The sequence below is a fragment of the Chrysoperla carnea genome, chromosome 1 (assembly GCF_905475395.1).
Source record: "Chrysoperla carnea chromosome 1, inChrCarn1.1, whole genome shotgun sequence".
Lineage (NCBI taxonomy): Eukaryota > Metazoa > Arthropoda > Insecta > Neuroptera > Chrysopidae > Chrysoperla > Chrysoperla carnea.
Window position 1 is genome coordinate 13,276,259 of NC_058337.1, and position 72,089 is coordinate 13,348,347.

At 28.9% G+C, this 72,089-nt stretch overlaps 1 protein-coding gene across 1 annotated transcript; it reads right to left on the reverse strand.

The window, feature by feature from the left end:
• Positions 1-13,240: 13,240 nt before the first annotated feature.
• On the reverse strand, positions 13,241-49,897 carry LOC123290798 (5-hydroxytryptamine receptor 1-like). The gene is made up of 2 exons (XM_044871129.1): positions 48,941-49,897; positions 13,241-14,074 (listed from the first exon to the last, which is right to left on the reverse strand). Exons 1-2 carry the CDS (start codon positions 49,895-49,897, stop codon positions 13,241-13,243), a joined length of 1,791 nt encoding a protein of 596 aa, XP_044727064.1.
• Between the last annotated feature and the right edge of the window lie 22,192 nt (positions 49,898-72,089).

Genomic DNA, 72,089 nt, shown 5'->3' on the forward strand with positions numbered 1-72,089 from the left:
AACGAAACAAAAAAAAATCGGTTTATCTGTTTAGGCGCCACGATGCCACAGACAGGTAGACACACACACATAACGGTCAAACTTATAACACTCCTTTTTTTAGTTCGAGGGTTAAAAAACAATGCTTCATATTGCTTCCAATTAAAACTTTCTAAAATGTTTGTGTGGAATTTCCCAACATTTTGCGTTCAGAAAGGTATAAAAATACGAGCAGAATATATTAAGGATTGAATTTTTTTAAATAAAATTTTGATCATAAATTTCTTTTTAAATAAATCAGAGCTTTTCGTCCAATTAAGGTTTGTACTACCTTTATTGGACCAAAAGTTCAGATTTATTTACGAAGAATAGAAAAAAAGAATTCATCATCAAAATTGTATAAAAAAAATTCAATCCTTAATCTATTCTGCTCGTATTTTTTTGCACCAAGATAATTTCAGATTTAGGGTTAAAATTATTTGTATCTTATCAACTTTGATGATGAATTTTATGAAAGTAGGCAAAAAGTAAGAATACAATTTTTCGATATCCGTCTTGGTTTTCGAAACATAGAAAGGTTAATACTTATGCAAAATTTTCAATTTTCGATATTTTTAAAATTACTCCAGATATCGAAAAATTTTATTCTTACTTTTCGTCTTAAATTGTCAAGTTTCAATTGTCATAATATAATTTACCATCAAAATTGATAATATATATTTTTTTTAAATTTTGGTCTCCACTACTGTTATCCTAAATTTGTCGGACACAACGTGTTTTTTGTTTTCAATAATTTTCCAGGTTTTAGCTTTAATTTAAATATTTTTTTGTAAATTTCCGACGGCTAAGTTTGGCGAAATTTATGAAAACATCTCATCCATCTACCGTTTAACGCTATTTTGTTATGTTATGTTGTTAAATATGCCTACTTTTAAAGTCATTTATTCATTTAAATTATCAGACAACACCCCTAAACTTTTCAGAATTGAGTAAGACTTAGTCCAACTTCATATAAAAAAAACCAAGCTCTGAAATTACTTTAGCACTGATCGTAGATCCTTAATAACCAGTCGGTCGATACGGTTTTTAATTTTTACCGAGCTTCGGTTGAAAACAAAGCTTGGCTTAAAACATAATACTGAATAAATACTCGTAAATCGAAATTGTGTCTAAAAATTGACGTAAATGAAATAAACTACTATTTTCAATGAATTATTATTAACTAGCATTAATTTTGGTTGACTTCAAGTTGAGACATAGTTATTGAAATAAATACCACGATACTTGAAATAAAATATTCCTATTATATTTTTCCTTTAATGTTATTGTGTGTAAATGACTCATGAATAAATTAGCCGGGAAAGGTAATGAATTACCCATAGAGTCTATTTGGATAGGCCCGTTTGAAAACAAAAAAATTTCTCATACTTCTCTCATGCAAAGAATTTTATCTCGAGTGTCGTGTTATTTATTTCAATAACTATATATTATTAACTCATGTTTTTTCAATGAAATGATAAAAATAACATTTGTGTTTTTCGTTCTTATTACACAAAAACTACCGGCCAGATCCGTTTTAACAAAATAAGAAAATGTAAATGTTCGTCTTCAAATGTTCTTCAAAGTCAGTCGTGTACGTGCAACCTTAAATTCGACAAAAAGGTAATAAATAAAATCTCTATTGTATGCACATCGACTCCGTTAGTATTAATTTAAATTGCGATAAGTTTCTGAAGTAATATATTTTCTATGAAATTAACATTTATAAGCCATCAATTTCCTATGTTAGTATTCTAACATTTATAACATGATTTTGAATTATATTGAGCGATGTAGTGATGATATTTAGTGCAAACAATTTTATGTATGTTATGATATTTATACGATCTTCAAACATACAATGTTATGTTAAACTTTACAAACTATAAAAATAATATATTTTGTTGAAATTCAAGAATGGCTCATAAAATATTGTGAAGAATAATATAATCATAAAAAATATGGTAAGAACGTCACACAGCCTATTTACATGTATACGTTTTCATTTACCGATAGTAGAAACCAAAATTGTTTCGCCACACTCGGAATTCCTAAATCCACTTACAGAAACAACACCGGGGTCATATATTTCAAAATTTAAATCTTAAAAGAAATATATATTCCAAATTAGATTTGAATTGATTCTGAGCGCCGTTTTCGTAAAAAAACTTGAAAAATACAGTTTAACCTAACGCTGCTATACGAATTTTTTCAAATAGTTTCTTTGAAATCAGGGGACCTTAAAACATGCAAGATGCAGTTCATCATTGAATCTTCGAGTAGAAAATTTTACTTACTTCTATTAGGAAAATCATTTTGCCATGTGACAACCTTCCATAAACTTGCGATAATAGAATTAAACTTGGTTTCAACAGGCAGCTCGAGAGCAGCTGATTTCGCTAATTCTTTTTTTATAATATTCCTTGAAGTACGAGAATGGTACAGAAGATTCGTAATAATATCTAAAAGTCAATTTGAACTTTAATTTACCATACCATGAAGTTTAAGTGTTAGTAGAGGGATTCCGACAAAAGAAAATAATACAACGACTGCTTTCAAATGACTTTATTTGGGAGCAATAAAAGTAGTTCGGGGAAATTTCATACCAACTTTTAAGGTTTGTAATAGTATTTGCAGTTGTGTATTTATTAATCATAACTTTTATAGCCCATTTCCTTTTTCCTTTACAGATAAGAAATCTAAAAAATATTTTTTTAAAAATGATAAAGAATCGACTGTTAGGCAGCACGAAGTTCGCCGGGTTAGCTAGTAAATGAATAAGTAAAGGATAATGAGGACACCATCACAATTTACAACAATAGTGTTCAAATCTACGAAGAGTTATTATAAAAATGTCTTACCTCCGACAGACGACTGGAGTTTTGTATAGTGTGCTGTGCCCGTCAGATTATTATCAATGTCAAAAAATAGATGCTTTGTCGACAGCACACAAGTATACAAGTTATACACACGTGCTACTAAAAAGTAAAAGGTGCGCAAAAACGTAACGAGGTCATTCGAATAACTTGATTTTACTCTTCTTATTTTTTGCATACCGAACGCCATATTTGAATACCAATTCTTAAAGAGCAAATTTAGAAAAATGAGCAATCTTTTAAGGGTCTAGTAATTTCATAGACCAGTTTTTTTTTATTAAGATTTAACCTGCTTGTGACTGCCATATTTTTTGCTTGATCTATTAGTAATTTTCCCAGTACCTACTACTACCGTAAGGTTTGTAGATGTTGTTGAACAGAGAAAGTAAGGTTATACCAATTTATTTTTCTTTTAAATTTCATAATTATTTCTCTATTCAATAAATCTATTGGTCGGATTATTACGTGTGTAGAATGAAATGATATTAAAAGCTGTTTATTAGTGTTATTATTGTTAGATTTCATCATTTTTATAACAAAAATAATATTATAAAAAACTAAAAAACACGCTTTTGAACTAACAGATAGAAAATAATTTCTTTAAATTGAGAAAAATAATTTTATCGTAAAAGAGCGTGGGGTGCTAAATTTGAGTTATTGTAAATATATTTTATAGACAGATATTGGTAAAAGTAAAGTCTTAATAAAATATGTTAAGCACCCGACGCTTTTTTATGATAAAATGATTTTTTTGAATTTGAATAAATTATTTTCTACTTTTTAGTTCAGCTTGTTACAAAAGTGTGTTTTTTAAAACTATTATTTATTTCGTGTATTTTAGGTTTATAGAACAATTAAATAAACTTATTTAATTATCGTACTGTCATCGGTCCTTGATAATTATGCCAAATTTTGAGTTAATCCGACGTTTTGAAGGGGTTAAAGTTTCTGAAGAAAATCAAGTTTAAAGTTTCTGTTACATACTAACATATTAACATACGTATGAACTAATAAAAGCGTGTAAAAAATAAAATAAAACAAAAATAAAAAAATAAGCATTTTTTTTTAAATGAAAACAAATTTAGAGACACGTTTCGATTTCTACTCTGTATATAAATATGCGTTTACAACGTTAAAATAAAAGCTTTTCAGTTATAATGAAAATTTTAATTGAATTGTGTTTTATGTATATTTATATTAGTAAAAATTGTATATTTTTAGGTAAATCGACCGACAATTCATGTTTATTTTAATGAGACGGAAGATGATTTGTTGTTTTACACTGACATGTGAAAGTGAAATGTAAACTTTTAAATATACATTTCAAAATTATTATGTAAAATAAATATTTCTTATGTATACATTGTATGTGCTTTGTTTCTTTTTTATAGAAGGAAATTAATAGTGGTGATATTATTCATACAATTTGATACACCAGGAAGCAATGTTTGAATGTGAGAAAAGTTTCTCTCTTTTCTCATCGATGTGAACGTAATACATTTCAAGGGCTGTAGTTCATTGGCTCGAGTCTTTGAACTTTTCATCATTGTTACTAAAGTTAAAATTAAAAAAATCAACTGAGAAACTGGTTTTAAATACTGTATCACGTGACAAAAAATCTTCTTAATTCTAAGTTGTACATATTTTCGAATTAGATGATGTTTTATGCTGTAATTTATCGTCTATTTCTTTATTTGTAAATATATCATCATATATTGTTATGTGATGTAATAAAATATCCATTTATGTTTGAGTATTTTTGGGATGTTTCCGGAAATTCGCAGAAGAGTCTCGGTTTTCAACAGAGGCTTAGCGAGGGGTCGGCAAGGGAGTGAATGGTCCGGCGGGCGCTACTCACAAAGGGCGCCCAAATGGTCCGCAAAACAAAAAACTGTTGGATAATTTTTATTTTTATTATAATTTCTGGAAATTATGTTTTAAATTTAATGCCTGTGTAATATAATAGATGTTAATCTATATATATAAAAAGAGAGTGTTTGTTTGTATGTCCCCGATTTTCCCTAAAATTAACCATTGACCTTCGGTAGGGGATTATGTCATTGGGTAGCCCTTAGGCTCCCATTGTGAATAAGGGAGTTTGGTGGGGGTGGAATTAAAAATGATCTAGAAATTCATAGAAAATAGATTAAAAAAATAGTTCTAATAGTACAATAGGAAATTCTGGAATGTTCCATGGATTTCTATCGAATTTTCTAGAATTTTCTCGAACATTCTGGAATGTTCTATGGATTTCTATCGAATTTTCTAGAACTTTCTCGAATATTCTCGAATGTTGTATGGATTTTTATTGAATTTTATCAAACTTTCTCGAACAATCTGGAATGTTCCATGGGTTTCTGTCGAATTTTCTAGAATTTTCTCGAACATTCTGGAATGTTCTATGGATTTCTATCGAATTTTCTAGAATTTTCTCGAACATTCTGGAATGTTCTATGGATTTCTATCGAATTTTCTAGAACTTTCTCGAATATTCTGGAATGTTCCATGGGTTTCTATCGATCTTTCCCTTACTTTTCCGTACACACAGAGAGTGTAGGTAGACATAATATTGGGATCGGCCCAGCGAAGCGGGTTTAACAGCTAGTTCATAAATAAAAAGGAAAAAAAGACACACTAATAGCGTCAATCCAACTAATAATATATTGATAATAGAAATGGTGGCACGGTTTTTCTACTGGCAGGACTGACTCGACCTGTGTCGTTCAGCACTTAGTTATGGCATCTACGCTGTGTGGTTACATAAATGAACTTCTCTCTGCCGAAATTCGAGCTTTGTGAAGAGGCAATAGAAAAAGCAAAGTTTCTTTGTGAAAAATGGGATATTGATACAACAATACGTATAAGAAGACGCCCCTAATTGCTTGGAGAATTGGCTAGAGATAAACAATGGGTATTTTTAGAACTAATTCTAGATGATCATTATATTTCAAAATTTAGTCTTCTTTTCTCAACTAGATTTTTTTCTCAAAGTTAAAGACTAGCTTGAGCCTATGCCTTTATTTATTTATTAATATGCGCGAGTTAAGCTCGCTACGCCACTGGTTTCCGAAAATTTGCGGCAATTACATAGTTAAATTTTTTTATATTGCCATGCAACCTGTTAACTTTATATAAGTTAAAAGACATGAAATTCTATAATAGCCATTTAGTATAAATAGCGCGGCTGTTGATGTATGGGGTATGTATATGATTTTTTTGCATGGAGAAGATGAAGAAAAGGCTTTGCATGATCTTATTTAGTTTAAAATTCATACTTGATGCAAACGATAGAAGCCAGAGTTCGATGCTTTACTTTTTGTTTCTTTTTTGTGTTACCTTTTTTTGTGTAATTATGTTGTAAACATTAAAGTGTCAAAGTGTAATATGTCGAAAATTTTTCGAAAATCTCTCTAGAAATTTTCAGTATTTGTTACATGTGTAATAAAACTTTTGTTAATTAGACGACGCAAAAACAAACCTCTTCAAAAGTTTTGATTTTTAAATACCAAACACCAGCCACTGCAGAGCCTGGTCTATAATTGAATTACAGTATAATAACACACAGTAAAGTTTATCTTTTAGATGATATCTAATATTCATAGAAATTTAACATTTTTTTTCGTGAGTATATATTCTTGTTATTTGTGTAAAAATTTGTTATGATTGAAATCTTTTCGTTATTAGTATAATTTTTATTGCTTGCATGATATTTTATTTTTTAAACTTTTCCTTTTTTTTTTCATGAAATGATAATTTATCATATATGACTTAGTGAGTTACAACTTTCAGTTAATCATGATAAATTTAGCCTTCTTCCTTATACTCTTTAAAATCAAATGACTATATGCGTTTCGAAGTTTAGTTTTAATAGCTAATTACATGTTTGCAAATGATACGGTTTATAACGAATGATGGAAATAAAAAAAACTATTTTTTTTAAATTCTAATTAGTGAGACTCCGTCTATAGATTTAGAACAAAACAAGTGAAAACAAACAATTGACTGAGTAAATTGTTGAAATATGTATAGACAGTGTTGATTACTCTGTCATATTATACATACATACATGTCACACATGTATAACTGATATTCCTATATATTACATACTATGAAATTTGCGCATAATTTGCGCTCTCGCGGGCAAAGCAGTGGTGTTTACGAAAAAATGTTTCAAATACGAGTCGTTAATTTTTTTACATGTTAATTTTTTTTCTTCCTCTAACGGTTTACAAGATGGGTCCTACGAACCCAAGACCCAATTAACCTATGTTGCTCATTTACGAACTCGACCTCACTTTTTACGTTCTAAGCATGCTATAAAAATTTCAGCTTGATATCTCTTTTCATGTTTGAGTTATCGTGATGACAGATGGACAGACGACAGACAGACAGACAACCATAAATGAACTAGTTAGGTAATTTTATGAATACCTATACCAAAATTTTGTTCATAGTATCAATATTTTTAAGCGTAACAAACTTGGGACTAACCTTAGTATACCTTGATATATTTCTTATACATAGTATAATGAAGCTTAGTAAATAATTTGTATTAATTAAATGGAGTTTTTAATAAGTTCTGTAAGAGAAATAGTTATCATACTTAAGAAGGGGGCGAATAAAAATGAAATTTGACTATGTAATTTTATCAGTTACTATATAATTTTTACATAGATACTATCGATTTTAATATCTTAGTAAAAACAGTAATATTATATAACTATTTTGGACTTTTTTTAACTAACCTCACTGTTTTCAAGATATAAGCATTTGAAAAAAAAATGCAGAAATTTCTATTATATTTCGGACAACTATATTTGATACTCTTTACTCTGGACAATTTTCTCCTCGCCGTTTTTGATATACATACAAGCGTTTAAAAAAAAGTACAGGTTTATGCCAAAAATTCGTTATTGACAAAAACAAAGATTATTTTGTAGTTCTGGTCAGAAATTTAACAATAAACCATCCGATTTTATATTTTGGACTATTCTAAACACTTTTTGACTTTAGATATTTTGTTCTTAACCTCACTGTTTCCAAGATAAAGATTAAAGAAAATAAAGATTATGTTTTTGCTCTGGTCAAAAAATTGATTTTAAAACCAAATGATATTACATTTTAGAGCATTTAAACAAATTTTGATTCTTGACATTTTTTACCTGACCTCATGGTTTTCGACAATAAGCTTCCAAAATATAAAATACAATTTTCGTTTTACATGTTAGATAAAGAGTGGTGTCTTTAGAAAGGAGAAAACTTCGACCCTACCGTATGAGTGTAGGTAAATCGAAAATGCGCAAATTCCTATGAATATGACTTTGTTGAGAAAAACCCACTTGCGTGGAATTTTTTCCTAGGTTAAATGCTTCGTTTTCTACAATAAAAATGAGCAAAATTAATCGTAAATAATATTTTAATCTTTTGATTTTGTTAAAAGTTTCATACAAATGATATGAAATCTGATGTTTGAAATTTACTGGAAAAACTTTTTTAAATATTTCTTATATAATAAAGAGGAGGATTATTTTTAATAATGTTTCATATTAATGTTTATTGGCTGACTGTTTACACAAAACTGTCTGCACACGATATGTCGATCGAATGAATATAAAAGAATTTTTTTTCGTTTTTATATAATCTTCGTCTTTTATTGTATTAGCTATTATAATATGCGATCTTTATAAATAACTTTTTTTAAGTACAAGTTTTTTTTATATTAACAAACTTTTCCATCATAATTTCTATATATTTAGTATATTGGATTTCGACTGTTAAAATGTATTTCATGTTTAAGAAAATTTGAAATATGTGTTAATTTTATATCAAATTTAATATTTCGGTGTTATTTTGACAACCATTTTTATTGAATTATTAATTTATTATTTAGAAAGAAATATTATATTTTTATTTTTTCATAATTTTTATAAAATCAAATATAATATCAAATTTTTTACAGTTTTTAATATTTACAAATATATTTATATAAAGCATCTTAATTTACGAAGTAGATTTAAAATTTGACTAACCATTTTTTTTTTTTTAATTTTATTATATTATACAAAACTATTTTCATAGAAAGAGATTTTTAGACCGATATTTTATTAGTTTACTAAAATTTTGCTTACCTGTGTTTGCAGGTCACATGAAGAATGGAATAAATTTTGTTTTCGTAAATCCTCTTCTTGATAAAACTCTACTATTCGTTTTTTCGAACGGTTTTATACAGGTACAATAAATTCCAATTGGTCTTTAAAAATTTACACTAGAGAAAAAAAGATTTGTAGTTCTACAGCTTTTATTACTGTTGAATAACATACGTTAAAATATTGTGGAAATTATTTTCGGATCGATTTTTTTTCTATGATTAATTCCATGTACAGAATTGGTTAAATAAAATTAGGAAGATGTGCTTAAAAAAAATAAGTAATACAAATTTTTAGGAATCGGAAAAACTTGGGTAAATTGCAAAACTGGCAGTAACATAATTTAACAATCGTAATCATAAATTTAAACTAACTTGACATAATTAAGCTAATCCATTTTTTCCGTCCCTAAATGACATTAATATTTAGAAAACATTTTATTTAAAAAATCTTACACCCCATATCATTTTAAATGAAAAGAGAAGGGGTAAAATTTCTTAACCCTATTAAAAGGACCTATAGAGTTAAAAATTATTCAATTCGAAATAATGCTAAATTTTTATTTATTTAAACAAGTTTTTTTTTTATGGATAATGATTAATAACCAATTAATCTTGGTGTATAAAATCAATCCAGCTTTGATATTGACTTTTTATATCTGTTTAGTTAGATTTGTTTACAATAGTCTTTCTAAGAAGTTAAAAAATATACCGACTAGGAAGTCAAGTTACACATCACAAAACACAGTCTTCAAGTTACCACATCACTTGCCACCAATTCGTATGCTGACTGGGTATATGCTAATTCTTTACTGTCTCTCGACTAGATGTTCAAAAGGGTAAGCCTCGTGTAGCATTTAGCGATACTGAAAAAATGCCGTATTAGGCTTCTGATGAGTATTATCAGTTTTATAACTCAACGTTAATTTAAAATAAAAAGTCCGTTCTGCCACATTAGACTAACCCGACCAAATTATTTAAATGATTTTTTTTCCTATAGTAGTCATTAATAATTACATATAAAGAAACATAAAAATAAACACAACATCAAATTTAGTTAGATGAGTCAAGGACGACCCCAATTCGGTTTCTGTACTATAGGTAAGTACAAACATTAAATTAGAGAGCACGTCAATAAGGTAGGAGAACCACTATAAAATTGTGGTTCGCTCTAGTTGGATGCCGATGGAGATTACCCGATCGGGAACCTATCATGCTTGTCCAATCGTTTCAAATTTTCAAAAAGGATCACCGTTTATTTGCCTCATGAAGGCTATGTGCGGCAATCTTAATGATACACAAATCAGGCATTGCGTTATATTAATAAGGCAGTGTGACTAGCCTCATAAGAATTTAGCACAAACCATCTCAAAATTCTAGTCATGCTTAATTTCATTTTGTTTTTTTATTATTTTTTGTATTATAATTGTTTTGAAAACTCCAATTCTAACTATTTATTGTTACCAATAAAATATGGAAGCTATTGCGCATCGTCCAGTCCTCGTCAAATCCCATTTCTGTTTAGAATTTATATTTCTTTATACCCGTCAATTATGGCAACAGGCCTTCTGAATGAGTGTTTTAATGTTTAAAGGAATGTTTTAACGTAAATAAACGATAGTTGGTCCCATAAGTACTACATACCTTTACAATTTATAGATACCTTTAAACTAATTCTTCAACTAAAATTGATAACGACCTTCGAACGTATGTACAGCCTGTACAACCAACATCACTTGCGATAATAATTGTGAAATGGCCTTTGTAACTTTGTCATCCGAAAACGCGACACACGAATTAAATTGTAGAAAATAGACGAACAAATTTCAATATAAGGACAGTCTGTGACTTTGAAGTAAAAAAACGATTAAACGATTTTAAAAGGTAGCATGAAGTAGACTTTTGTTAATGACATTCCTCTTACTTGTATCGAAAAAATTTTATAAACCACAAGCCTTGGAACTTTCAAATTTACAACATTGATTTTTGATATTCTTAGAAAATTCATTGACTAAACAAACATATTAAATTCGAAAATTTTGAACATTTTTCGAGACTTTTTGATTGATCTTGAACGGCGTTGTTTATCAATATATTATTAAAAGCTAATACATGTAAAACATATGAAAATTACCAAATGACAATCAGATAAATACGAAAAGAAAGGAGAAATTTCCAAGCATTTTGAGTTTTTTTAATCTATATCTATTTTGCTTAAAAGTTAGATTCCATAAAAATATTTTGGTGGTTCAAGGTATATAATTCTTCGATCTTTTTCGTGGTTTGAATCTTGAAATTTAGATTGAAAATATAAAAATATAGAAAACGGCAATAAAATATAGGTAGAGCAGTGGATATCAATTATACCCACGGAAATCATTAAGTCACATAATTCTAATAAAAATATCAATTAAATAAAATGTATATGACATTATTTATCTGTATTTTTTTTTTATTAAAATTCAAACCTAGCTTTCAAATGCTGGCTGGCATTCTACAACTCCATTACTGCCTTTGCAAAATTCCACATTCATAATTTCGCTTTTTCAATATTAATAAAAAAGCGGGATCCAAGCCATAATTTTGCCTTAGTATTCATGAAATTTATTTTTCGAATTTGTGTGTGTCAACGATAAAAAACAAAATTGTCTTTAAAGTTCCATATTTTTTAACTTCCATGGTATACAAAAATTCGATTTTAAGTGATTTTTAAAACCATTTAAAACATACGAACGTGATTTCAATATACCCTAATATAGGTGGCTTTTTTTCATAAGTGTTTTTATTTACAATTTAGTGCCCTTCACTTTCACACCCAAGCTGATTTTTGACACAGAGGTCTCAGAAGCGTTTAAAGTTTAATCTTACTACAGCGTGCTATGGCAGGTTGAGACTACCGAGAATGCAAAATTTTCCATTTTATTTAAAAAAAATTTCTATTTCTATTTTGCGAGTGAAATATGCTACTTGTTGTTGCGATGATCGATACTTCCATTATAGAACTTTTACTGCTCTTAAGAAATTAGTAATTTTTTTCAATTTGATAAAAATTTTGTTTGATAGTAAAACTGCAAGGTAGTATTAAGGGACCAAGGCAATTTTTTTTGATTTAGGGTTGAAATTATTTGGAAACTTTGATTCTTAATTTTTTTATAACTGCATCAATGTAGACGAACAAATTTTTTCGAAATATCTAAATCTAGCTAAATAATTAAACAAAATTTTCAATTTTAGATATTTTGAAAATTACTCCAGATATCGAAAACTTTTCGGCTCACATTGTCAAGTTATAACATAATTCACCATCAAAATTGGATTTTTTTAAAATTTGTATCCCCACTACCATGTTTATAAATCCTTAATTATTCGGGCACAACGGTTTTTTTTTTTTTGTGTTTCTAATAATTTATTCAAGGTTTTACTTTAATTCAAATGGTTTTCGTTTTTTTCCACCGCGATTAAATTGTTAATGTACCTACTTTCGTTAAATTTACCTACTGTTGAAGTCATTTATTGATTTAAATAATTGGGCTATCTCCCCTAGAATTTTCAGAATTGATTTAGATATAGTCCAAGTACATATAAAAAAAATCAAACTTTTTATTTAAAATTGCCCTGGCGCTCGTATATCCTTAAGAGAACAAAATAATGATGCATCGCAGGGGGCTATGTACGCCGGTAACTGAGTATTTGGTTATTAGCATAGTAGACGAGTTTTGGTTCAGTTCGCGCACGTATCCAGTCAACGCTATCTTAGCTTGTTCCCGCTTCCTGATTCAAATGTTGTAAAAATCGTGAATAGTTTTTTCAATTTTTTATGAGACAACTCGACATTGCAAATATATAAATAAAACAATTACCGACTTGACAGCTCGAACGTGACTGGTAACGTGCGAGAGAGATTACCGGGAGTGAGATAACTACTCTTACCTACGAAGAGTATACTTTGTCTAATTCTACTATGGTAATTAGGTTCGATCATACTGTTATTGTTAGACTGTTTTTACTATCTAAAAATTTCCTTATTTCAATCAGGATTTCTCGCTAGTCTGAATCCACCATTACACAAAAAATAGCTTTGGACGCAAAAGGACACGAATTTTTTTCATTTTTTTTTCTTTGAAATTTTAGATTTTAAAACATTAATTAATTGACAATATAAAATCAAATAAAAATGATGTTAATTAAGCTTATAATAAGATCATAGAAATGATTCACGTGCAGCAGATTGTTCATTAGCAATTTCATCTAATGTTTTAATATGACTTTCAGCATCCGCTTCAATATATTCAACACCTTCATCATAATCACCGCTATGATGATGATTATTATCATTATTAACACCACCTCCCACCCCATACCGATGTGTTGACATCTGTGTAACATTACCACAATATGTTTGTTGTTCAGGATCACCATACTGTGAATGATAGAATTCTTCACGCATCATATGATTCAAAGAACCACAACGGAAATATAATATCTCTTGAAATGGTTTACGAAAATCACGATTTAACGTTGCGTATATAATTGGATTTAATAAACTATTTGCATAACCTAACCATAAAAATAGACTACTTAACGTATGTGGTATTGCATTTTCATTACTTAAAAATGGTCGTACTAGTGCTAACACAAAGAATGGCAACCAACAGAATGTGAATGCTGACATTATAATACCAAGTGTTGTACTTGCCTTCCGTTCTTTAGCTAATTGAAAACGTAATTTTTTTTGTGTTGTATTTACTTGACTAGGATTAGTGCTAGATGTAACATTTATTGTTTGTTGTGGACTATTATTATGACTGGATGATGATGTATGTTTAAATGATGCTAATAAATTAGCTGCCGTTGATGTTGCAGACTTGTTATGTGTTTGTTTATTACTTCGTTGTTGATCTGGATGTAATAGTTGATGTGGTGATCCACCAGCTGACGATGTAGTGGAAATTTTTGACAACATTGGACATTGTGATTCATTACTACGACGCGATGTAAAACAACGGCCAATTGTTGTTGATTTATCCATACTACACTGAAACAATAGAAACATAACTATTAATGACCTTTTTTCAATATTTCTTTTGATGATGGATATGCGTATTGTATTTTTATAACTATAAAACCGCATTAATTAATAAAGAAGCACTAGCGGTGTATTTTTAATAATATTATTTTTTATCCCAACATTATTGTTGTTTAAAAACTTCAATATTATAAAAATGTATTCAATTTTTTATTAACATCATTGAAAATGTACCATGTGGAAACTCTACGGCTGACCACGCACTAGAATGCTTTCTGTTAGGCAATAATCAAATTAATCTGCGAAACGGGTGACTTACTGAGAGCACTACAAAATCGGTATATAACAGCCAAATTCAGTCCGTAATTAAATACGGTATAATATTCTGGAGAAACAGTAGATATGTGCAAAAAATCTTTAAAGCACAACAAAGATGTTTACGCACAATTTTTGAGGAAAACTTGTAAACCCTTATTCATCAAAAATAAAATTATAATGGTATATGGCATTAACGCCCTTGAAAGTGCGGTTTTCGTAAAAAATAATCTAAATCTATTTATTTTAAACGAATTTTATCACAAATATAATACGAGGTCTAACACAGATTATAAAATTGATTTAAAAAAAAAAGTAACATTAGTTATGGAGAGTCCTTGTCGCCCTAACCTATGGAGGGTTCTTATAACAACCTTATTCGGATCTACAACAAAGAACTAGTTGATCTACCTAAGATGACGAACGCATGGGTCGATTTCGATGATTCTTACGCCAATCGATTCATTTTAACCTTGCGAGTGCTAATGAAGCTATGGCAATAATTCAATAATTCGAAAATTCAATTTGGCGACCACCAGATGCCATATTGAATTATGTCAAATGGGGTATCAATGAATAGCTATTAAATAGACAAATCGATTGACGTAATTCATAAATGGTTCTATCGTTTGGTCTCAAAGGACCAAACATACATACATACATAAGCTGAAAATAAAAGTTGACAAACTATGGTAACTGGGATATCGTTGAATAGGTACTTCAAAAACCTAACTAAAAGAGTAAAATAAAAAATGAAACAACGTTTGTTGCGGACCCATTAAAACCAACACCGGCCAAAATATTTCGAATAACAGGTCTCGATTGTTAAAGTTGCTATGTAAACTGCTGGACTTGTTTTTTTTTCAGTTTAAATAATTTTTTTTATTTACAAATAACTAAACAAACAACAATTACCTATTTGAACTACCTATGGAAAAGGATACGCTTTTCAAACAAAGTATGCAAATTAAAATTGATATTTGATTATACCTAAATAATAATGTATTTGATTTACTATGTAGATATAGCTGGAAAATAGAATTTAACTATTATATTTTATTAGGCGATTGACCTATACAGGTAATCAATAAAATGTGTCCTCATAACCTTTCTCATAATAAATGATTGGTCATTTATTTAAATTATTAACCGTATAACTGAAATGATTTGTATACCAAATGAAATTTGTTTGAAAATGAATGTTTAACTTACGTGTCGTATGTTTAACACAAAAAATTCCGATAGCTCCGGTTTATGGTAATGCGTCAACTAAGCAAATTTGCTTTTCAGAAAAATTAGCTAACCAAACAAGTTTTGTATTACACAGATATATTTTCAATCTTGTCTGAATTGAAAGGTAAATGAATTACATTATAATGGCATTAAAAAATGTTTAAAAACGAGAGAAAACAAACAATTAACTAAGTTAATAGTTGAAATATCCTGTATAGAAAGTATTCAATGTTAGTTTTTGCATTATTTTTTTATATCTTACAAGGTTTTAAAAAATCAATACAATTACGACAGCCTTTTGGCCACCATTTATTTGGTCTTAAAAATTAGAAGTATTTCTAGAATTTTTGCATAGTTTTAGAGAAAATGGACCCCAAATTTTTATCTTAATTAGCACCCTCGCAACTATCCACTATCCACAACTATTATAATTTATCTAAATCCAAACGTGAGACAAAATAATTACAAAAGTGCTCCATTGTTTGAAATTTGTCATGAAATACTCTTACGTAAGTAAATGTTCTTCGCACGTATGTACGTACCTCGGACGTGCCTATTTACGTACTTGTATGTATTTACTCCGTGTGTATGGAGGTACCTCTGCGTCACAAAATCTGCACAGAGCACGAGTTTATCGATAATCTAGGTCAAAGTCATGGACATAGAGAAATGTCCTCTATTGCCTTGACAACTTTTGGCTAAAGCATTTTTCCGTAGTTAGCATTTTTTCTTTCGACTAAATGTAAAAATGACATATTTTTAAGTCGTATTTCCTCGAAATTTGATGATTTTCGAAAAAATGGCTTGACTGAAAAATGCTAGTTTTTTTATAAGGATCAACTTTCTAATTTAAAGTATTATTCTATCTCTTACCGTTTAGGATCTAAATTGGCTATTAAAGAAATCTGAAGAACTAGGAATCTGATGTTAGAAAATCATGTCCCCCATCAAACTCTACAATTTTTGTTTAAGTCATTTTTTGATTGGCTAACTACAAAACGAGCTAATAGCCATTATAGATTAAAATGATCCACCATGTATGGGTATAAAGCAATATTCTAAGCAACTTTTTCTAAAATCTTGAACCATTTCTGCTAGACAAAATTTTAAGAATCGACCCTAATTATCCATTTGTAGTAGGCTGAGGTAATGTACTAATTACCTGGTATGACTGTGGCAAATTTCAAAACGATATTCCTATAACTGTATTCCTACAAATTTCAAAACCATATCCGATAATATGAGTGTATTCATCTTAAATGCGGCGACACGCTGTATACACTTATATTTCCATTTAAAATCCATCTGTCTTGAAACTTCTGTAATACTCATGGGAAGTTATTTTCATATTTCTTAGTTGTTCTTAAACTGTAATATTTCATGTTCAGATGTTTTTAAAAAATCCTTAAAAATTATTATGTTTTATTTCTCGGCAATTATATAATAATTTACATTTAATGTTAACACAATTAAATTTATATAATACTTCTTTATAAGTATAAGATGGATTTATCATTACAAACTCATTAATTTTTATTATTTTCATGCTTTTAATGTCTACAAGTCATGCGCGTATTTTGAATGGATAACTCAATGGTCATTTTTCTATTGTATTTTTTATTTTTGTTACATGATTATTTTTAACATAATATAGACCAAGAAAAGTAGAGCTTTTTATTGTGATTATTCTAAAATTATAATCAAACTGAAACAAACAATATTTATATATTAGATATATACAATATTTATATTAGATTTAGATTTTTTATTCGATTTTTTCACTCCTTTCTATTAAAAATAAAAATAAGCTTTACCTAAAAATTTGTGCAATTGAGCAATTTAGTATAATTTATGTAATTTCTCTTTGAGGAAGATACCAATAGTTTTCAGAAACTGAAGTTGTGTTATGGTTGATATTTTGGGAAATAGTGGCAAAAAAAAAACAAAATTTTGCCATAGCTTCTCAAATATTGGAGATACAGAAATAAAGGGCAAATAAAATAAATTCGATCTCAAAGTAGTAAAATACTACTTTTTGCTAAGCATAACGGTTTTTGATAGGATTACTATTTGATTTGATTTAAATATGAATAGAAAATTTGTTTACTATTAAATTAAATTTTGTAATCAATTATATAGAGGACATAAGAAAAGAACGACTTAAGCTAGTTTATTTCTTTCAAACTTAAAATTCTTCTTTAAAATTGTATATTTTATAGTTTATTTCAGAAGTAGGTACTTTTTTTTTAGTATGACTTGTTAGCATTAATACTTTTATGTTGTTTTTTCTTATGTTGTAGTTATTTGATAAGTAAAAATTCTGCAAATCAATTATGAAATAAATAAATAAATATTCTTAAACACAGTATTCTTTAGGGACGCTTTTTTTGAAATAACACATTAATAAATAAGAACTGATTGATTCAATATTTACTACTGCCTGTTTATTCCTTTATTTTTCAATTTAAAAAATGTTTTTTTTTTTTTTTGAAATAATTTTGTAGCCTTTTCCTATACATTCCGGGAAAAAACTGGTAAAGTTTATACATTTTTGGAGACCATATGAGCGAAGGAAACATTCGCTCTAATAGGCACGCCAAGCACAAACACAATTCAAAAATTGTTCTTACTCTTATGGCTTGCTACCATATTTATTTTACCGTATGATTACTTGAATCGTTTATTATGTTTTATAAGCAGTTACTTTCAGTAACTATTACAGCAAAGCAGCAAATTCAGCTCAATGCCTAAAGTTTAATGTTTTTGTTAAATGTGAAATAAATGAAAACTACAAAATTTATTTTCCTGTGTAACTGTTATTCTTAAAAACGCGAGGATAACATACACATATTGATCGTCCAGTTCACCTTCAAAGTTTGCTTATTCCAGAATTAAAAAATTCAAATCCCTATTTCTCTTGGACTAATATACATGAGTACCAACTTTATGAGGTTAAAGTTTGTAGTAAAAATAAAACCATTAATTAAACGGTCATGCAATATATGTTTTGTAGCAAGAAGTAAGGTTACCTTCACATGGTATTATTTCGCTATAAAATATGTCTTCAACTCAACATTAATTTTATCTAATTTATCAAATAGTTTAAATATCTATCTTTATAAACATATTAATTAAAAGTAAAGTTAATTAAAATTGAATCAGAAAACATACGAAGGCATTTTTAATGAAAATTTCGTAGAAAAATTAACAATAATACTAATAGCCTTGTAATTGGCTTCATTGCAGAAACCATTGAAATACCATGTGCAGAAACCTTTCGACTGTCATTTGTTTTGCTTTTCTAACACTTTTCGAAAAGTATTTTTTTAAATTTTTTTAGAAGCTGCCAACATGTTTTCAACTTCATAGTTTTGGACAAAATAGACACCAAAGATTAATATTTCAAACAAGAGTTTAATTTTTTACAAGAAATTTTTTATAGCTAATTGTATGAAGGATAAGATGAAAAGCTTACATTTCGCACTTACATAAAAAAAAATAATATACAATTCAAATTTAAAAAAATGGCTCCATTTCCGTCATTTTGAAACCAACAGTAGACTTGTGATATACTACTGTTCATTAAATTTTGAGATCAATCTAACGCTTTAATAAAATTTATGCTTTAATTTAAAATAAGAGACTCATGCCGTGAAAACCATAATCGATATTAACTTGTTTTTTAGTGTGGTGTTTTTATTACCATATTATTAACTTTAGTTCCAACAAAATAAATGTTTTTTGCTCTTATTAAATATAAAGCTGTAATAAACCGAATTATTTCCGAATTATTTACAAAACGTAAAAGAGAAAACAATAATCATAGTCAAAGGAGGTGACGGATTGATTGGTTTATGAAAAAGACACTAGAAAACACATTTGTCTTTAATTATTTGTTAATTTCCCTAGATAATTTTATTTATGTACAAAGGATTCTTTGAATAAAATTTACCTTTAAATATTATCTCATTTATCATTTGAAATCATACATTTTTGTTTAAGCATATAATTATTTTGAAATAAATAAGATAAATTTGATGAAGATCCGACTCTAAATATGTTTAATAAAACACTCGTACTAAACATCAATACATAGTATAAAACAAAGTCGCTTTCTCTGTCCCTATGTCCCTATGTCCCTTTGTATGCTTAAATCTTTGAAACCACGCAACGGATTTTGATGCGGTTTTTTAATAGATAGAGTGATTCAAGAGGAAGGTTTTTATGTATAATACATCCATATTATAGTAGAGTAAGGGGTTGAAATAGGGGTTGAAAGGGATATGCTTCAAAAACTAAAAAAGTTGTGCATCGATTAAGCTCAAATATTGACACGATATACAACCAGCTTCAAAGATCTATTGTTTTTATCTACTTTTAACCTTCGGAGGGTAGAAAGGTGTAGCGAGAAAGTGGGAAGGAATTATCGAATATTTACAAATATACCTGGGGTATAAGTGGGGTATCAAACAAAAGAGCATGACGTGTACATTACAAAACTGTTATCCCACGCAAGGAAATGTGGAGGGAGAGGTGCAAGTGGGGATGTTTCCCAGCAAAGCGGGTAGTTCACAGCTAGTAATAAATAACGTCGAAAATTTTATGCGAACTTGGATTTTATGTTGTTAGTTGTATCTGCTATGCACACCTAATAAAATAATTAGTTTCATTATTTTGTTCAGAATACTTGGTTTAAATTAAAGCCTTTCAAGTCGGATTATATTTACAAACAGGAAGATAGTGCATATTTCATTTGATAAGTTTAGATAATTCTGAGAATACTGAAAGATATTAAAAACCAATATAATTTTATGGTAATTTTACGTAGCCACTGCTCAATGGTCATCTAGAAAATAGTATTGACTATCGTTTTATGAAAACAGGTTAAAAGTAGTCATGAATTAAAAAGTTAGAAAAACTGTTTTTCTTTTTTATTTGGAAATTAAATTAGGTGTATTATACAAATACAGATCAGAAACACAGAGGAGGGTTGGATGTAGATTTTCAAATTTAAAGAAAAAATCACCTCCGAGATAGGTTAGGTATAATTTAACTTTCAAAAAAAAAGTACGCCATTTTGCCTGTTTTAATCCTGGTATGATCAAACGAAATAAATTAATATTGGTATTCCTAGACTTTGTATTAACTTAATCATATATAGTAAAATGCGATGGCATCGGAGTACATTTTTTTATCACTACAGATAAAGAATTCTCACTGGACGTGAAGAAAAGTGAAGTTGGTTTTTAAAAATCTTTACTAGTATGCAAGATATGACATCATACGTGGGTATCGCCATAGAGATCCGGCTAAACCAGATATGATCCTCCTAACCATATCCTACTATGTTACATACTCCTGGCCTATCTGCTGTGGGATAAGTTGGTAAGTAAAGCTACGAGTCCAAGAAAACCAGCTTTTCATTAAATATCGTATTCGGTATTAAATCAAACGTTTTGAAGAATGCATTAGTAGATAAGCTATGCGGATTTCTTGAAAAATCCTTTAGTTAATTCCTGCAAAGAAAAATTAACTACAATTTACCAAAGTAGATTTTATATCTAACAAGGAAAAATAAACTGCTGGAGATATAATAAGAGATATAATAATTAAAATAAGAGGTGACGGTGGAAAAGTCACTGTACCGCACCGCCCGCAGTTGTGTGCACCAAATGCTTTAATATACTTTGCAACAAAAAAATGGAAATAGTGCCCTTGGTACTTACGCCGCCCGTAAAAACAAATATACAGGGTATTTCCGCATATATGGTACATTAAGTATTTTAAGGCGGTCAATTTAATTTAATTTAGTATTTTCATTGGATATATTCGGGATCACCTAATCTTTGAGACTGCATGTATGCTCTTTATGTCTAGTTGACTAATTCTGATATGAGAAAATTTTTGGTTCTTGCCTGGAAAAGTTATTACGTTTGAAAGTTTACCTAGTCACAATAGATTTTTGCAAAAATATTAAAATAATAATACTTGTTTCAAAAGTTTTTGAATCAAAACATTAAAAGTGGAAGAAAAAAACTAGACTCGTACTTTTTTGTAAATAAAGGTTTTTCATCTTGTACAGTTTTTATTTTAAGTATAATTTTACGAGTAACAAAAATAATAATACTTTCAAATCTATTGATTTCATGGAACATTGCAATAATGTATGCGTTTTAAAAAAGCTCACTACTTTTATTCAAACAGGCAATCAGGCATATTACACGCTTGCATTTATATCGGAAATGATTAAGAAAATATAGGGATATACAAGCTCTTAGATATCCGACGTCTAACAGTCACAACAATTTTTTTCAACTTACTATTTTAATTTATATATGTTTATTAAACGATACAAAAAAATTCAACCGTGAAGGACTAAATTGTCTGTAATAATAACTTTTTTGTATTTGAAGAATCCCAACAAGTAAAATATTTTTCCCGGAAAAGTGTTCTTTTTCCTCAAAAATTAATATTTAATGAAAAGCGATTAAAAGAAAATAACATTTTCTTATGCCCAACAAAAAAACACATTTACAACACTACCTGTTTGATGTAATTTCATTTATCATATGCCTGGCCCCGGGAACATAAAACTATATTTTTCAAATATATTATTTGTCTTATTGTAAAGCAATAAAGCAATAAATATTTCATGTTAAAACGAATCAATAAAGGTTAAAATTTATCTAAATGGTCAATTACAATTTTGAATGATTCAAAAATCTCCTACTATTTAAAAAATATTTGTATAAGGGTAAGCCCTTATGTATGTAAACTCCGCCTCCTTAAAACACGTGATGTACCAGTTTTACAGATTAACCCTGTATATTAGTATTGAAATATACTCATGTAGACAGACGTTTAATACCAAACACGATATACATGTATATCATATAACTTTTAAAACTGTTTTTTGTCGTTTGTGTCTTACAACGTAACACACAGACGGTGTTATATGAGCGCTATTTTGTATTTTTATACATAATATATGTATTATTCGAATGCGCTCTTCAAAACCTTTGAATTAATAATAACCCATAGGATATATTCAAAAAATATAGTTTGTTTTTAAATTTATAGCTTGGGGGGCTTACCTGTCACAGAAGTTTTAAAATTGATAAGTTGGCAAAATTTTACAAGGAATGGAAAATTTACTATCCATCAGTTTACAACAAAAATGATCTCCCGAATGTTTTTCTTATCTATCAGAGTTTTCGAGAAAAACCTGATTAAAAGTATTAAATTTTTGGTGTTGGTAATACTGAAAAATATAAAAACAGTAAAAATAATAATAATCGTCGCTCAAAAATATAAAAATTGAAAGTATACTGTGTCCCCTTCAAACCCTTTGTGCGAAAATACAAAATTTTAAACAATGCTATATTCGCGTGATACAAAATTATATTTTTAATATTTCTTAATTACGATTTTCGCGAAAACGTCTACAGATACGAAAAAAAATATATAACAGATCTTTTTTTCAGTAATTTAATTTAAATTTTTTTGACTCCTCTTGTAAAATTTTGATATACTATTTAGAAATGACGTCAACAAAATTGTAGAGTTTGATGGGGGACATCGTGTTCTGACATCAGATTAGACCTAATTTTCTTCAAGTTGCTTTAATAGCCAATTTAGATTTTTAGATTTCGGATGAAATGCGACTTAAAAATGTGTCATTATTGCATTTCATTAAAAAAAGATACGCTTAAAGCTTTTCGATAATTTTAGGTCAAAGTCATGGACACAGGTGAATGTCCTCTATTGCGCTTGACAAATTTTGGCTATAACATTTTTCCGTAGTTAGCGTGTTTTCTTTCGATTAAATACAATAATGACATATTTTTAAGTCGCATTTTCTCCAAAAACTGACGATTTTCGAAAAAAGATTTAGTTGAAAAATGTTAAGGTTTGTTGAGCATCAACTTTCTAATTTAAAGTGTTATTCTATCTCTAACCGTTCTAGGATCTAAATTGTCTATTAAAAAAACCCGATAAACCAGAACAAATCTGATGTCAGAACATGATGTCCCCGATCAAACTCTACAAATTTTGTTGAAGCTACCCCCCGCCCCAAATTAACAGGTTTTTATGTTTTCTGTTCTTTTGTTTTAAGCATTTTGGACCTTTTTTCTTTTGTTCTTTTTGTAAATGGCTAGTCTTTTTTTAGATTTTAATAAAAAAGGATTAATTTTCACAAACTTCAACACCTTGTATCGCGAAACAAAAGCATTTTCGTACGTACATTTTTGGACTTAAAACATTTGTTTTGATGTTCCCTACCAATTGTAGCAGTTTGTTGATATGTACAGCGGGTCGCATTTAAGATGATTACACCCGCATATTTTCACTATTTATAAGAATATCGATTTGAAATTTTGGACAGTTATACTGAGTGCTAGGTAACATTTTTTAATGAACTCATCCTACTACCAATTTACAAATAAGCTCGATTCTTAATATTTTGTGTAGCGTCAGAGATGGTTAGGGCTATCGAAAAAAATTGTTAGAAAAAGTTGCTTAGAATACTTTTTTATACTCAACCACTGATTTTCGCCCATTTTTAATTTTTTCACTATTTTGGTCCAACTCAAAGTTAATCTTTTAATTTTGTAACTAAGATGCCAGTCAACCCTAGTAGCTCAGTTGGTTAAGGCGTAACGCATTCCGTCCGCGGTACGCCTAGGGTAGCGGGTTCGATTTCTGCCGTCACAACCAAAATTAATGTAATTAATAGTTGTGATGGTCTCGTGCAGTGCTCGTATATGCATGAAGGAGGTGCATTCAGCCTCTGAAAATAATTGAATAGCTGATAAATGAAATTATCAGAGGAAGAGGTGGTAAAACACGTATGGTATCGCAAGGGTCTCAATAGCCTAAATGTGCCCTTCGTTGACAGCCAATATAACCTAACCTAACTAGCGTGCTATGGAATGTATCAACTGGAGAAATTGATAATTTAATAGTTGTATGTATTCAAGTATTTCAATAATCCTGTAATAAATTTTAGTGTAGACCAAAATCACGAAAAAATTAAAAATGCGAATAATGTATTGAAAATCGGTTTATGGGTATAAAAAAATATTCTAGGCAACTTTTTTCAATAATTTTTTTTCGATATTTCTAACTATCTCTGACGCTAGACAAAATATTAAGAATCTGCTTTGTTTATCAATTAGTAGTAAGCTGAATTTAAATTTCCGATTTCGGATCTTAACCAATGTGACCCATCATCTATTTCGACTTTGCAAAATTTTAAATCTATATTCCTATAAATAATGAAAACATGACGGTGTGGTCATCTTAAATGCGACACACTGAACGTGATACATTGTGTATGAACAAAATTACTCTTCTCAATAAATAGTGTTTCTAATGTTTCTTATTTTGTATGTGCAACTTTATAAAACTATTTTCTAAACTGCTATGCATTTCCCAGTTCAACTAGGTTCTGAGCTATACGTCTATAAACTTCAAATTGATTGTTATATTAATTTTAAATCTATTGTGAAAAGTATTATCCATTATTCACCATTTATATTTTCAACTACTAAAAATCACTCAATCTTACATAATCTTAATATGAATAAGGATGAGGGTATACAAAAAGCAATGTCTACTGAGTTTATGTTTATCATGTTGAATAATCCTCTATTTTTATCACAAATATTTCTGTGTATACTATTATTATTATAAATATAGGATTAACAGTTGAATGTTATCATAAGATTCTAATCTTGGTTTAGGAATCTGTATTATCTTTCTATGCAAGTGGGAATTATCAATGATATCATCTTAAGGTATTACCTCAGACTACAGAGAATTTATTTCTACATTAAATTACAGGAGTTGTTTTTTTTTTATTTAAATAGGTTCTGTAAACGCGCAAAATCTTTACAAAAATAGGCGGGGGATCTGCCTCCATTTTAAAGAAAACCGTTTTAGGCAAAATCTCCATAACCGTGCACTTTAGAAAAATGGTAATAACCTTAATTGTAGATAATTAAATTACCTACCTTTTTTGTAAAATAATTTTTTTTTGTATCACTAACCGTTTATGACTTATACGACTATGACGATTTACTTTTTGATATTTGACCGATATTTCTTCTAATATTTGTTTAAACAAGAAAATGCTAACAACTTAACTTTTAAATCTATAAATTTCCTAAAACTTTTTCGCTAAACTTTTTTTTCTAAGATATGTAACTGTGCATAATAATATTAGCTCCTGCGTCGAATCAATAACGCAAGTTCTTAAGTACTTATGTTCTTATATCAATTATAGTAGCAAGCGTTCCAGCTTTCTTTTCTCATATCTTATTTTTATGCAGGGGAGCACTCTACACTTGAGGTTCGCCCCGAATAATAAGACATTGTTGTATACTGTCGTTTTATTTTAAGATCAATGGTAAACTGACTTATTCATAATGTCGTTGTATTCCATTAACGGAAGATCCAGCGGTTAGCGAATCATCGGTTGTTAAATTGGAAGGTTTATCTTTTTAACAAGACGGGTGATAATTCTTTAACTAGACTATGATTTAATAAAATTTAAAAAAACAATGAATCGCTTCAAATGCTAGAGCTTAATGTTCCTAATTTCATACTAAACCCCCATCTGATAATTTTTGGGGTAACATTTTTTTGTTTAAAAATTCCTTTTAAAGTACAAAGATTCTAAAAATCGAAAAAAATCATAGCTAAATAGGTAGAAGAGTGCTTTTGGAAATTAATTTACTTACCCCCATTAGATTATCAATAATTTGGGGCAAAGATTGTCTCCGGTGAACCAAATGTTGGTGTCAAGGACTTGAATACTTGAATATCGATATCCAGGCAGTGGAAAAAGTAGTTTAAATTAACAGGCGATTCATTAGATAGTGAATCAACTGTTATAAATGAAAACTGACTCTGGAGGGTTCAAATGGAAAGCAGAATGTGAAAATAATTCCGCTAGAATAAATAATACCAGAGTCCGTAGCTCATCTCCTTGAAGCATGCGACGAAGATTTGAACCCTGTTCTTACAAATCACTGACAGCTCTTCCGACGAGCGTAGCTACTGTAGGCAGATATTTTTCTATACTTCGCGAAGTAAAATCTTAGTTGCGTGCCTCAATAGTACAGGAAATATTATTCGGGCTAGCTCTCCTAAACATCTGGATATCGATGAAATTATCAACGCTTTTGCGAAAAAACGAAAACTTATTCTCGCGTTTAATTTAATTTGAAGTTGTACAAATTTCAACAAAATTTTTTCAGTAGATTAGAGTCTAAATGTGACACTGTGATGTGCAAACAAAGACAAATTTACTATCATAATTTTATCTTACAGGTTTATTAATATACTAGTGGTCGCCTTAGGGCTTTGTCCATGTGGACAAATACTCTGTACAAATTCTTAGTCAGGACGTCACATATTTTGTAAACATCTCCTTTGTGGGAAGGCACTATATCGATCATGAGCGAGTTCATACTCTGATTCGCATTTGGCCGATTTTCGGGTAGTTGTACCGTATCCTTAACCTTTTTTGAGGCCTGCATCCACGCCTGACTTACATTGGATAAAAAAAACCTTCGATTTTTTAATTTGCAATATTTCATTCATTTTGTATATTAAATATATACACACACATATAATATACAGCCTGTGTTTGAAGCATCTAGGGATATAAATATGTCTGTAGTATGACTGAATACATAATACATCCGTTTAGTAATGCATCTAAAAGAGAGGTATTATTCATGTATTGTAAGACTACAGATACGATAAACAGATACGATACGACAAGCTGTTGTATGCCTGCAGAGAGTGGGAGATTTGTTGCATACAAATATTAACTATGTAACTAAAAAACTCCCACCTCCAAGTGTCTTCCAAGTAATTCAATGCATGTATATAATACCTCTCTTTTAGATGCATTACTAAACGTATGTATTCTGTATTCAGTCATACTACAGACATATTTATATCCCAAGATGGTAGATACACACACGGTATATTCAACTTGTTATATCGTCTTACGTTGACAAACAATAACGATTACAATCTTCAGTATTAAACCACGCAGCAACTATCTACGGCTTGTATAAGAATGAAACAGGTAAACATTAAAAATCAATAATTTTAATATACAAAGATTATAGAATATAAGAAGTAGTTCAGTAAAATGGATGCAGGTAGTAAAGTGAATACTACATTGAAATAAAAATACAGAAACCAACAAAAACATCTTAACTGAAAAATAAAACTTGAGCATAGATAAACAGAGTATATAGAGAATTATTGAAGTTTTCTAATAAAGATGAAATATATTAATTAAATTTTTTCAATAGTGGATTAAAGATCCCTACGTGTATGAATATAAACTTCTACACAACAATTTTTTATAAGCTTTTATTTATTAACAAATAAATAAATATATTCATATGAACAGAAAAAGAGTGTCTATTATATACTCAAGAATGGGCGTATATCTTCTTTTTTTTACTGTAGTGTTGGGCTTTGGTTGGAGACAATTTGGGCAGTGTTTCTTTTAGTTACCTGTTTTCATTTGTGTTGTCTCGAGATACTATATTCTATCTTATTGCAACTTAATTTTTATATAATTCTCTTTTCTATTTTTTTATTTTTGTTTTTTATTTTTACTTGATTTGATTTTTGTTTGTTTCAGATATTCATTTGGTTAACCTTATTTTAATATGTTATATTTTCCGGTTTTTTTTTTTTTTTTGCTTAATGCTTTTGCTTACTTGAATTTAATTTCATTTGTTTGTCTGTTACAAGATCTTAAAAAATTTTTTCTTCTGTTTTAGGTACACTAATTACAAATTTATTCTGTTTCAGATCATTTCGTAATACTTATTCTATTTCTTTAATTAATTCTTTTTTCTATTTATTATTTATTTCTGGATTTGGCTTATTTTCATTTAATTTGATTTGATTTTTTCTGTTACAGTACTTTTTAATTCTAATTATTTATACTGTTTTAGGCACTGAGGATAAATTTTTTAAGTTTTTGGTAATTTAATTTTCTCTCTAATTTTTTGATTTCTGGTTTTTACTTTAATTTTGCTTATTATTTTAAATTAATCTTTTAATTCAGGCTGAATCCTTTATTTTGTTTTTTATATTTTTATTCACAACGATAATCCTACCTTAGGATTTAAAACTATATATATTTTATTGTGTGTCAGGTTAGCTAATTAATAATAATCTAGCTAAACATTTTTATTGTGGGTCCTGAAGGGGATATATTTTAACAAAATGTATTAACAAATAAATAAATATTCATATGAACAGAAAAAGAGTGTCAATAATATACTTGAGAATGGATATATCTTCTTTTTTTTACTTTAGTGTTGGGCTCTGGTTGGGCTTTGCACGGTAAATTTTAGCACCACCAAGTGTAGGTTAGTTTAGGTTAAAGTGACTGTCCTGGGGAGGGACACACTTAAACCATGAGGTCCGTTGTGATACCGAAAAGGGGTTGGCCCATCTCCGGCGAATGAGTAGTGGCCATGAACCACTTTGAGCTGTTTAAAACAGCAGGAGTGATTTGATATCAATGGACTTTAGCACAGAGAGGTCGTCAAAGAGAGGGTGACTCAAATAAGTCCATCTCCTAACTCACCACCAAGTAGGCACCCAGTACATCCTCAATCGAGCAAAATTCCTTCGCGAAGCGAAGTTCTAAACATATGCAGTTCTAAAAATTTGCAGATAGCTTCAACTGGTGGTCTTGTAAAGCATTATCGAAAAAGGAAAAATATTCAAAAAAAATTTCGAAAACCAAATAAAAAATTGTGTTGGTTTTTTAAACTCTTCTAATTAATAAAAAAAAAATGCAAGCACTGACATTCAATACTTTCGATACAGGGTATTTCCACAATTAACTCAGTAAATTGTCTGTTTTCACTTGTTTTTTGAAGTTATATCAATAAATAAATTTCTTATTACTCCAACCGTAAATAAAAAAGCATAATAATATATGCTTTTATAATTGAATGATTTAATTGAGTTTGTATGAGCAATATACAAATAACCATTGCATCTATTTTTTAATTAGCTGCAGAAACCATTCATTTCACATGATTTTCAAATTAATTTTATATAGCTAGAATGCGTTTATTGGATAATGTTTTAGAAATTAAATGTTCAGATATTTACGTTTTATACATTTAATTAATTTAAATGCAATTATGCATTTATTTCAAGTAGGATATGTATTCCCGACATCAACTGGCTTGTAAGATTACGTATGGCCTAGTGAAACTACACAAAATGCGAGTAGTTCATGGAATAATTTAGTAGTTTTGAACATTTATAGGAGGCAAGAATGGCAATCGAATTAGAATCGTTTTTTAAAATTTTATAATTGAAAATAATTCTTCTTGACCTTAACTTAATATTAGTAGAACTATAGCTTATGATAGCGTTTCGTTGTTTACTTTTATACCATGTAAATACTAAATATATTAAGTTTAGTCCCAAGTTTGTAACGCTTAAAAATATTGGTGCTACGAAAAATTTTAGGTATATGTGTTCATAAAATCATTTTGGTATAGGTGTCCATAAAGTCACCTAATTAGTCCACTTTGGTTCGTAGAACCCACCTTGTAAACCGTTATAGATAGAACCAAAGTTCGAACGTAAAAAACATCCCTTATAACAAAATAAAAGCTTTTGTTTGAAACATTTTTTTGTAAGCATCATTGTTTACCCACGGGGGGGGGGGCAAATTAGGTGAACATTTTATAGTTTGTATTATATGGAAATATCAGTTATAAATGTGTGGCTATCTAAGAGTGCATATCTATCTTTCTTTACTTGCGTGACGTCAAAGAACAAACGATTGCGTCATCAACACTGTCTATGCATGGTATTTCAACAGTGAACTCAGTCCTACCCCTTCAGCTATAACATTACGAAAGCATTTTAATCCACTAGGCAGGCAATAATATTATCAACTGGGATAAAGGTCCTATACCTGACTCTGAATTGATAAAATGGACAATTGTTAAAAGTCAACCCATAAAACAATTCCTTTCAGTTGTAGCGAATTTGGACACACCTATTTCACAAGCCATATCAAACTTTTGATAAAAATAAATAGCGGTCGATAAAAGAATTTTTCACACCCACTAAATAATTTGATGTCAACTTTTTACAAAAAGTTTGGTGGTCTTGAGAAATTTATATATTTTTGATAATTTTTGTATTTTTATTTTTGTAAATGTTCCTGTAATTGTTGGTAATGTTTTACATATTTATTTTTAGCTTCGCGAAAAATGTTTTTAATGTGTTCTATGAATAAATTTAACCTACTGACGATGATTGCGTTGCAATCGAAATATCGATATTTAGCGAAATTTAAGTCTGTTGTTTGTTTTTATACCATGTATATACGAAATATATCAAGGTACCATGTATATTAAGTTTAGTCCCAAATTTTTAACGCTTAAAAATATTGATGCTATCAACAAAACTTTGGTATAGATGTTCATAAAATCACCTAATTAGTCCTTTTTCGATTGTCTTTCTGTCTATCCGTCTGCCTGTCAACGCGATAACTCAAAAAAAAAAAAAATATCAAGCAACATAGGTCTATTGAGTCTTGAGTTCGTAGGATCCATCTTGTAAACCGTTAGAGATAGCTAACAAAAGTTTAAATGTAAAAAATGTTTTTTTATAAAAAAAATAGTCAACTATAGTTTGAAACATTTTTTCGTAAACGTCACTGTTTACCCGTGAGAGCGCAAATTATGTAGTATGTATTATATCTTTCTTTCGTTACTTACATGACGTAAAAAAACACACGATTGCGTAATCAACACTGTCTATACATAGTATTTCCACAATTATCTCAGTCAATTGTTTGTTGTCACTTGTTTAATTGTATTTTTATACCATGTATATATGAAATATACATAGTATATTAAGTTTCGTCCCAAGTTTGTAGCGCTTAAAAATATTGATGCTACGAAAAAAATTTTGGTATAGGTGTTCATAAAATCACCTAATTAATCCATTTCCGGTTGTCCGTTCGTCTGTGGACACGATAACTCAAAAACGAAAAAACATATTGAGCTGAAATTTTTACAGCGTACTCAGGACGTAAAAAGTGAGGTCAAGTTTGTAAATGAGCATCATAGGTCAATTGGGTCTTGGGTCCGTAGGACCCATCTTGTAAACCGTTAGAGATAGAACAAAAGTTTAAATGTAAAAAATGTTCCTTATAAAAAAAAACCTTTGTTTGAAACATTTTTTTGTAAACATCACTGTTTACCCACGAGGGCGTTAATTAGGTGCAAATTTTATAGTATGTATTAATATAGGAATATCAGTTGTGTGTGTGTCTATTTAAAAGTGAATATCTTTTGTTATTTACGTGACGTCCAAAAAAACAAACGATTGCGCATCAACACTGTCTATACATGGTATTTCAACAATTAACTCAGTCAATTGTTTGTTTTCACTTGTTTAAATAGAATTTCTTAATATACAATTTTATTTCGAGTACGTGGTACTTATTTCAATATTATATTTAAAATAGTTTTTGAAACAAGAATTTTTGCTCGCCGCTTAATTAAAATTCGAATTTCATATTCAATTCTCAACGGTATAAGATGTATAAGAGAAAATACAATTTTTCGTATTTTATATAGTTTGCTATTAAAAAAACAAAATTTATAATGACGTGGGGTATATGTATTATGTATGCATACAATAAACCTACTCGAAAAATTCTAAATAATGATGTATTTCATTGTTTTCTTTTTTTTTTCGTCTAGATCGAATACATATTTTATATTTCCAAAACAGTATATCCCTGTTACAGACAAGACTATAGAACCGTAGAAAAAGTTACGGTTATTAAACAGTAAATACATCAATAGCGATTTTATTATCATTCCTTTGAACATCAACTAATATGGACGTTGAATTCACAAGTGGATGTATTTCTTATCTCTTAAATATCCCATTCCCAATGCGCGATATCCTCTGGATAAAAATATCGCAAGAGTTAAAAAACTTTAACCGGTGGATAGTAATTCAAGAAAGTACCAAAAAAAGCAATCGTCGTATCAAAATCAACAGTGAAAGAATATGTATTAGTTCGAAAATAAATGGAATTACAAGTTCTTCCACAATATATTTAACAATTTTTACCTCGGAGTGGTTTCTCCGACTCGATATGGTAAGAAATTTTGTGTGGATATCACTATATCATTATCGTTGTGAACGCCATAATGTATCGATGTGAGCACCATACTAATATGATCATTGACGGAATACAATACTCACAATACTGCTGGTGGACAGACCTATTCAATAGTGTAATATTACTTATGCTATCATAGATGTTTCTAGTATCTGTCTCTACATGCCATACTAGCATTGTAGTAAACGCCATATATTTCTTACCGTGCAGGGATTCCAAAAAATGAAAAAAAAAACTATTGTTACAGTTATCCTAAAAATAGGATTGCCAGGCATTTTTAACGAAGAAAATTTTGGAGAAACCGTTCTGACAATTAATTTTTAAGTTTCTTAGTAAAAAAAAAAAAAACTGTCATGGTATCTGGATAAATATAGGACAATGCTAAAATATAATTATTTTTGAACTAAATTTTTATTTTTATACTTGATCTTTAAGACTTTTAATTATCAATTTTTCATGCGTGTCAAATTTGCCAATTGTAATATTTCTATGATTCCCCGTAAATGTAACAATTTTCGACAGATCGAAATTATTATTCAACCTTCGACACCATTATTAATTAATTGCAAATAAATCTGAAATGTGAAAATTCCAGATTTTTAGCATACATGGTTTTAGAAAAATATAAGGTTTCAAAATTAGCTAGAATTATAAAAATATTATAAAGAATTTGATAACTTTTTACCCTGAAAGCCTGGCAGGAGTGCTTTTTTAAATTTTGGCAAAACAAGGAGTCTGACAGGCACCTCGAAATTTGGATGAAGAAAGTGAAATTAGCACGATTTTTCATTTGTTATGACATGATAAATGATATGTTTTTTATTTTTCTTTTAGTGAAAATTGCCTGCCTAAATTTTTTATTAATTGGAATTAATACGGTACCATATGATACGATATTTTAAATGACTGAATTAAATCATTTCATGGGTTTAAAAAAAATATAAAGTGAAATTTACAGAATTTAACATACCCCCGACAAATTTTTCGGTTTCGAAACCCTAAACTCCCACTTGAAACATGTATAAGAACACTCTACGTTAAATTATCTTTCAAACGAAACCAAAAAAATTAAATCGGTTTATCCGTTAAGGCGCTTTGATGCCACATACAAACAGACACACATACACACAAAGCGGTCAAACATAGCACCACTTTTTTTTATTTTGGGAGTTAAAAATAGTATAAAGATCATTTTGAAAATGAAATCATGCGTAGCTGAAGAACCGAAGGCTTGTTAAAAATTACCTATAAAAAAAAAGTGCTTATTTTTGGCCAGTTTATCTTGAAAGTTAGTTTATTGATATGTTTTGAGAAAATTTGCTTTTTATACCATGTATATATGAAATATACATAGTATATTAAGTATAGTCCCAAGTTTGTAACGCTTAAAAATAATGATGTTAGGAACAAAATTTTGTCAAAGGTGTTCATAAAATCACTTAATTAGTCCATTTCCGGTTGTCCGTCCGTCCATCTGTGGACACGATAACTCAAAAACGAAAAAAGATATCGAGCTGAAATTTTTACAGCGTACTCAGGACGTAAAAAGTGAGGTCAAGTTCGTAAATGAGCCTCATAGGTCAATTGGGTCTTCGGTCCGTAGGACCCATCTTGTAAGCCGTTAGAGATAGAACAAAAGTTTAAATATAAAAAATGTTCCTTATCAAAAATTAAACAACTTTTGTTTGAAACATTTTTTCGTAAACATCACTGTTTACCCGTGAGGGCGCCAATTAGGCGGAAATTTTATAATATGTACTATACTTGATTATCAGTTATGTATGTGTCACATGTTTGTATGTGTAATGTGATAAAGAAATCAACACTGACTATGCATGGTATTTCAACAATTAACTCAGTCAATTGTTTGTTTTCACTTGTTAAGTCTATTAAGTGGCATTTTTCTGAATTTTTGACTTGAAAATTAAAGATTGCGTACTGTGATACTAGAAACGATTCAAAAATAAAGCAAGTAACTCCTATAAATGTTAAAATTAATGCAAAGTAATTCATTAATTGAGCTAATTGTCTTATGAAATGGGTTTTATTCAACAAATATGATACATATTTTATAACGTAAACAATATTTCATCATTCATTATTATGAATCCTTAATACTGTTCCTTTTTTTTCAATTCCATTTAAAGGTACTTTGAAAAACAAATTTTGTGAGTAATTATATCAGGGAAACGAGTGAGTCGTTAGAAACATAAGACAGTGATCCGGGAAAGAGTCAGATCGACGCTTGTTATAGAGCCTATAATGAAGCGAAATTTCCAATATTATTTTTTTCTGCTCTTTTAAGAATAGCTAAAGGTTGTGATGGTAATAAAGAAATTTGATTGTTTCAAATTTATGGAAATCGAGTTGTCTATGATATATATGTTACGATAGACAAAAACTTTAATCGAAAGAAAAAAAAATTAAAAAACTTGACTTCTATTGATTCGAAACTTGAGCCACGATTCTAACTTCAAACCTTTTTCGTACCAAACTTATGTTTAGCAAATCTTCAAATTATCGAAATTTCGCTTTGTTATGAGTTTACGGTCTACCAGAAAAAGAGAACGGAGGGTGTATTGTAATATTTTTAAAAAAATGGTGCGAGTTGTATTAAATATGGGTATCGAAGAGATATGCTATTATGTCTCGTAAGTATAAATATTTTATTAAATTCTCTGGTTGTTAACGTTGTTTTTTCAATGGGTTTCATTTACTATCTTATATAAAATCATCTCTTGATGTTTTGTCATCATATCCTTTTTTATATTCCTATTAAGTACGAACACAATACACAGGTATTATTGATTAATGATAATATTTGAAAAGCGAGTATTATTCTATATCTTCCAATACATATTCCAATATACAGAGTGGACAATTTTAATCTATACACCTAAATATCTTGTTTTTATATAAAAAAACATTCAAAAAATAACTTACAACAAAAGTTGCAATGTCGCAGGTTGGATCTTGTTCTTCGGGGTGCTTTAATAGCCAACTTAGATTCTAAACGATAAGAGATAGAATAACCCTTTAAATTAGAGAGTTGATCCTAAAAAAAAAACTAACAATTTTTGTAAAAAACATTTTTTCGAAAAACGTTAACTTTCGAAACTTATATCAATCGAAATTCGACTTAAAAATATGTCATTAATGCATTTAGTCAAAAGAAAATACGCTTAAAAATTATGGATAATTGTAGGTCAAAGTCATGGACACAGGCGAATGTCCTCTATTGCTCTTGCAAACTCTTAAAGTTTAGAATCTAAATTGGCTATTAAGGAAACCCGAAGAACTTGGTTCAATCTGAAGTCAGAACATAATGTCCCCCATCAAACTCTGCAACTTATTTAAGTTATTTTTTGATTGAGTTATTTTTTGATTGGCCCTGTCTGTATGCACAGAGTCGTTCGATAAGATATTGGCAGGTAAATGGTAAACATTTTACCCAAAGCATGTTACCTCTTAAATATGGGAAACATGTATTTTAAGAATAAATTAGATTGTAAGATTAATCTCATGTAATATACGTATGTATGCAAACTCGTTAAACTAATTAAAATCGCCGCACCAGTTCAAACATTTGAGGTGTAGAATAATCATTCTATTTAAATCTAAGTTATGAATAAAATCATGAATAAAAATAATATTTGTATCACGTAAATGTTTACTAATGCTTTAAAAATATCGTAAATGATAAAATTTATACGCCAAATTGACTAGTTTTTAACGTTTAAACGTCAAAAGCCACAGTTTGTTTATATTTTCTTTTTGGGAAGTGCCATAAGGTAATGTTTTTTTTGCATAAACAGAATCTGTGACAGATTCTCTTCATGATGAAAACTTTTTTGAAGGTTAATCACCGATTAATTTTTGTACAATTAACATTATTGTAACACTTTTGCCCACGGCTTCACTCGTGATAAAGATTCATTTCAATGAATTTTAAACATGATTCTTTTAATGAATCATTGATTCATTTAGAGAAACAATTTTAAAGACCCGCATGCTATTCTTCAAGCCGCTTTTCCTCGCTTAGCGCGCCCACTAAAAGCTTAGTGTGTTAACGAAATATAAGGCAGTATTCGTTGATGAAATGAAATAAAACAGTGATGCAGTATACTTCTGCCTCAAACCATGCACATATATCAATTTGTACATTTCTACGTTAAAAAATGACAAAGATTGATATAAGTTTACCTCCTATATTTAAGCCCCTTGAAGAATGAATTTTTCGAAAATAGTTTGTAATCGATAAACTTTTGTTTTGAACCATGAGCTCATATATCATTTTTTGCATTTCTAACTTCAAAATTCATAAAGTTTCAACCCTATTTTGAACCCCTCGACGAATGAATTTTAAAAAATATCTTTAGTACAAGAAACCGTATATGGTCGATCTTCACCCATCTGATAATCAAATGAGACATATTTTTTATGAATATTAATGGACTTTTAAACAATCCTATCATAATTTTTCTATCGAAACGTGTTCATGGCAATTCATAATTAAATTAATTTTAATCAATTTTTTCTATGAACGGTTTTTTTCACGCAAGGCAATACCAATATTTTCGTAATTAAATTATCTTTCTTCCGATATACCAAATTCGATTGGTCAAAAAATTGATGTAGATCTGTTGATACCATATGAACAGGTATAAATCAATATATGTAACTACATCAATCTGTTAACCAATGCAATGGATATCACAAAAAATATAATTTACTTAAGAAAATAATGGTATAGACTTGCCTGTAAAAAACTCTTCATGGAAAAATAATTGGTTAAAATTAGTCATGAACACTTTTCGATAGAAAAATATAATAGGATTGTTCAAAAATCAATAAAATTTCATAAAAAATATGTCTCACCTCGTTATCAGATGGGTGAAGATCGGACCTTATACCGTCTCTTAGACCACTTCTAAGTGCACACCTATGTCATTTAAGAAAAAAATTGTGTAAAATTTCATGCTTCTAGATCCAGTGGTTTCAGCTGTGCGCTGATCGATCCGTCCAGTCGTACAATTCCTGATTTTCCTTTTTTGATTAGTATGTGAAAAAAGCATGAAAATTTATTTAGTCTACCTACGTAAAATTAAAATTTACTCTTTTTTGAGCCTCCCGGGTGACCATCATTTTGAGACAACTCTTCTTTAGATAACGATCCTTTTTTGGATAGATATGTTTTGCGCTTAAATAAAACGTAATTACATTTCATGTGACTTTTTCAAGCACCATAACTCAAAAATTATTAAACTTACTGAGCTGTGGATTGGCTTCAATTGTTTCAAATTTCTTATAATTTCAAAATGATAGTACCAATTAATGTCAGGAACCCATTTTACAGTTTTTCACGCAGGTAGCAATACTGTCTGTATCTAGCAATACTGTATCAACCCAACCAGGTAGCAATACAGCCTGTCTGTCGTCTGTCCGTCTGTCATTACGATAACTTAAAAACGAAAAAAGATATTAAGTTGAAATTTTTACAGCGTGCTCAAGACGTAAAAAGTGAGAGCGAGTTCGTAAATGAGCAACATAGGTCAATTGGGTATTGTCATTAGTGATATAATAAAAGTTTAAATGTAAAAAATGTTCCTTATAAAAAAATAAACAAGTTTTGTTTGAAACATTTTTTTGTTATTATCATTGTTTACCCACGAGGGCGCAAATTAGATGCAAATTTTATAGTTTGTATTAATATGGGAATATCAGTTATGAATATGTTGCTTTCTAAATGTGGATATTACTTTACTTACGTGTCGTCAAAAAACAAACAATTGCGTCATCAACACTATCTATGCATGGTATTTGAATAATTAACTCGGTCAATTGTTTTTTTTTTCACTTGTTAAAACAAAAATTAAGTTTTATAAATTCAATAGAATATTTTTCAAAAGTTAATTAGTGAATATGTGTAAAAAGCCATTATTGACTATTATTGAAATGTTGTTACTACAAATTGTATTTATTGAAATAAACCACTTAATTCAAAATAAACGGGATATACATTTTAAATATAAACAATTTTTTTTTTTAAATATTGACACTCATAATGTTAACGATATTTTAATGACATATATCATCGCCTCACTGTTGGAAGGTGTAACCCTTACTGAAATTACTTCGATTTATTCAACCACTGCTGTTTAAAATAATTTTCAAATATTATACAAGATGTTTCATCTTAAACATTTGAGAATTTGAGAAAAAATGATTCAGAAAAAATTTGTTCAATTCAATGGAGCATATGCAGTTATTATATGACCGTCCAGTCTTCCTTTCATTAAGGTGACCCAAAACTTTGTGGTTGGCTAGAGATGTGTTAGTAGTATACTTGTTTTTGATCAAGTTGTGGACTTTATATCAAAATTTTCTAAGAAATAGTAAAAAATAGAGGAAAGCTTTGAATTAGATTTTGTTTCTTAAAACAAAAAGAACAGTTTTTCTAAAAACATTTTTTAGCAAAACTTTGCTGGGCAATTTTCCCTTTAAAAACAAGGACTATCACGTTATAGCCCTCACTTATCCTCCCCTTTGTTCGCAATGTTATGGATTTTAATTTTTTGGTGTGGAACTCGAACTTTTTTGAAAATTAAGTTTTGTCCATGATACTCGCTGACATTGTACCTTTCTATAGGCCCAATCATTAAATTAACCTGATTTTTATAGTTTTTGAATTAAAATTACATCATCCACTGAGTGTCTTTAGCTATATTTCAAGTAAGAGTTAAGGGTTCCGTACCCAGTACAACTAAAAAATATGCGATGATCCTCAAAATCGGTTCAAGTTGGAGGAGGCTCTAAGGAAAAAAGTAATTTAATGGAGAGCATTCTTAGATACGTTTCAAGTGTAAGCTTAGGGTTCTGCACTCAAGAAATTTCTCGGGGATTTTAAATTTTGTAAATTTCACTTGTTTGGAGTATAAATTAGTTTTAAAGATAGTGTGTGTACGGCTGACAATTATATTTTAATTGTTTATTATAAACAAATCCATAAGTAAAACAATTTTAAAAATAACGATACTAATATGGACAGTATTGCAGTGTGAAAAATATCAATCCAAGTATACTGTTGCGTTCAATACAAATTCATTGACACGGATCAAAAACCGACAACAACTTGAACGTCTTCAAACGCGCACAGATCGTGACAAATACACTAGGGATAATTATTATCAGATTATCAAAAGGAGTCCAAATTGAAATTAAGTTTCTTTGAACTTGCATTCAAGTTTGAGGGAAAAGCATATACTCAGAATTTCATCAATACATCAATGCTTTCAAACGATATTATCAATTCAAAGTTTCATCTAACCGTATGAAAATTTTCGATATTAATTTTATAATATTTAAAGCTAATTCAAACAGACACACTTCGTTTTCAATATGACTTCCTACACATAATTTTACATACTCTTCCTGTATACATGCTCTGGTTAAAACAGAAATAGTACAATCAAAGATGTTACAAAGATCGGCTAATAAAGGAAAATGAAAGAAACCGCTTGCATTCTGCTAAAATCTCATCCAATGTATTTCTTGTGTGTCAAATATCATTAGTAAGGCATCAGTAAGTGGTGCAAATATTTCTATTTGGTAATACACAATAAATTTTAAATTCAATGAAACGATCAATGTTAGAGTTCACTTAAAAATTAGTAAATAGGCAACTTGAATGATGTAAATATTAAGTGTTTGTCAAATAATTGAAAACTATTATACATGTATAACGTATACAGAATTCAAGTTGCCTATTTATTAATTTTTCAAATCAGCTTTAACATTGATCGTTTCATTGAATTGACAATTTATTGTTTATTAACAAATAGAAACATTTCCATCACTAACTGATGTCTTACTAACGATATTTGACACCTAAGAAACACATTCCATGAGATTTTAGCAATATGCGAGAGGTTTCTTTCATTTTCTATGGCACGCCATTTTACTATTTAATAGGCTAATTTTTATCGAGAAAAAAATTAATTAATTTTTTTTTTCAATCAGAAATTTTATATTTTATATTTTATATTTTGTAAAATGAATCTTAGTAAAAGAGAGATTGATATAAGATAAGATGAGAAAAGAGAGATGAGAATTAAAATTATGATGATAACATAATAAAAATGTATTATTATTATGTATCATCATAATAATAATGTATTATTATTATTATGATACATAATAATAATGTATTATTATTATTATGATACATAATAATAATACATTTTTATTATGTTATCATCATAATAAAAATGTATTATTATTATGATGATACATAATAATAAATCAGTTAATTTTATTTGAATTAGATTAAAAAAAAAATGATTGAATTAAAATTATGTACATAATGGAAATAGAGAATTAAAATTATGTACATAATAAAAATGATTGAATTAAAATTATGTACATAATGGAAATATATGGCACGCCGTTTTACTATTTAATATGAATTAAAATTATGTACATAATAAAAATGATTGAATTAAAATTATGTACATAATAAAAATGATTGAATTAAAATTATGTACATAATGAAAATGATTATTATTATGATGATAACATAATAATAATGTATTATTATTACGATCATTTTTTTTCGGACATTAAATAGTAAAATGGCGTGCCATAATTTTCCTTTATTTGTAACATCTTTTACTGTACTAAAACGTTTTAAAGCAAGTTTCTCTGACAGTATCATTATTAATATTTTTTAACTTTCAATTTTTTTTTCATATACATCACACATATGACATGTAATTTTATACTGTATAACCAACCAATGACGATAGATATTTTAATAATTTTTTTAAACATATTAAATTATGCGGCAAAAATATTTACATTTTATGGGAAAAAAATCAATATGAAAAAAATGGTTGAGAGAATCTTGAATAATATACAACAAGAAAAAAATTCATTCAATCACTTTTTATGATATTATACGATTATTTCTAATCTAAACGATTATAATGAAAGCTTATAATGAGGTAACTGGTATGAGTTTTTAATTTTTCAACTGTAATGCATGAAAGGTATATTTTTACTATAATGTTGACTACTAATATCTTTTCTCCACTAACAAATTTTAGTAAGTCTGCGAACTTCTTGATAATGGAAAGTGCATAGTATTATATAGTATAATAAACTCACAGACCAAAATTAGATTTAAAAAAAGTGAGTACTACCTGTTTCTGAATTTCCAAAACTATCCGACTCACAGATTATAGTTTCTCTGAAGGTGTCTTACTCCAGGAGGCTCTACACGTCATAATCATGTAGGGCCATCTATTAGTTTGGATAATAATTTACCTATTTCAATGGTTGTTGGGGAAACAATATTTTATATATTTTTAATTAAATAAACAATACGACTTTCAAAATTCGTTTGCATGTGGTTAAAATTCGTTAAGTTTCTTTGTGTGTATTCTCAATTGATTGCGTTAATTAACATTTTGTGGACCATTTTTATAGTGACTTTATTTAAGTGTGTAGGCCGTTTTCATTGTGCCCCTGTGCAATGTAATCATTGTTTATCAATTAGTGTAATTTATTCGTTATAGGTGTATTTATTTTATTTTCTGATTTTTTTATGGTATGTACTGAGTTTATTTTGGTCGAGCGATTATAGTAAAAACCTTGCATATTTTTTTCTTTCATGCTATTTCAGCAACAAGTGAAATTTTTTTATTTCGATGCCGAAATCGATGCAGAAACATTCGATTTTAACGTAATCATAATCATCGTTTCATGAAAAATAACAATTGCAAATAATATTTAAATGCTAAGTAAGTATTTATTAGAAACATGTGCCAGTATCAGAGTTCTAAGAGTTTTTCTTTTTAATGCGAAAAAACTCATCCCGAAAAAAATGCATTTGTCCGAAAAGCCGCTATACCATAATCCCTCGACCAAGTGGAAAGTTTTTACGAAAGATATTTTGAATCGGGCTAACCAGACATCAATCGGTAAGTTTTTTTGAGATCTATAAATTTATTTTTTTGCATTGGACTACTTTTTTTGATCACAAGAAAACCATTTTTTTTTTATTTGAGGTTAACTTTAGCCATTCATTAGCCGTAAACATAGAACGCTATGTTTCTTGATTTGTTTTCATGTATAACAACAAATTTTTGTTTTCTGATAGCAATTTTATCACCCGTTTAATTGGATTAATATATTAAAAGGGCTTTGGATTTTTCATTGGATTATGGAACCCTAACTAAGATATATGTACTCATTTGAAGATAATCTTATAAATTGAAGATAATTGAAGATTATCTTGTAAATTTAAAGTGCATGATAGATTAAAAAATAATTTTTTCAGTTTTATTCTCAACATTGGGATTAAAAATTGAAAATTCAATTTGAAAGTAAAAAATTTCAAAACCCTGTTAAAAGCTTTTAACTAAGAAACTCTTCTGAACATAATTCATAGAACACTACTTATTGCAATAACATAACTATATCTTATATGCTAGTTTACACTCACCAACGTAGTTTTCCGAACTATTACATCTAGAAAAACTTTCAAAATTACATGAAAACTTTCAAAAATATAACTTATTTGTAACATGGCTAAGTATATATTTATGAAAAATGATTCAAGTTTTTATTTCTTGTTAGAAAACTATCATAATCTAACTAACCGAGTATAAAAAGTGTTTGAAAATCCTAAAAGCTGTTTTCTTTTTTCCAATATTTTAAGTGCTAATTGAGTAATAGCATAAAGTATCGCATCGAGTCACAACGCTTACGGTATAATTTCATTGGTATAAAACAACGTACACGCTATTTCATACGTTTAGTACCTTGACTGTTAATTCATACACAATTTTTTAAAGTGACCGACTAATCGAAATTAATTAAGAATATTTTAACAATATATTTAGGTTTAAAATAAATTGATAGTAAAGAATTAAACAATGTTTTATTTATAACTAGCTTGATGGCCGCCCCTTTCGCTGGTTTAAAAGTTAAGACTATGGTAAAAACCACCGCGTTATAGCCTCCATTTCCCTTGCTCTCACTTATCCCCCTTTCATAATACTGGAAATAGGGATAGGAATTGTATTGCACAAGTAAAATATATGGATAAGAAGTTTCATTTTTTTTTTATTTAATGTAAAATAGTCATAATTTATTGAGTATATTAGAACAGATGGTCATGTATTATATTTTTACTATTTTTACAAAATTTATTTATTTACTTTTATTCAAAAATGTGCAATAACTTTAGTTCCTTTGGTAAATTTTTCAGTTTTTGTGCTGAATAAAAAAAAAGTAAGAAATACTTTCTGTACATAGAGCTTCGTTAATTTTCGTGCAAATGACTTGAAATTTTTCTAATTTCAAGGTTTTTTATAATCCTTTTAAAAGTGTATTTTTTTCGAAGAACGTCAAATTGTTCAGTTATTTAACGTTACATACTCCGAATTTCAATCGCCAATGACTCGGAAAATATTGACTTTTCTAAATATATACTTGAGTGACACTTTTTGCTTAGATTTCTTCACTCTATCGATTGCGTTGCCATTTTTCCACTTCCACATAGTTGGAGTAGTTGTCAACCCCTGGGCAAAATCACCACTAGGTGCTATATAGCTTTTGATCTAGAGGGTGATGGAAAATAATAATACTTATAAGTAAACAATTTATCATTGGACGTTAATTTAATGTTTTTGCAAAATAATATAATTGAATCAAATCATGTTATAATTTCTAAAAATCCCTACCTCAGTTGAATATTCTTAAAAAAAAATTTACTAATATCTTCTGATTATCATTGGCTACTGGTTATCAAATGACAGCCAATGAATAATCAAATTTATCAATTTTTGTCATACCTGTAGCTCCCAAATTAAGGCTCAGATCGAAATTTGGAAAAGAGTTTTTTTGTTGCTCTTGATTAGCTTATTTTGAAAAGTTAGGTTTCTGCAGTTAATAACAGTACACGTTGTATATAACTAACTCACTAATGTACACGAAATTTAATAATCATGGTATCAAAGTTAACATTTACATATTTCATATATGTAATGATAGGTAGATACCCATATTATCTATATATAAATGTATAAAATAAACATTTCACAACAATGTGTAATTAACAAAAATATTTGTATATACATTACACTAACGATGATAAATAAAATCCATTTAGTAATGAATTTATTTTAATTAAATATAAATGTTTTCTGTTTAAATTTTATTTTCTAAATTTGTTTGATCATAATTATGGTTGATGGAAAGTGCAACGCAAAAAATAAAAATTTATGTGTGTTCGTAATTTAAAAACACTTTACTGTAAACATACACATACTTAACTTTATGCTATTTGGGTGTAATCGAATGCTTATTTGACAGACATAATGTAAATAATAGTACAATGATTACAAGTCAAGATAGAACAAGTGAAAACAAACAATTGACTTAGTTAATTGTTGAAATACCATGCATAGGCAGTGTTGATTACTCTATCACATTACACATATACCTAACATGTCACACATACATAGATGATATTGCCATAATTACATACTATACAATTTGCGCCCTCACGGGTAAACGAGTGATGTTTCCGAAAAAATATTTCAAACAAAAGTTGTTTATTTTTTGATAAGGAGCATTTTGCTCATTTACAAACTCGAACTTACTTTTTACGTCTTGAGTACTCTGTAAAAATTTCAGCTTGATATCTTTTTCGTTTTTGAGTTATCGTGTCCACAGACGGACGGGCGGACGGGCGGGCGTACGGACAACCGAAAATAACGGAAATGTTTGTCTCAAAAGTCACAATTGATCACGCGCTCGCGTCCTTAGATATTCAAAGTCAAAGGTTTCGAAAATCAGTTTTTGGAAATATCTCGTTTATTTTGCCTTCAATCGTATTAACAGTTATTATAAAAGTTGTAGAAGATAAAATTTTCTACAAATTTTGTTGAAACTTTCTTTTGTACGTCGAATCTTTTTTGAAATAGAGGGCGCAGAAGATGGTGCGCTTAGATTAACGTACTTCAGTGCTGGATCACTATTTATATAAGGTATATAAGGTATTATTAAGTTGTTTTTGAAAAAATCAGTAAAAAAGTTAAAGATATGATTTAAATCTCTCCCATTTACCTGGTAACATGTTATTGAAAAACCTTTTATTTATTTGATCGATTCGATATTATTATATGATTTTAAATTTAGATAATAGACAGTAAATTTGTGGATAGTAGATTTACGATATACTTACTATCCGGTCCCCCGCCCACGAACTTGAAATCATATTTCAGAGGTTGAATCTGCTTTCAAAATTTCATTAGCTATTTTTTTTTTTTTTTAGTGTACAAGAAAATACAAGAATTGTAATTTTATTTTATCTCTAATAATATTTTTTGGAAGTACAATAGATAGACTAAACCTAACTATACCTTTCACATACTCTGTAATGTATAGAGTGTTTTACATAAGTGTCGACATACCTTTAGCAGGTAAAACAAACATGTTAAGCCCAAAAATGTAGTACCAAAATGCTTTGCTTTAGAAATACAGTGTTGAAGTCAGTATTTCAAATATTTCTTCAATATATCAAAAATAAGTCAGTAAAATTTTCAGTTTATTGTTAACTAAGCATTTTAAGTGAGTTCTAGACAGTAATTTCAGCGTCAGTAAATACAGCAATTTCATTCCAATGCTATGCAACTCTGAAATTAGCAATAAACTGAATAATGAATTAAAATCGGTAAAAGTACTTTTTTGATGATAATAAAAAAGAATTGCTTTCGCTAAGTTCATCATTATGATGTGTCTAGAGACAAGGAATTTTGATGCTTATATGTTGAACTGCTTGTTTTAAAGGCCACACAACACTCATGCCGCTTTTTTTTTTACCCATGTTAACCTAGCTCCTCAACCATCGCAAACCAGATGGCGTCTGGCATAAAACTTTTATGTTATTAATGTGTTATTTATAAAAACAATTTCCGCGTGCAAAATTTTTTTCCCCAATCCCATTTTTTTTCATTCATAAAGTCAACTATCGTAAATATTTCTTTTATTATTAGTTTAAAAGAAAAACTTACAAAAATTTGTTACAAAACTTAACATTACAAAAAAGTGCATTTCATTTTTCTACCACGATTGTGAAGGCCAGGGCAAGTTTTGGGCCTTGGCGTTCTCTAGTTGTATATACTCTTTGGTATACTATGAATTGTCATAACAGATGACGTCATGATTCATGGCACACGATTCTGAAGTGTTTTAATGTCACAATTTTTTTAAGCGAGTATATTCATTGGAAAATACTTTTAAATGTGTAAATTTTATTATAGGAATCATTTTCTTGGTCCCCTACAATCGATTCGACGTATTTTTGATACATCGAAAAATTTACTGGAAGTGTCTGTTTAGAAAATGTTTGTTCTATTTGTTACTTCATTCAGATATACTCTGTATATATCTAGATATTTCAAGGCATAGTTTTCAATTATACATTAACTTTATTTAAAATAATAAAAACTTTTTTCAAAAATTAAATGTATCCAGGTTGTGTTTTCACTTACCTACAGGAATCTATTTAATATTATGATTTTAAACCAACGTTTACTTTCAGTTTTTTTAATCATAATGCAGGCAAAATTAAATTTTCAACAGAAAAGCAAAATAACACTTAAATGAACATTTTGTATAACATTCGAGAAATTGAATTTTATAAAAAATAATAAAGGAAATATCAACATGGATAATTCTACGAATGAAATTCATGTTCATTACATCGAAAATACAAAATGTTTACTGCACAGTTTGTGTTGCAAAGTGGTGGATAAATGAAGCTGAAAAACTGTGAAAATCATAGCGTTTACTTTTCTGGGAAAAGATAGATTTAAAAACTAAAATCGTAAATAACAATTTTACGAAGAATCCATACATTTGTTTTTAACCATTGAAAATGACATGTTTTGTAAAGCTTTTATTAATGACGTGAAGTCAGTTTATTATGGTCGAAAAACATTTCTCGTAATCAACCTGCATCCTTTTGAATACTAGAAATATACAAGATGATTTGTTCAAAAGTTTTTTGAAAAACATGATTTATATTCCGAAAGCGTTTTCCGAGTCAAACGATGATGAACTTTGTTTCTTCAATTGAACTCGGTATTTTTTGTACTAGATTCTGATTCTTTGCCCCAAAAAAACTTTTTCCTAGAGCTCAATTTTCGGTACCTGACTTTTGAAGACTAAATATTGCTGTAATAGCCTAGAAAAAAAGATTTTGCAATAAAATTATTTATTTTTCAATAAAAATTAAGAATCTGCACAAATTTTTATTATTTGGAGAATTTGTTGGTTAAAATTTTTTTTGGTGGAAACGTTTTTACTTGAAAGTATCTCAAATCAGATACCTAAAATTGAGGGCTAAGACAGATTGTTTTTTTTTAACGATTTGTTATTTAAAGACAAATAAGCATAATCTGCTACAGAAAATATGTAATTTACAAAAAGGAACAATGATGTTCATCTATGTTTGACTCGGAAAATCAAACTGTAACAGTTTTTTAATTCCCTCCAAAAATAAAAAGTGGTATTAAATTTAATTTTTTTTTTAATTAGTTGGAAACTTTGTAAAAAACCAACGTGTATAAGAGCCATACGTTTTTTTATGGTTACCTTTCTACAATTTGTTGTGCCACACTCCTCTACAGGGTCTAAATAACATATAAAAAAACAGCTTTACATCGCGTTTTGCGATTTTAATGTAGGATTTGACTGGCGTAAATGGTCTACCAGATTTATTTTTAAGTTTACTCCTCTTGACTATTATCTTTGGAGACATAATAGTGTACATAACTCCTCGACTATTGGATTTTGGACAAAAGTATATAATACATTATCAACATAAAATAGTTCAAAGAATACGCTCTTAAGCTATGTCCATCAAATCACGGAACACCATAACGCCATCTTTGTTTCAAAAAAGTATATTTTAAGAAAAACAAAAATGTTGTTAATTCAAAATGTAGTAAAATATTAAAAATCTACGATGAACGTTTATTTTACATATAAAAATTAGAATCATGAAATAAAAGCGTATAAATACTTACAGTTGTATTTGTACTAGCTGAACTCGACCGGTGTTGTTGATTACCAGTGTTGACAACACCACTTCCAATCATGTTGCTACGACTGCCAATAGCACTTGTCATTGTATTCGCTGGTGATGAACCTTGACTAGTTGCAATTTTATTCTCTGGTGGTCCACCACCGTTTTTCACACTAATCTCCAGATAACAATGAGCTTCCAAATGGCTTTGTGCTTTTTTTTCATCTAACACAATTCGTCGTGCAGCACGAAAAATTTTATAATAAACAATCATCATAACAGTTAATGGTATATAAAAACTACCTAATGTTGCGTAAATTTGATAACCAAAATTTTGACATACTGTACATGATGGTACAATGGTACCATCTTTATTGATTTGTTCATGTTCATTACCTAAGATAAGTAATGGTGGTAAACTAATACACGCTGCACCTAACCATACTAAAAATACACAAAAAATCATCCGTTTTGGTGTTCGTTTCACACCATACTCTAATGGTTTTGTAATTGCATAATAACGATCAACACTTATCATACATAAGTTTAATATGGATGCCGCACAACTTAACACATCAAAACTTACCCATAAATTACATACTAACGGTCCAAACGGCCAATTACCTAATATCTCATATAATAATGCAATTGGCATTACTAATATTGCCACACATAAATCACTCACTGCTAAACTCACCAATAAATAATTACATGGTCGACGTAATTTTCGTACTAAACACACAGCAATGCATACTAATATGTTACCAACAACTGTACCAAATATCACAATTGTTAAAACTAGTGCAACAATCACTGATGGAAATGTAATTATTGGAAAACTATCATAAATAAAATCTTCTTGATTTATTCCAATTGTTGTTTCATTAAAATTATATTGCGTTGTTGTTGTTAATGATATTGACGAGTGTGTGAAATTTGTTTGATTAAAGGACGCCATACGAAAAAAAACATTCAAATCAAGGGAGGAAAAACTATTTTTTATATAAAATTTATGAAAACTTTTAATGGAAGACACACTGAATTTTGATTTTATATTACTTTGTTTTTTTTTTTTTTTTAAATAAAAATTAATTTTGACTTAACACTACGTTTGTATAATTAATTAATTTTTTATACAATTTTTTTTTATAAATATTTACACAATCACAAAGGGGTTTATTTTATATTCAGTCTTTTGTAAAATCATTTTTTATAGTTTCGAATGTTATTTACACAAAAAAGAAAAAAAAAAAACTATGGTTAAACCTACACAGTAAATACGTTACATGCGTGTTTTTATATTTATTCACATAGCGCACATGTTGGATACTTTCGATGCAAGTATAATCGAAATATTTTTGTTTTTTTTTTTGTTTTACTAAAGCTGTTTTCTATTTTAAAATATATGTTGGCTGTCGATTTTATATGTGATGAACATTTCTCTTTTCCTTTTAAAATCCAAATTACATTTTCATGTTCTTGTTACATTCTCCCATAATACCATTTTGTGTATTTGTGTTGTTTTTACCTGTAACAAAAGGAAAATTTTAGAATAATATTCTTATTTTTGTTAGAAACAAGTCTGTTGTTCTATTATTTTTTTTCTTCAATGTTATTTTTAAAATAATTTATGAGGTTCTTTTTATATGTCATCTGACTTGTAAAATGTCTTCAATTTAAATTTTTTTACAAACAGTTGTCCTTAATTTTACGTTGTACCTACACGAAAGTCACATTATCCTTATCTATACATATGATCCGGTCAATTTAAACAATCTAAGGTACAAAAATTCGCACCCGCCTGAAATTTGGCAGGATTACTCAAAACACCTTTTTAAATGAAAAATAAAAGAGTCCTCATCGATCCGAGATGTGGAAAAAAATTTACCCTTTGTCAAAGTTCACAAAAACGGGTTTTTCGCGATTTTCAGCGAAACGGCATGTTTTATCATAAAATTTATTCAGACAAAAATTGCAGATCAGATAAGAGCCATCGTTTATGAGATATGACGATTCAAAAAACTGAAAGAGTTGTAATGGTCATATGATTTTATAGATGGACAAATAATTCTATGGCTTACATTGAAAATTTAATAATATTTTCTAACAAATTTAAATCCCATAGTCTCCATGTTTATTATCCGAACTTATAAATTAAATTATCTGGAGTTAGAGACGGTCAATTGATTTACAATTTTCATGGTAATTGTATTATTATATTTTTAATATCTATCTCAAATATCATTGGCATATAAGGATCATGCTCACTGATCAAGCAATAGGCACTTGGTGCTGGTTGAAACTGATTGGCTGACGTCACAATTTGACAGATACTTAAAGCAGTATAAACTGCAGGCACGTAAAACCATCAATGTGCAATCCGTTACCAAACTAGCAACGGGTAACATACACAATAAGAGTATTTACGTTCAGCTAATTCATACTGATGATGACTACTTAGTAGTAAAAATACGTATATTAAATAATACAAAAATTGATCTAAGAAATAGAGCAAAAATCAAAATTAAATATAGTGGAACGTGGTTAAGTAGGACCTGGATAAATGGGAAACCTCCATATCTGAAACTCCTGCTGAGGTACCAACACTTAATTACCTCTGTCAGTAGAACGAAACAAACCTCTATATCCGGGATTCGTTCTCTCGATTTTATCGTCATAGTTATCTCTTTAACTGCGACAGCGGGTGAATTTTATTTGCCTCTGTAACAGAGAATTGAGACAACATCGTTTTGTTTCTTTCCTTACTTATTATTATTCTACTCTCAAATCCCGTACTTAAGTAATTTTGAGCCTCAATGATCTTCAGTTTTAGATTAGCTTTACTATCATCAAGGTTTATATGAAAAATGCTGAACAAAGTCTTAACTCGTTATCAGTACGTGAGAAACTAAAGTAAATATCCGTTTACGAAAGTGGGAACACACGTGATGAAGTCTGTGTCGAATTTAATGTGCTAAAATGTACTATTTGTGTTTGCTAACATGGATCAAGCAACTTCGTTACAAAAACGTTTCGGTTAGTGGACCGATAATTAAAGAAAAGGCACTTGTTTTTGCGCGAAGGCTTGATATTCATAATTTTTGTAGCAGCAATGATATTGATAATACGTTATTTTATTTAATAGTCGCACCTTATAACTAAAATAACCTATATTCTGACCTCTATTAAAAAAGCCCTCTGTAGATGAGACAGATATTTATTTATATACCTGGGTATCTGAGACACTGGGTAAGTGGAATACCTCTATAAGTGGCACAAATTTTCAGGTCCCTTGATGTCTCACTTAATCAGGTTCCACTGTGTTAACCTTCTTAAATTAACATTTGAAAACATGGATAAAAAATTATACAAACATGTGAATTTTTTAGTAGTCTGTCGTAAAAAAATTTAAAACATTTCAATGTGTTTTTCAATAAATATACTCGCTTAATGAATCATGACGTCATCTGTAAAGACAATTCATAGTATACCAAAGAGTTAACACTACTAGAGAACGCCAGGGCCCAAAACTTATGCAAAACTATACCCTTGACTAATCTATATGCCAATGGCTACACAATGTTTGCATTATTGCTATGTAGTAAATAGTTAAAAAACGATTTATGGAATATTATTTTATATATTAAAAGTTATTAGAAAAGTAGAAACGTCAAAAGAAACTTTATTTACATAACAAACACAATATAATAAACAGTTAAATTTTTAGCAAAATTAATTAAAAGTTTTATTGTGGTTAATTATTATTAAAGTGCACTTTCATCTACCAATATTTCAATTAGAATATTTCTGAAAAAACAAAGTGTGTACTTGGTATAAACTGTGGCCACATATTGGAGAATATGTAAATCTGCAAAATAAACACTTTTCCATTTTTCAGAAGATATAATACAAAACTGTATATAACCTCTTTGTACAAAACAAATATAATAGCAGACACAAAATCTCTATGCATCATATGATTATGGCATATGACTATAACAGGGACACAGGACAACTCACTGACAGTCTTCTCTCTCATTCATAATATCGCATCCACTAACAGGCTAGCAGACTCCTCGCGTTCTCTATGTATATAAATCTTTGGATTCAAAACCATTCATAAAAGATGTTTATATTACCTTGCAAAAATTTTATTTTAACATTAAATTGTTAATTAAATGAAGTAATAAAAAACGGTTTTGAAAGCTTAGATGACATTTTTTGGACTTTAACTAACTTTTAAGACAAAAAAAAAAAACGAGAAACCTTTTTTTTTTGGAAGTGTCTATATATGGCTTCCATTAAAAAAAGAAATTAAGTTGAAATCCCTTTGGTCATGAAACCGTCTACCAAACTCTGCTATCAGGTATGTTTTCCCTCCTTCAAAGACAAAACATTTGTATGAAATATTAAAAAAAAAAAAATGCATACATTAGACGAAAACTGTCTAGATCAATTGAAATGGATCAACCTCTACATACCCCAAATGAACATTCACAAAAAAAGGCCATCACAAATTTAATTAAAGTCAATATACGGATGTAGTTATATTATTTTGACAAAATAAAAAATTTAGTAGTATATTTGTTATGTTCATGGAATATAAATTCGATGTTTAATTAAATTCAATCGTAAATATATCAATTTATGAAAAACAAAAAAAAATTACTAGCATGTATTATAATTTTTGTAAAGTAACTATTTTGTTTGTTTTACCTTCCGGAAAAATTATTTTTTCTAATTAAAATTTTATAACTAGATGTATATGTAATAACCCATACTGTCATAGTAGCTAATTATTTTTGGAAAATACATTTAGAATATATTTTCGATATATATAATGTGAATTTTCGAATATATATAATTATTTTGTATATTAAAAGTAGCTTGTATATTAAATATAAACTGAAATGCAAGATACATGTCAAGATACAGTCGAGATCCATTATTGAGAATATTTGAGCTGGTGTAGATTTTAATGAATCCCGACTGTTAAAGTTGTTATATAAAGTGCTGGACTTGTTTTTTTCTTTTCAGTTTATATCTAACTCAAATACCCATTCAACAATACCCCACTTACCATACTTTGTCGACTTCCATTTTCAGCCTATGTATGTATGTTTCGTTCTTTGAGATCAAACGCGTGAACCGATTTTAATGATTATCGAAATCGGCTCATAATCGAAATCGGCCTATGCGTTTGGTCTTTATTGCACTATATAGGACCACATATACAATATTTTCACAATATATTTCTTTCTGGGGTCTGGGGGTCGCCATATTGAATTTAGATACAGTTATAGATACAGTTTTAGATACAGTTTAGATACAGATATCTCTTACAGTTTATAAGATGGGTCCTACGGACCCAAGACTCAATTGTCTTATATCTCTTTTCGCTTTTAAGTTATCGTGTTGACTTACAGACAGACACACACCCGGAAGTGGAGTAATTCGGTGTTTTTATGAACACCTATACCAAAATTTTGTTCGTAATATTAATATTTTTAAGCATTACAAGGTTGGGACTAAACTTAGTATACATTGATATATTTCATATATACATGCCATAAAAATTAAAAAATTAATTTATTCCAAGTGATATGGCGGGCTATAGAACATTTAAAAAACGTCCGATTAAACGTTTTATATTTTCTGATTTCAGTAATTACTTAATTTAAAATATTAATCGACACCAGACTTATAAATATGACTGGAAATTAAGTGACAGTAACTCCAAGTCTATATAAATAATCAATCATAATATTTTTCTACATTTTTAGATTATATATAGCAAATAATGATATTCCAATAATATTTGACGACTAACTAATTAGTAATACTAATTTTCCGCAAACATAACTTTGGTAATTATTTTGAAACGAGGCCTCAAGGCGTGATTTATATTTCCTTTCTTTTTTAAAATATCACTCTTTTTCATATCAGTTGATTTATCAACAAACAAAATATAAGCCTTTATTTAACGGTTTTTTTTAGGTTTTCACTAACGGAGGTTTTGAACTCTGTTGAAAAGAGTGTATCGTGCGAAATGGGGAAAGGAGTGTATCGATTATGCACTTGTATTATCTTTATTATAGATTGGCAAAAAAGATTTAAAGTCTAGTTCACATGTACGATTTTTTCTTGAAACTTTTTTGTATATTCTCCGAAAATTACGAAATAGGTGTCATTCGATTCGTAATTTTATGTAGAAAGTTTAATCTAATAATTATCGGCGATTAACATTCTGTATAGAAACAATTGTTAGTTAACAATTACATAACTAATGGAAAAATTGGGATACAAATTTTTAAACCACGGATTATTATTTATTCATGTATCTCAAAACTACATTAATTTTTTTATTTCTTAATATTCACATTTTATTTGTTTAAATAACTTTTTTTGTTAGTAGGTCTCAGAGACAGAACGCGCGCGAGAGCCAGACTTGGCGTATTTTGAGCTATTTTCAGGGCTCTGTAAAAATTATAAATATTAGATATGCAATTCCGGCAGTCAGAACTTTATTTTAGGAAATTTCTTCGAAGATCTTTTTGGATCTTTTTTCAGATTTTGAAAATTTTCAATATTTTTTGAGTTACTCAAAAAAAAACTGAGCCCCCTATTTTATTTTTCACTTAATTGTTTATAACTTTTGTAATTTTTTTCAGCGCCATTTCGGATTTTTCAGTAAACTTTCTAAATAAAATTACGAATCGAATGACACCTATTTAGTAATTTTCGGAGAATATACAAAAAAGTTAGAAAAAATCGTACATGTGAACCAGACTATTAATTGCTTTGACGCGGAGAGAGGAGGGGGGTGTCACAAAGTTTCTAGATAGTACTGATATGACAGTTTTTACACCCCTGATTTAATTTAAGCCACCACACTTCAAGTTCAAGGAGAATAATTGGTTTTATTTGATTTCTTCGTTGCAGTTGCAATGCAACGATATATTAAGTTTAACAAAATTTTAAGTACAACTTTTAAACAGTTTTACTTCGGTTAATAATCGAAGTTATATTTTACTTATTTAAAACAAGTGAAAACAAACAATTGACTGAGTTAATTGTTGAAATACCATGTATAGACAGTGTTGATAACTCTGTCACATTTCACATACATACATATCTGACATATTTAACTGATATTCTCATATAATGCGCAAGTGTTGATGCGCAATCGTTTGTTTTTTTTGACGTCATGTAAATAACAAAAGATATTCACTTTGATATTCCTATATTAATACATACTATAAAATTTGTACCTAATTAACGCCCTCGTGGGTAAACAATGATGTTTACAAAAAAATGTTTCAAACAAAAGTTGTTTATTTTTTTGTAAGGAACATTTTTTACATTTACACTTTTATTCTATCTCTAACGGTTTACAAGATGGGTACTACGGACCCATGACCCAATTGACCCATGTTGCTCATTTACGAACTTGACCTCACTTTTTACGTCCTAAGCACGCTGTAAAAATTTCAGCTTGATATCTCTTTTCGTTTTTGAGTAATCGTGACCACAGACGGACGGCCGGACGGACGGACGGACGGACGGACGGACAACCGGAAATGGATTAATTAGGTGATTTTATGAATACCTATACCAATTTTTTTTTTGTAGCATCAATATTTTTAGGCGTTACAAACTTGGGACTAAACTTATAATACTATGTATATTTCATATATACATGGTATAATAATTAGGTGATTTTATGAATACCTATACCAATTTTTTTTTGTAGCATCAATATTTTTAGGCGTTACAAACTTGGGACTAAACTTATAATACTATGTATATTTCATATATACATGGTATAAAAATGCATTTGAAATAGTAAGAATGTATCAATATAAACAAATTTTTGTTCGTAATGGAATTTTTTAATAAATTTTAATGAAATACAATAATTATCTTTGAATTAATTTTTGTTAATTGATGTAAGATTTACAATAACAGCTTAGGTTGTATTGAAAAACAAAACTGACACCTATTGACAAATTCATTTGTTCTTTCTTTTCAATATCTCTAAATGATATTATACCAATGTAAGTATGTACCAATGAATGTAGAACTGATAAAAAAATTTAGATTTTAGAATATTCTCATTGCGTCTTTCGGGCCACAAGAAAGACATTATAGGCATTAAGTAATGAACAAATTACGTGCATTCTATAGTAATATATTTTACAGTTTTTGAAAACAACAAGCCATGTAGGTGTAGATGTGGCCTTTGGAAGCCAGATATTGCTTTCTGACCAAAAGTACTAAAATTTACTTCTATTCCAAATGCGAAAGTAGCTTTACTTGCCTATCTGGCTACTCAGCTTTAATAGCCGAAGTCTTAAACCGATTTTGGTATGGGGATACTTTGGAGAAGAACATAAGCTCAGTTCGTGAACATCGACTTACTTATTATTATACGTTCTAATTGTTAGTGATGGTTGAGTAATTATGGGTTTTCCTTTTTTTGGTAGATCGGATAAGAAGAGTGTTATGGGATCACTCTAAATAGAAAGAATTAATTTATTATTTTCCCGTTTTGATATTTGATTTCGACTGGATTAGAATAAAATTTTGATATGATAAGTTTATTTTAATTTTTCTTGCTTTATATATAAAACCTGTTTTATATACTTTAACGGTATAATACAATAATTTTCACACAATTTTTGACAATTTCAAGTGTTACAACCTGTGCCTAAAACAAAATTTCATATAGGAACTTTTTTGCAAAGCAGTTTATGCTGTTCAAATAAATATTTTTGAATTTCCTTCGAATATTTTTGGAGATATTTGTCTAGGTCGAAGAAGCCCTAAATATTTATCTACTCATAACTTTTTGAATTGGGTTCTACTCAAAACTTTTTTATATTTTTTGAGACAATACAAACAACTCAACTGTATTATAAAATAAATTTTTTCATAGAATTCTTTTTTAAAATACAAACAAGTCAATTTTAGAATAATTGTAGTATAATACTGAACTATTTCTAGAATGTTGACTAACTAAAATTTTCTCTGATATCTCAAATTTTGTGTTTCTTTCCTACAAAATCTTTGCATTGCTCATTTAGCATTGTGGAAACCTCAAAACTTTTGCTTCACCGAGACAAGACGCCAGTAACATGTCTTATTGTTTCGATCTGTAAAATTTTTCTGTCATCTTGTTTTGTCTCGAGTTTCTAAGTTAAAGATTTATTTAAATACAACTTTAAAAAATATTTTTTTTCTTGCTTAAAAATAAAATTTTCTGCAATCAATATTCGATAGTTACTTATCTATCAAATATTTGTTCCTCGAATATTTATCAAAATGAAGATGTCCACTTGAGTCTCCTATCGAGGTGACATATTACGTTTCTTTTTCCTTTTCGAGTACAACTTACTTACAAAACCAAACAAGTTTTCGAATGCGGGGTGAAATCAACAACTTTTTGTAAGAAAGTTAAATATGTATAAAAACGTTTGATTATGCGAATCACGATGCTCTTTTTTTTTTCTATGTGTTCTATGTACTTAATTTTCTATTAACTATTTATGTATTTACATCATTGGTGTTGCTGTTATTATAAATCTATCGATATCATCTACAGGGAGTCTAGCTAAGTTGACTACATATGGAAAACTTGTTTATTATAAGGTTAACGAAAAAAATTTATTCTTGATAAAAAAACTCTGCTTTCAAAAATATTAGCATTCAACTATTTACTTTTGACATCGAATACACACACAGGGTGCCACAAATTGAGAAAGTTCGATAGGAATGTTAATGGTCGTTTTGAAATGAAGATCATTTTGAACAGATAATGAGGGAAACGGTTCAAGAAATCACTCCCCAGATATGTAGGACTGTAGTTCCAAAATTTTTTTGAAAGAACAATTGCATGTATGGAACACGAAGGTGGATACGTTGTTTCAAAAATGAATTGAAGATTACTGGTTAGGAATGAATTGTTAACGAAGGGAATGTTTTGACCACTACAAATTTAAATTAAATTTTGCAAATCCGATTTATAAAACAAGTTATCTGTTATCCAAATTAACCAGTCACCATAAGTACTTAAAATGTTTATTTGCTAATTTAAAATATTTATAACAAAATAATTTAAACAGAACATTTATTTTTAATACCTTACGTTACAATTATTATTCTTGAAGTAAGAAAAACAGTTATCTTCAGTTTTTGCCTCAATGTATCATCCACCTTCCATCCCATGCATGTAATTGTTCTTTTTCAAATTTGTTTAAATACACTCCTACATATCGCTGAAGTGATTTCTTGAACCGTTTCCTTTATTATCTGTTCTAAATGGCTTACATTTCTAAACGACCATTAACATTCCTATCCAACTTTCTCAATTTGTGTTAATATTTTTGAAAGCAGAGCTTTTTATAAAGAATAAGTTTTTTTCCGTAAATATTATAATAAAAAAGTTTTCGATATGTAGCTTACTTAGCTAGACATTCTGTATATAAAGATGAACGAAATTTAAAACTGATTATCTAAACAGGTAGAAATACACTTACAAAGTACTTTACTTCATGAACACAAGAATAAAACATTGCAGTTCATTCAACATAAGTTGAGTTTGATTACTTCCTCGGTTCAAAAATATTTATCAATTTAGATTTTTTTTTTCGACCAAAAGATAATTACTAACCTTGAAAACTTGATACTGATTTACTATCTTACACCATAATATACCTAAAATTAACTGCATTGGTTGTACCGGAAAGGTAGTCTCTTCAATTTTTATCTCTGGCTCTGGCTGTAACGGGAATGCAGGCTAAGAATAGGGAACAGCATCATATATGTGATAAAAACATTGACAACTCTAGACGTTTCTCTAACAAGCATCCATAATATTGTAAGCTTCCAGCATTATTCTTAACAGGTAAAGATATACTCTTTGCTGATGATGCGATCATTATCTCACACCAGGATGCAAATGAACTAATAATGAACGCCATTAACAATGTCTTGAAATAATTTATACATGATGTTATGATAATGATTTGCTTTTATATTAAAACAGAACAACATTCTTTCTTCTTCGATGCGGTGTCAAAATACCTACGTAATATATATTTGTAAATAAATAAACTATTTGGGAACTGAACCAGATGCAGGGATGAATTGGAAAACTTATACTGTCATTCTGAGTAACGTTGATCCACTATTGCGATAAATTCCTGTTATTTGTCGATAATTTATACAAAATACTAACAGCAATAATTTGAAAGATCTTTTGATGTGATAAATGAAAATTAAAAAGAAAATGTATAAATTATGTGAGAATCCTTAGATAAAAGACAAAAAGAAAAGGAAATCTGTGGGAACATCGAACTTGGGTGAGCAGATTTCATCCACTATCACATTAGTGATCTTAAAGCAAAAATAAACTTTTAAAAAATTTTTGGCTTAAATAAACTCCGCTCCGCTTAACATTTTTAGCTTAGTACAGATATTTCCTCGGTGAATAATTTAAAAATATGAAAACTAAACAGCAGTGATTTGAGTGAATTATTTGCAGGTTTTTTTTTGGGTAGAACCTAATAATTATCGCTTTTACAGCAGATATCACATTTGGTATAATTCCTGAAACTTCTTCGAGAATAATATGCGAACTATGGACTTTTTGATACGATACGATTGATACGAGAACGGGCAACGTTTCCGAGAGTTTATGTTAATAAGAATTACTTTATTGTTTTCGCAGTGAACTAATGAACTTGGGTATGGATGACATACGTCTTGCTTCTGAAACCGGTGCGGTGGTGTAAATAAATGGGGAATACAAGCTCAATTTTAAACAAATAGTCTTAAAATAATTTTAACATCATCGATTCAGACAGCGTTTTTCGAGAAGTGTACACTAGTAAAAGCAGTTAACGCAACCGCTTTCAGTTTATTCAGGCGTACCTAATCTCTGCCTTCATTCTTAGTAAAAAAAATAAATATTCAAAATTCTATTGTCTTATGACTAACTTTTTCGTGACTTTGTAAGATTTTATGGTCAGTGAATAGGGGATCGGATCAAATTTTTGTATCACGTCGGATGAAGAATTTCTTCTTCTCGAATAGAAAAGTGAGGTTGGTTTTTAAAAATCTTTACTAGTATACTAGCTAAAAGTATAACTTGGCTTGCGAACGGTATCATATAAAATAGATATGTCTAAAATAAAAACCACCAAAAAGTTACATTTTAACCTAGTAGAGATATGTCTGACAAGATATGAACGTTTAAAATTCCTAATTAAACAAAGAAGATACCCACTAGTGACGTCATACGTGGGTATCGCCATAGAGATTACATATAAAACTTTATATTGCTAAAAGGAGATGGACAACCTTTGAATTCAATTTTTGATTGCTTATATCTTCTTCGTTTTTCAATCAATTTTAATTTCCCTTTCAAATTTTGTCATGGTATCAAGTCTAGTTTTACATTTTTATTCGTAATATGGTCATTTCGACACCAGGATTGTCACCTATTAGTAACACCTGATTGTCAAATAACAATGAATGACAAATCATATCCGAACTAACTTTCCTATGATTTTGAAAACCCTAAGTTGTTCAGAGGATCACTAGCCTAAAAATTATAATAATAATAATAAGAGAGTAGTGAAAAATCATTTGAAACAAACCTATATGGAATTATAGACAAATTAAAATTACAATAAATATACTAACTACATGTTGTATCTTTTAATGAGTCACGTGCTTACTATTTCAAAGAAAATTTAACTTTATAGAACTCACATGTGTACAGAAATAACAATGTTTATTATAATAATTTCAAATAATTAAAGCAGTTGATTCAGTGTTTCAGTTATTGGTGGCTGTCTATGTGAGATACATTTAGGCCCCTGTGATATCTCCTTCTTTTCACAAGCTGAGCACATACCTTGCGTATACCATTTCTATGATGCATATGTTACCGGCCAAACTAGATTTTAAGAGAAACTAGTTTGGCCTACGCTAAACTAGTTCTTCCTATATACGATAGGATAAATTAGTATAGCCTTGTCCAAACTAATTCATTCTACGCCCGATAGGATAAACCAGCTTAGGCTAGACCAAATTAGTTGATCCTTATGTAAATACACACAGTCCAGGATAAACTAGTACGGCCTAGTCTAAACATTATAGTTTGTCCTGAGATCAGGTTTGTACTTTTTGTACAAAAAAATAATCATTTGTATTAAAACAATAATGATTGGTAGTTAAAACTAATGGATAATTGGTAATTCAAACAATCATATTATAACAAATACTATATACGTCGAAATAAATTTCGATTTTTGCCCCAATTCCTAGATCAGTTTTTTGTATTTTTAAAATACGTATTTTCGACTACCAAGTAGTCATCATCAGTAAGAATTAGCTAGTGAATGTTACTCTTTGCTAATTTGGTGGCGGACTGCACACTGTTACATTCGTGTTTTTACAATTTATACTGTTTACAGTATCTGTCAAATTGTAGTGTCAGTGGCGCTAGCCAATCAACTGCCATCAGTTGACTAGTCTGGCCAATGAGCATGATACTTGTGCGCAGGTCCATTCGAGTATTTTTTTTTTTGACGTTTAAAATAATAAATTACAAATCTAACCTTGTGGGTGGAATCGGTTACTTCGTTCTATTCCAAGCGACGACAATGTGATCAATTCTGCACTCCCATTAATTATAAATTGTTCACACTGCCGCTGCCTGGATTCGAACCAACGCAACCTAAGTCTAAATAGTCCAACGTTCTAAAACTAGCGCTTTAGACCGCTCGGCCATTTAGGCTCATAAACACGAATGTAACAGTGTGCAGTCCGCCACCAAATTAGCAAAGAGTAACATTCACTAGCTAATTCTTACTGATGATGACTACTTGGTAGTCGAAAATACGTATTTTAAAAATACAAAAAACTGATCTAGGAATTGGGGCAAAAATCGAAATTTATTTCGACATATCCTAGAGTTCTCATTTATTATCTTCGATAATATTTATACTATATACGTCGTTTTGAACATTAATTTTGCGTCTTGTTGCCAGTCGTGCGAACGTGTTTAGTTAATGACTATAGCTTAAAGTTAAAAGTTTACTATTATTGGATTTTAATGCTAAAAAAGGCTCTATCTAGCGATAGAAAAAAGAACTATTGACAGAACTCCAAATATAGCACAGCACATTAAAGTGTATAATGAAGTATATATCTCCTGCGTCTTTAATCATTGAAATAATCAGCTGATTGTAACGAGAATGGTTTACATTTTTTTTACTCTTGGCGCTGACATCTTAGCGTTAAAATTCAATACTCGTTACTATCATATTTCGTTTTCAATATGGATGAACCTACGTCAAGTCGATAGAAGATTATTACAATTTTAACCTTATAGAAGACAGTGATGATAACGTTGAAGAAGTTGGTAACCAAGAAAAAGTTCTTTATCTGCAAATGATATTCTAAGAGTTAGAAAAACTGCAGCAGAAAATTTTGTAAAATTGGCTAAGAAAATGAAAGGTACTTGTGACAAGTCTCATTCACCTGCTAACATTGCTGATGATTGTTTCAGAGTTCCCTACCATTTGCCTATTCATAGTTAAGCCGTTTTCTTCTAGTGTATGGTATAGGTACTCTGTATTTATAAGAAAATTGAACCTAAATGCAAGTATTTTATTCAAAAAAACATTAAGTAAAAATTCGTAAAAGCTTGAAAAGCTCAGGCTATAACGACCATATCCAATTACCTGAAACATTTTTAATGAGGTTTTCTGTTTTTGATACAGAAACGATTTAAGTGAAAAATATTATTTTTTAGTTGTTGGTGAGATACATACTTGTTCAAAAACAAATATTTTACTTTTAGATAAAAATTAATTTTTCTGTCATAATATTATAGTTTCATCCGATTTACACCTCTTTTGCAATTTTCAGCTACATTCCAGTGAAATGCACAATATAATTTTCCACAGCTTCCACCATATTCAAACACTTTCCCTGTCGTGATTCTCATTTTTGTGATATCCTATTTTTTTTTTCGAAAAGTACTCTGAGTTTCAAGGATTTAAAAATTTATTGCGATTTTCCTATCTGTATCTGTATCGGAGTATTCGTTAATTTTCAAACTCAAAATTTTCACGTAACAAAGAGGCAGGCAAGAAAGAGTATTAATAATAAATACCTTGCAAAAATGATTCTAGAAAAATTTGATATAAAAAGATTATAGAACGTGGGACACCATGGTTTTTTTCAAATGATACAAGAAACTTCGTGAGTGGCTTCCTTTTGACGAGTTTGCTTAACTTTCCTCTGCGATTCTTTCACCTAAGCTGCTTTTTATAATGAGCATTATGACGTCATATTTGAGTTTTGTCCGACAAAAATATAGCACCGATGAGATTTTCTACCCCTTCGAACATGCCGTACTTAAGTGATCTTTTATACTATAAATACTTTAAGATCAAGCATAACTACGGTGTTTCTTTTGTAAATTTACAGAACAGTTTAAAATTCAGCAACTCTTTAAAAATTCTCAAGTGGAAAAATAGTAACTGAACAAACTAATATCTGGTGATTGGTAAAACAAAACGAAAATTAACGGCAAAAAAACAGTATTTGACTTTGACGAAGTCTAACGGCAAAAAAAAAAATAAATAAATGCAAATTGAAAACCTACGGAGAGAAAATAAAACACACGAAAATTTATTTTTTTAATGGATTTTTAACTATTCACTATCGTAATTTAACAAAGAAAATATTTTATTTAATTCAATAAGAAATATTACAATACTACTATTGTAAAAATTACGATAGTTGGATAGTAAATAATTAAATATCTATCTGACTAATGTTGTTACAATACTATGATATGATGCTTCTAGGAGCATATACAATATACATACAAAAATGGTAACATCTTTTAAACGTGTTTATTAGTGGTTAGACTATATAATTTTATATCAGTTCATCTTAACTATTTAAATATGAACAAGTTGAGATTATAAAAAATATTTCCTGAAGTGATTGACCAAATTGATGATTAATTTGATGGTGTAAGTATAATAATTGTTAGTTAGATTTTATAAACTATAATGAGTTGATGATACATTTAACTTAAAAATTACAATTTTTCTGGACATGATGTATATTGTTCGATACGACATATATATCATCTATATCATTATTATGACGTTAATGAATCAGTCATGATGAAATTTATTTTTTTACTGATAAATTCAATTTGCTCCTTTGTTTTTTTAAGGAAGATAATGTATAATTTTACACGGCTTTGTAATGAGAGATACATTCAAATAACCTCAAATTATGGATGAATTTAGCATGGGACCATATTCATCAGAAACTTAAAAGTTAATAAAAAATTTTATATTAAAAAAAATATTTGTAAAATAAATATCAAATAAAATGTAAAATTTGTACTATTTTAACCTCGTATTTTTATACCATGCATATATGTAATATGCAAGGTATACTAAGTTTAGTCCCAAGTTTGTAACGCTTAAAAATATTGATGCTACGAACAAAATTTTGGTATAGGTGTTCATAAAATCAACTTATTAGTCCATTTCCGGTTGTCCGTCCGTCTGTGGACACGATAACTCACAAACGAAAAAAGATATCAAGCTGAAATTTTTACAGCGTACTCAGAGCATAAAAAGTGATGAGCAACATAGGTCAATTGGGTCTTTAGCAATGGGTCCGACAAGTTAAGACTAGTTCATTTTACGATAGTGTATAGTAATTTTTGTTAATACAACTTGTATAATTTGCTTTATAATATCTGACTTTTTATTTTTATACCATGTATATATATAATATATATCAACGTATACTAAATTTAGTCCCAAGTTTGAAACGCTTTAAGCTATTGATGCTACGAACAAAATTTTGGTACAGGTGTTCATAAAATCACCTAATTAGTCCATTTCCGTTTGCTCGTCCGTCTGTGAATACGATAACTCAAAAACGAAAACAAATATCAAGCTAAAATTACAGCGTGCTCAGGGCGTAAAAAGTGAGGTCGAGTTCATAAATGAGCAACATAGGTCAATTGGGTCTTGGGTCCGTAGGGTCCATCTAGTAAACCGTTAGAGACAAAAGTTTAAATGTAAAAAAGGTTCCTTATTAAAAAATAAACAACACTTTTATTTTAATATTTTTTTCGTAAACATCATTGTTTATCTGTGAGGGCGCAAATTGTATAGTATGTTTTATACGGGAATATCGGTTATGTATGTGTGACATGTATACAACACTTTCTATACATTTTATTTCAAGTATTAACTCAATCAATTGTTTGTTTTCACTTGTTTACTGTAGCATTACTTCAAGAACGATAGTTTATGGTAAAAATTATTTTTTTAAAAGTATAGTCCAGCGTTACAATAAGATATAGGAAAAATTACGATACGTAAAAAGTCAATCGTAATAGTGTGAATTTTTTCTACGTACAGTCTTGAAACATGCAGTAGATGCTATTATATTTATACAATTTATACATTACATTCAAACATCTAGTTATTCTATTCAAGCATTATATTTAAATAATTAAATCATAAAGTTAATGTGGTAGCATTGACATATATTACATTAATATAAATATATTATGAATGTATATATTATGTATATTTAAAACTATACAGCAATTTTGTTTAAATATATATTATATTATGCTATGAATAGTATACATTATTCTATTCATGTTTGTTATTAATTTACTATTCTCGATATCCAACATTAATTGTTTTCATTTTCATTATAATTTTCCAATATAATTTTTCATTTTCAATACAAATAATATTAGTCTAATAAATATAAAATTAAATCGAATATCATGGTAGGTAATAGAGAATAAATTAATGCATCTTTAAAATTTTCCACAGTTGTTTATGAGGGTATAAGCACTTTGTAAAAAAATAATTGACCTCGCTGGGGTGTACCTGTTGTATGTTTGTTGTATGTTAAGATAGATGGCAGCACGGGTAAATGACAGCACGGGTAGGAAACAGATTAACTGATGATCGGTAGGCAACAGTTGATTGACAATGATCAGAAAAAGATCATACATTTTTGTATCTGTTGTGATTAAATAAAAATAATAAAATATAAAACGTGTTATCTTTGAACATTAAAACCATCCATCCACGCATTAACAATAAAACAGTACATAATCCCTTTTTTTGCGGGGTAGTTGGAAGTTTGAATGAGATTTTTACAAATTACAAAAAAAACTATGGATTTAATAAAAAAAATACAATTTAAAGCTCTAGCTGAAGTATTCCTGTACATTTTTGTGTTTGTTTGCGACTTTCTAGCTTTAAAATTGATCGCGATATCCCAATTTTATAATGAAATTTTTTTGCTTATGGAATCAAATGAAAATGTATCCATCTTGTAAACCTTTATAGATAGATAAAAACTTTAAAAGCTATTCCTTATGAAAAAAATGTATAAATTTTATTTGAATTATTATTTCGTTAACATCACTGTTTACCATTGGCGCAATTTAAGGTAGTACCTACACGAAAGTGATATTCCAAGAATTTCTCAAAACTCAGAATATAAAATATTTAATTCATAATACACATGCTGTTAAAATTAGAAGATGATTTACCATGCCATACATGAGATATTAGCAATTAAAAGTGACGCAATTTGTACGTGTACATGGGAGAAGTGTATAAAAATACACAAATTTACAAATATTATATTTATTTACCAATGAATGACGTCCACCATCTCTATGAAAAACTAATATAATGTAGAATACTATATTTAGAAAATATATAAATAAAAATAAAAATTATTTACCATATAGTTACGATAAAAAACTTAAATAAATAACTCGTTTTAGCGATGATTTTTGTGGAAAGCATATAAAAACTAATGGTAAAGATAGATATCAAAGTATGTGTGTGTATACGTATAGAATATATAATTGTGAGTAACTACAGTCTTTTGAAAATAATATATGGTATATGTATAATAGTCATAGCACAGATAATGCACTGAATGATAGTATTAGTCCAAAACTTTTTGACTGGACGGTCGCGGAGGAACTACCTTAAGAAAAAACTTTCCATTTTCTTCAAAACTATAAAAAAAGTGTGTTGATTTTTTTCAGGTTCAACTTCAACTAGTGATTTTGTGAAACATTCTAGGAAAGCAAAAAAAAAACTCCAGAAAATACTTGCGAAAAAAATTTCGCAATTTCAAAAAGTTTTGAAAGTCCCTTATTTCCTGAATTTCCCTCTATTACGCATAAAAATGTAAAACTAGACTTGATACCATGACAAAAATTGAAGGTGAAATTAAATTGGATTAAAAAACAAAGAAGTTATAAGCATTCAAAGATTGTTGTTCATCTCGCAATTACGTTTTGTTAATGTAAAAACAATGCCAAAAATAATCCCATGAAGAAATAATCGGTTAATTAAAGTTTGCAGTGATTTGAGTCAAAATGAAGTATACTATAAGTTTACTTATTAGTTTACTGTTGCTCCTAATGAGATTTAGTTAGTTATTATAATAAAACGGTTTGATTTCTCTGTAAAATGTCACTTTTTCAAATGAAAAAACCTTTTTTTGTATTTACGTGTGTAAAACAATCAGTTCAAGAATATTTGAATAAATTAGCTTCTTATTTCAGAGCGTATACACTAGAGAGTAAGTTGTCTTTGTATCTTATAAGCTTGAGAAAATTATATCTGATGTATACAGAAAATATAAATTGAATATTAAAACTTCTAGTCTACGAATAAACCATGTATGTTACTAGAGTAAATCATAATGAACTAGAGTTTAACTCGTGTTATAGGGTAAATATACCATATTTCGGGATATTTAGGCATAATGCATTTTGACGCTGATTATTGAAATAAATATAAATATTCCCACTAGGTATAAAAATTGGGTTTGTCGTACAAAATTATTTATGGAGAAGTAGTTTTGATCATTTCACGCCTAAGTCTTTAATTTATAGTATTAAACATTAATTTTCTGGACTTCCGTGATGAAATTTGACCTGAACCTGATTCCGGGAATGGAAGTACATAATTCCGGGATTCACACTTTACATAGAAAAATAATCGTTTTGTTAAACGTAATTAAGTTTTTTGAGTATTTTTATATAAAATTTGTTTGAAAAACAAAAAATTTAACTTTTTATTAACATAAAAAAAAAACTTGCATATTATGAATACTAATGGTAATAAATCACAGTTATCATAAATATTACCGGTATTTAATTAATTCAGTTAATAGTAACTATTATTTTCTGATTTTTCTGATAATAGTAAAAGTTATTTAAACATAAATAATCATTGAAAACTAATTTAAATAACACAACATAAGTGAAGTTTCAATTTTCTACTTTATACTGTGAATTGCATACATAATTAAAAACTCTGCTCATTATCCCGGGAGTTACAAACACTTACAAGTTAGATACTTATCATAAAAAGCAAGTCTTTTAGAATTAATAAGAAAAATTGAAAAAAAAATTCCGTAATTATTTTATTTCGAAATTTCCTAGAGATCTCATTTATTATCTCTCATAATATTTATAGCACATACAGTTATAATGTCCTGTAAGACAGTTTCTTACGTAATTTTCGGTAGTCGAGTATCATTAATCTTCTCTTTCACCAAGCTCCGAGAGAAAATTTTTTTTGTTGCAACGAAAAGTTTGAAGTTGACATATATCAGAATTTTTGTTATTCTTAAAAGAAGATTATACGATTGTCCGTTGTCCGACAAACTGAAAAATTATCTGAATGTGGAGACAAAAATTAACGTAATAGTAACAAATAAGCTAAAATCTTCCGTCTTTTCCGTAAGCATATTATACCTATTAAAATTATAAAATAAAAGTTGATGAACAAATGCATTAACTAAGCAATTTGAAATTGTTTGTGCGTACATAGGAAGTATTCTTAAAATTTGTAAAAAAATTCATTAACAGAAATTTTAATGAATTAATTATGATTGTTTGTTCATCCAACGCTGTGTTGCTAACGTAATATTACCTATATCATGACGTAAGGAACTTTTTGTAATGGATATACTGTGTTACCGTCATATAAATTATGATTTTATTCACTAATTGATTGATGAATATACTTTGTTGTAATTTGTAAAAATCATGGAATATTTTCATAAACACTGATACATCATTCATTTCTAAAAAATAAAAATTATGCCAGTCAAACATGAAAGTTCGGATCAGAATCAGAATATTATGCTAATTTATATTCTTCTATAATCTGAAGCTGTTTAGGGGTTAATATTCTTTTATAATCTGATGCTAAAAATGTAGAAGCTGAATTGTCATTGAGCTACGTTCAACAAAACTACCACCCAAGTTTAGACGTAATGGGCTCTCTGCAGCCTAGTGCTTGAAGTGTGTAGGGCGATCATGATGAGATAAAAGAAAGAGTAAATAATTACTATTAAAAATAAATGTATTCAATTAAAAAAAAACAAACAAATATATTTAACTGAACGTAAATCAACAGCTTATGACAATAAAAAACAGTTTTTTTTTTGGCTAAATAAAATCATAAAATTCAAGTAAAATATTCTTATTCCAATTCCAATATATTTTAAATATTCTTATTACAACATGTTTGGAACCTGCATCGTCGAATTTTGGAGTCGTTTTAAATTGTTGCACATTTTTTGGTTTTACCTCCCAACTAGCAAACAAGTTAAAACGAGCGATATGGAACATAGTTACAAAATTCTTTAAAAGTTAAAAATGCAATATTCGATTTTAAGATAAATTTGTTATTTTTTCTAAATATAAAGTTGTTATATCTGGGGGAATTCGGTTAGACCGCGCAGCTCCTGCGCCACGAAATTTTTTTTAATAGATCTGAAATTTCTAATTTTTCCGAAGCTTGCATTTCCAGGCAGAAATCATATGTGATCTGTTTTTTGACATCATTTGAAAACTTAAGGATGTATGAGCATTACAAAAATGTTTGATTTTAAGGCTTAAAATTTTTTATTGATATACTTTTACTCAAAGAATCTGCGGTTATAATTTCAGCTTACGTATCCATGCCAATTTTTAAGAAAACAAGTGAAAACAAACAATTGACTGAGTTAATTGTTGAAATACCATGCATAAATAGTGTTGATTACTCTATCACATTGCACAAACATATACAATTTATATAATACATACTATACAATTGACGCCTAATTTGCGCCCTCACGGGTAAACAGTGATGTTTACGAAAAAATGTTTCAAACAAAAGTTGTTTAATTTTTGATAAGGAACATTTTTTTTTATTTAAACTTTTGTGCTATCTCTAACGGTTTACAAGATGGGTCCAACGGACCCATAGGTCAAGACCCAATTGACCTATGCTGCTCGAACTCGACCTCACTTTTTACGTCCTGAGTACACTGTAAAAATTTCAACTTGATATCTTTTTTCGTTTTTGAGTTATCGTGTCCACAGACGGACGGACGGATAGCCGGAAATGGATAATGGATATATACCAAAATTTTGTTGGTAGTATCAATATTTTAAGCGTTACAAACTTGGGACTAAACTTAGTATACCTTGCATATTACATATATGCATGGTATAAATATAATTGAAAATCGATATAATATACATTGCTCTTATGGATACATAAAAAAAAACGAAATATCTTCAAACTCTTTGATAATTTTTACTTGGAACGAATTAAAACAAATAAAAAAAACTTTTTAATAGAAAGTAAAAATATTAGCAATGACATAGAAAAGAACAAAATCAAATGTCTCCTCCATCCATTTGTTATAACTTCATGAATATAGATGAAAAATTAAGAATAAAGTTTTTCGATATCAGTCTTGGTTTTCGAAATATCGAAAGATGAATAATTAAAAAAAAATTCCAATTTTCGATATTTTGAAAGTAACGCCAGATATCGAAAATTTTTTTTATTACTTTTAGTCTCATATCGTCATGTTATAACATAATTTACCATCGAAATTTAAAAAATATATTTTTTTAATGTGTGCCCCCACTACCGTGCTTATACATCCTCATCAATACGTTAGGAAAAACCACAAAAAAATGCAAAAAACAAATTCATTCCAGGACGATTCTAAATTCAACCATATGA

Coding starts and splice junctions, on each gene's coding strand:
- LOC123290798 (XM_044871129.1), bottom strand. CDS start 49,897: ATGGCGTCCTTTAATCAAACAAATTTCACACACTCGTCAATATCATTA. Junction 14,075..48,940: donor CAGCTAGTACAAATACAACT/GTAAGTATTTAT, acceptor CTATTGTTTCAG/TGTAGTATGGATAAATCAAC.